This window comes from Pithys albifrons, chromosome 4, assembly GCF_047495875.1.
Source record: "Pithys albifrons albifrons isolate INPA30051 chromosome 4, PitAlb_v1, whole genome shotgun sequence".
NCBI lineage: Eukaryota > Metazoa > Chordata > Aves > Passeriformes > Thamnophilidae > Pithys > Pithys albifrons.
The window spans coordinates 205,482-267,997 of record NC_092461.1 but is presented as its reverse complement, the minus strand read 5'-3'; the positions used below and the strand labels follow the sequence as shown (position 1 = coordinate 267,997).

Below are 62,516 nucleotides of genomic sequence, written 5' to 3'. Positions count from 1 at the left end.
CACCATGGGGTAAATGACTTGCTGTTTCATTTTGGCTTTTGCCAGATGAGACATGGTATCAATACTGATGATTTTTGTGTGTGTTTGGGTCATTATTTGAATAAGTTAGGCTCCAGCTCACAATTAGGCTGGGGGCAAAGGAAGGGAGAGCATTTTCAGAAGTATGTGCAAAAAAGTAAATCAGAATAACTATTTCTAGGATTTTATTATTGCTTTCTGTAATTATGGTTTTTTTCCTGATAATCACATTTTATTGCTCTGCCTTCCAGGTGTATTTGACACACACACACACAAAAATCCACCCTTAAGCAAACAAACAAGTAACATTAATTTATAAAACTTCTAGTAACTAGAGGAACTACTCATTGAAGTTTCTGTTCTATGTAGATTGAAACACAAGATTCTTCTCATGTGTACCCAATTTCTGTGTTTAAACAATAAAACACACACACAAGCAACAAATTAAAAAAATCTTGAAACTGTATATACAGTACTTGCTATCTTTGCAATGCTTCAGTGGTTAAATAAATGTATTATTTCAACCCCACAACATCCTATTTTATGGGTAGGAAAAATTAGGCCTCTGCTTTTCTAGGAACTCCAGCACTTTCCCCTCAAACTACTGACATGTTACAGATTCATGATTTTTTTCTTTCAAAGCAGCCTTGACAGCCCTGTGGGACCTGCCCCCTCCACACACACCTGGCTCCTTCCCCAGAGACCTGCTGATCCCTCCTTCTCCTCATCTGCTCCCTCCTTCTCTTCCCCCAGAGCAGCACAACCACCTGCGACCATCACCGGCCCAGGACTAGGGAAAGCACTTCCAGGACAGTGGGAAACAGCTCATCACTAAATGGATGCATGGAGAACACTCTGAGGGATTTTCTGATGAAGGAAAGAAGTCTTTTCTTCTCTTTTCACTGAATTAATCTAGATGGGTTTTCAGAAGAGCACACCACCACATAACAGACTGGGCTCCCCAGTCATAAATAATATTGCTCAGCATCTCCTGTTATAAAACCCTGTTCCCTGGCAACTAACAAGTATTGTAACATCCTCAAGTGGGATACAATTTTTCATGTAGTGTTATCTGGTCTGTGACTTCTCTTCTTTTTAAACAGTTTGAGTGAAAAGGATGGAGTGTCCCTTGATGCCCACCTCAATTTCCTCACCCCAGAAGGCAGAAATGATTCCTTTGCTCACCTGCTGCTTATACCCTGGGGCACCCTGGGGCGTGTCACTCTCCTGTCACACAGAGCATCTTGCTGAGCCCCTTGGCCGCCCTGCCTCTCCTGATTTCCTGCAAGCACAGCCCCTCTGGCCCAGGGTGCCTTATGCACACACAGGTGGTGTGTCAGGGGTGTCTCCCTGCCCTGCTCTCCCCCTGTGCCTGCAGTGGGGCAGCTCCAGCTGCTGACACCTCTCCCCTGCACTGCCTGCCTCAGGCACCAAGGCCTCTGGGAGTCCTTCCCACAGCAACGGCAGAGCTGTGGGCTGAAACTTCAGTTTCATCCTAACAGTTTAGTTTGCACTGGCTTTTGTTCTGTACTTGGCTAGCTGAAAGGTAAGCTGTTACCCACTTTAACTGAAGGGAAAATGTCAAATTAATGGTTTCTCCATGAAGAAAAACACCCTTTCTTATTTGTGTTTGAGCTCTGATTACTCAAAGACTTTTCTCAGCTGTTGTGTGGTAGCTCTACAGAGTCTTCAGAGTGGTCTGAAACTGGAGCTGCTTTTCAAGAAAGAAAGGACTCCAGGCTACAGTCTGTTCCACTCACTGATGTTCTTTAGGCCTTTGTAAAGGACTGAGGCCTTTAAAAAACAGAAAGTAATCAGTGACCACTATCAGGATTACTGTATTTCAAAGAAATGCCTTTAGACATATTTAAAGCAGGGCAGCAAATGCCAAAATATGAACTTCTTATTATTCCAATTACATTCAGTCCTTCCTAACAGTGTGTAAAGTGGAATGAAGTGCTCAGAGCACTGGTCTAGAAGAAAAGCTGTGAGTGTAACAATCTTTTCCAAAGAACACAAGCTCCTCCACAGCAACCCTGCACCCACAAGGCTCCAGAAGGAGGGCAAAAATAAACACCCAATACAGACTCCTCTGCCCACCTGGAGCAGCACAAAGGAGCAGAGCACGGTCAGAGGGCAGCACAGCAGTGCCACTTCCAGCTGGGCACTCCCAGAGAAACTGTGAGAAATCCCATCCCTCCTAAACCTCTCTGATGCTCCCCAGCTGGCTGGAGATGTGGGAGGGACAGTAACTCTTACCTACAATATCCAGGGTAGATAGATAGATAGATAGATAGATAGATAGATAGATAGATAGATAGACAGACAGACAGACAGACAGATAGCCAGATAGATAGATAGACAGATAAATAGATAGATAGATGATAGATAGATAGACAGACAAACAGATAGCCAGATAGATAGACAGACAGATAGATAGATAGATAGATAGATAGATAGATGAGAGACAGATACCTATATATATATGAAATAGATATGAAAAGTCAATTGAATAGAAATCATTTTATAAAAAGCTTAACTACTATTTCAGTGAAAACACTGCAAGAGAGAAAATACTTCCTTTTGGGTGCAAACATAATTTGTGTAAAGCTGCTGCTGTTAAATAAATTTTGACAGCTGTCAGAACTGACAGCCAGTGGCACTTCCACTGTTGCTGCTGTAAATCTATAGGAGCTTTTAAAAATGGAAGTATCTCCTTCCAGCTGCTGTAGTTAGGAGGATAAAATTGCAGCTTGTGCATTCTTCAGCTCTTAGTTCTGCCATTTAAATTGCACATCCTGGAGGGATTACAATGTGACAAGATGGCTTAGGAAACTATTGAGGCAGTAAATTGTGTCCACTGGTAGTTACTCTGAAAGTCCTCGGACTTAACGGGAAGTAATTTCAAGTAATTTCAATTTCAAGTTGACCTCCATTCTTTCACTATAGGAAGTAAAAGCTTTATAAACATTCAAAATCTTGCCCAGAATGCCATTATTAGGATGAATCATAGAAAGGTTTGGGTAGGAAGGGATGTTAAAGATCTAGTTCTGGCCATGCCCCTCAAAGTACGAGAATCATTAGACAAACTACTCTTGAACCAGAGAGGAGTTCAACCAGCACCCATGCAACACTGTGGTACAGGAGTACCAAGCTGATCTGACTGAAAGAGAAGTCATTGAATCACTGCACCTCTTCCTGGCAGCAATAAGTGATGCTCTCAGGTGGACATCAGACAAGAAGGACACAACAACAACTGAGGCTTGCCCTTTTCATTTGTTCTCTTCAGACAGCTGTTGACCCAGCACCATGTAGGAATCTGTGAGAAGCACTTCCATCCTTCTCTGGTGTAACCAGAGCCACAGCAGTCACAGCATGCCATCACCAAACCTGGGTTTGCTAAGGTTTGTCCCACAACAGCAATGCAGAGGTGTGGTGTGTAAATCAGTGCAATGTAACACAGCAGCTGCTCTTGTCAAAGAACAACTGGTCAAAGTACAAGCAGAACCATCAACACCTGATATGAAAGTTTCATACTCATAAGGAGTATTCCTTTCATATGCCTTCACTCCCTTAGATCAAGACCTTTGTTAGGGTAGTTATAAGTGTTAAAAGCTAAGTAAAGTCATCAGTTTCAACAATTTTTTTCATTATGCATATTCAATTAGGAACTTGCCTGTGAAAGGCCCCAGACATGGTTGAACAGGTCAGTGATGGTTGGTGTGATGTTGTGTGTGAGGGAAGGGAGGGCAGGGCAGCAGGGGCAGGCAGTGCCCTGGGAATGGTTAAACAGGTCAGTGATGCTCAGTGTGATGTGTGTGAGGGAAGGGAGGGCAGGGCAGCAGGGGCAGGCAGTGCCCTGGGAATGGTCAAACAGGTCAGTGATGGTCGGTGTGATGTGTGTGAGGACAAGGAGGAGGGCAGGGCAGCAGGGGCAGGCAGTGCCCTGGGAATGGTTGAACAGGTCAGTGATGCTCAGTGTGATGTCTGTGAGGGAAGGGAGGGCAGGGCAGCAGGGGCAGGCAGTGCCCTGGGAATGGCTTACCTGGGCATGGTTAAACAGGCCATGATGCTCAGTGTGATGTGTGTGAGGACAAGGAGGAGGGCAGGGCAGCAGGGGCAGGCAGTGCCCTGGGAATGGCTTACCTGGAATCCGCTGGGCAGAGGCACTGCCAGGGCCGTGGCGAGGGCTGGGGGGTTTGGGTCCTCCCAGGTGGGCTCAGGGGACGTATTCCTGGGACACTGAGCAGCCGTCGCTGTGCAGCTCCAGCAAAAGCACAGCACACCAAGGTCATGCTCCACTCCAGTGCTTCAGTCTGCTCAGCCCTGAGTTTCAGCAGCACTTCACGCAAACCTCACACTTGCTGCTAGATGAAAAGAAGAGGGAAACTTGGAGTACATAAATGTGAATAACGTGCTGTTATTCACATTTAACCATGTCTTTTCTTACTTGTTGGACTAATAAGTTCAAGGGTCCCTCTACATTTGTCTAAGTCCCTCTATTTTTGCAGTGCTGTGTTCTGTGGGAGAGCTGTGAGAGCCCCCCGGGCCTGGGGCAGTGCTGCCCAGGGGGCTGTGAGGGCCATGGTAAGGGCAGAGTTCTGTGGGAGAGCAGCGTGAGCCCCCCGGGCCTGGGGCAGTGCTGTGAGGGCAGAGTTCTGTGGGAGAGCAGCGTGAGCCCCCCAGGCCTGGGGCAGTGCTGCCCAGGGGGCTGTGAGGGCCATGGTAAGGGCAGAGTTCTGTGGGAGAGCAGCGTGAGCCCCCCGGGCCTGGGGCAGTGCTGTGAGGGCCATGTGCAGTGCAGCAATCAGAGCCCTCAGCCCCAACTGCTGCTGTGGCAGCTCAGCTCACAGTGTCCATGGCACGGGGTGGGCACAGCTCTGTGTGCCCATTCCCTCACGGCCTTCCCGCTCCGTCCTCCATCTTGTCTCTCGTCCTCCATCTTGTCTCTCCCCTCAGACACTTTCCCGCCCTTGCCCCGAGCCTGTGCCCTCATTGGTCGGTGTGCCCGCCGTTGCCCCATTGGCTGCCTGTTGCCCTGGTGACGCGCTCAGCCAATCCCATTCCGGTTCTGGAACGTTCCCCTCAGTGCCCCATAAAACCCCAAGTGCCCCTCAGAAATGGCATTTTGTGCCTCGGCCCCAGCACGTGTGGGGCTGTTGGTCAGTGGCCATCAGCAACCTCAGGGACAGCTCTGTGTGCCTCGGCCCCAGCACGTGTGGGGCTGTGGGTCAGTGGCCATCAGCAACCTCAGGGACAGCTCTGTGTGCCTCGGCCCCAGCACGTGTGGGGCTGTTGGTCAGTGGCCATCAGCAACCTCAGGGACAGCTCTGTGGGGCTGTGGGTCAGTGGCCATCAGCAACCTCAGGGACAGCTCTGTGTGCCTCGGCCCCAGCACGTGTGGGGCTGTGGGTCAGGGGCCATCAGCATTTACCAATGGGACTGGTGCTGAACGTGCCTCCCATTAAATGCAGCAACTCCTCCAACACAGGCAGCAGGGCCTTTGAGGAGACATCTTACTTGCACACTTCACAGGAACACTTGGGAGGTTGTGCTGTCATGGGAAACAGCACACACCCTTAAAACAAGGAAAGGCAGGATGAGGACTAATTTACCTGTGTAACTGAGATGTGACTCAATGGGACACATGCAAAAGGTTATTTTAACACAAGATACATCATATTTCAAAACCTGTGAATACACAGGTTTGCCACTTCATATGCCAGTCTGACACTCGTGAAGACAACCAATGTATTGGGGTTGTTTTCCTGAGATTTCTTATCTATTCCTGTGCTGTACAAACATTCCTGTGCATCAGCTGTCTCTTGTACTGGGACAAATGTCACACCACCAAAATCAGTCAGCCACAGTCAGAAATAAATAAATAAATAAATGGGGGGGAAAAGGAAGAAAGGTATATAGTTGCAAGTGTAAAAGTAAGAGTAATAACAATTAGAGATGCCAACTTGCTCCTGTGTGCCTGAGTCACTGAGGTACCTGCAACCAGCAGAACAAGCACTGCTGTGTCCCAACTGGTCTGTCCCAGCAGGGACTGTCCCAGCAGGGACTCACCTGCAGCAGGGACAGTGTGCAGGCAGGGACTGTCACAGGCAGGGACTGTCACAGGCGGGGACTGTCCCAGCAGGGACTCACCTGCAGCAGGGACAGTGTGCAGGCAGGGACTGTCACAGGCAGGGACTGTCACAGGCGGGGACTGTCCCAGCAGGGACTCACCTGCAGCAGGGACAGGGACTGTCACAGCAGGGACTGTCACAGGCAGGGACTGTCCCAGCAGGGACTCACCTGCAGCAGGGACAGGGACTGTCCCAGCAGGGACTGTCCCAGCAGGGACTGTCATAGGCAGGGACTGTCCCAGCAGGGACTCACCTGCAGCAGGGACAGGGACTGTCCCAGCAGGGACTGTCCCAGGCAGGGACTGTCCCAGCAGGGACTCACCTGCAGCAGGGACAGGGTGCAGGGCTGGGGTCCCACCGGGCACTGCCAGGCAGGGGGGCACACCCTGCTGCCAGGGCTAAAAACAAACTGGAGACTTCAGGAGTTTTTTCTCTATTGTCTCTTGCTGCTACCTCTACTTCGGGTCATATCATTGTTCATACACAGATAACTTCAAAAACAAGCTAAAAGAAAAGTGAAGAAAAGCCCCAAATCAGACTTAGGCAATCTCTGCCTGCATTCAACCTTTTATGAAACTCTGGTATCCACATCATTCAGCATCTGATTGAGACTGTGTTTCAGATGGTGCCTCCTATTGTTTCAGATATCTTACTCCAAAAGGGGCTTAATTGCTTCTTCTGTTTATTTGAACAAAAAGTAGCATCCCATCTGCATGGCAGATGCAACAGGACTGAACCCAACTTTTCAACAGTATTTTGAATGAAGTGCTCCTTTGCTGGTAGCTGACAGCCTGTAGCAGCAGGCTCAGACTCTGGGAAGATAAATGAAATAATTCATTTGTCCCCTGCCAATTATGCGCTGCAAAGTGCACACAAAAGGGAGAAAAATTAGCCCCATCCACCCCTAAACTGAATGGAAATTCAAGATCTAATTAAGTGCCTCGGTTTGCTGGTGTGGGTGTTTCCTTTGTGTTCTTTGCTTGGTTCTAAACAACAATTCTAAACAGTCATTACAGCTCCTGAGGTTTGCTTGCCCAGTAAATCATTTTGGAATAACTATTCTTATGACAGTCGTCTGTCGTTGTCTGTCTGTCCCTCTATATTTCTGTTCATAGATTGCATCAATACACAGACTGGCCAGTAAATGCTGTCTGTTGGGAGCAAATCTGAGTAGAAGGAAAGGTCTCCCTCCTGCAACTTGATCACAACGAAGTATGCATTTTCTGTGTCAGTTTATATTTCAATGTCTCCTCAGTTTCATTGGAGAAATGTCCCTACTCATCTTGGCCAGCAGGGCCTGTGACAATTCCCATCTAACAGACACAGCCTTGGAGTGCCTCTGTTCAGTGTTTCTGCCTCAGCCAAAAGCTACAACAGGATTCTATGGGAGCAACTGATGCTGATCTAGCAGCCAAAACTCACAACTTTCCAAATAAAAATGATAATAAACCCCAGCAGGTTATGAGGCCACTTTCAATTTTGGTGGACAGGCATTTTCTCAGAAAAATGTCATCTTAATCCTTTCTGTTTGGGGCTTCATGGCTGTCACAGCTCAAATTACAACAAAGCTGTTTGCTGTGAAACTGGACTTAGAGTATATACTCAGAAATGGGTGGGGCCTTTCTTCCATGACAGTCACACTGATGGCCATAAATAATTGACCCTGAGATCAGCTCAGTTGGTTAAAACTTGGTTGCAATAATCCCAAGGTCATGGGTTCAATCCCCTCTGTGGGCCATTGACTTAAGAGTTGGACTCGATGATCCTTGTGGGTCCCTTCCAGCTCAGAATAGAATAGTCTGTGAAGAGCATTAGGTGCTGATCTGTTCTTCCCAAAGAAGAAAAAAACTCTACACCAACTGTCCCAGCAGACAGACGAGTCTCATGCAGAAACCCATGTCAGGACTCAGTTGAACAGATGACATTAGTAAATGCTTTGTAAAGCAATTTCTGCTTTAACGAGCCAACCAGAGCAGCCTCTCCTAAGAGGCATGAGAGTCAGGGGCTTTCAGAAGCTCAGACTGGTAAATGGAAACACCCTTTGAAACATCGTTATGTTTTGTCAACAGAAAAGAATTCAGAGGAAGAGTAAATATAAACAAAGTGTCTCCAATACTCAGGACAACTGCAGTAAGTCAGTCTCACCTCAGTCCCAGCACATGGGTAAAATCTCCCCCAGTCCTGTGTGAGGGCTCCTGGGCACAGTCTGCGGGGCTGGTACAGAACTCCTAACACAAGTCCCACTTCCAGGAGTCAGGAATGCTCTTAACCAAGTTGAACTCTCTAATTACAAAGAGGAGACCATTTTTTGAAGAGGAATTCTGCCCCAGCCAGGAACAGGTTACAGACACCTCTTCTTTCCATGAAATGCCACCTTACTTACATTTCCAGCACTTCTGGTTACAATTCCCTTGCCAATAGGAATCCCTCAAACCAAAAGTCTGTAGTGCTTTAGACAGAAGCTGTACAGAGAACAGACTCTGTTTTAATCCCTGACTTATGATATAAATTGGCTTCCTAAAAATGGTGTTTAACTCCTGTAAAGCTGCATGAATTAGCCTTAAGGATTGACAGGTTTCCTCAGTTTAACAAGAAATTCTGCTGCTGGAGATGTTACACACGTTCTGACAGAGCTCCTTCACGTTTAATAATGTCAGATTATTAAAAGTGCAACTTTAATTGTGGTGGGAAAGAAAGAAGAGAAGGTGCTGTTAAGAATAAACTTTCAAGGTCTTACAGAAAGGGCAGCAGAGAGGAAGGAATCAGATGAAGACACACACCACTCAATTTGTGGGTGGAAGAAGCTCACAAGTCCCCATCTCCCAACTCCCTTGTAATGACAGGAAGATCACCCTTAAGCTGGTTGCTCCAGGAGGCACAGCCTCACCCGGGGTACACCTGCAGTTCAGGACTGGAATCTCCACTGCCCTGGCCCTGTGCAGGGCAGAATCACACCCTGCTTGCCCAAACATGAACACCATAACCACTGTGCTATTTGCTGTTCTAACGGGACAGGAGGAAACAGAGAGGCACAAGTGTCCCTCCTAGTGAGAAGTCTCCTCCTGACTACACTTCCCTCCAGCTCCTGGGTAGACAATTTAAGGAACAGACACACAGGACATTTCTGTTGCCTGAAATACTAAGGACTCTCTGTTTTGTGGCCCATGTCTTTATCATCTTTACAAAATATGATATTTAACCACAAGAACGTGAATTTGTTTATTGCCACAAATGTCACATATGTCACAGTTTGGGGTTCAATTTCATTGCAAGAAACTCCCTCCACTCCATCCTGAGGGCCACTAAGAGCAGCAGAAGGTGAGCTGTGCAGGCCAGCACTGACCCTTCCTCACTGCAGCCACACACACTCTGTAAGGAGTGCTCATAATGATGGGAAAAGGCCTTGGGACTGGGATCTCATTTCTGGGTGCAAGAAATTCCTTCTCTTCCCACTCCAATTCAGCCTCCTTGTCCAGGAGCAGGGGCTCAAGCTCCTTCCTGGTTTTAACACGTGAATGTTTCTAAGTCCACAAAGGTGCCAACTGTTGGCAAAGGATGCAAATAGAGATTAGATCTTCACCTGTATGTAAATGAAGGAACAGCCTTGCCCCATGAAGCAACATCTGCTGGGAGAACTGTTTGTTTTTGCCATCCAGCAACATTGGATCTGCCTGTGCAGGCACAGAACTCCCTCATCATTGTGGTCACACTGCACTGTGGTTGGACCTGAGCTAGAAACACAACTGCTAATTGGATTAACGAGAGCACAGGGAGCCAGAGCACGTGGTGCAGTCCCTCATCACCAGCACTCAGGGAAAGGTGCTCCTGGCTGCATAAAGCATGTTGCAAACTGGTGATGAACAACCATGTCAGAACCCTGACAGATGCACCTGATCCTGGGGCAGCACCAATCACCTGCTGGAGCTTCCACTTCTGTCCTGACCCTTCCTGGGAAGATCCATTAAAAACCTAATTTCTAAAATCCCGGTCAGCGCACTGTTATTTATTTCCATTCTGGTTTTTAAGAACAACCCCTAACTCTCCAGCTGCCATGCAGGTTCCTGGCCTGCTGCAGTGTCCAGCAGGGCTCTGCAAGCCTCGCTCCCTGCTCTGCACAGCTGTATTTTGCTCTCTGGCTGCATGTTCTGAGCACCCAGTGGCTGCAGAGGAGCTGAATCACCAGCTAGATGGGATGTCCTGTGCACACAGAGAAGACAAAGCACATTTGCAGTTACATTTAGGAAGCATAAAGACTACAAAAATAAATAGTGATCCCTATGCTGGCTGTAGTCAGTGAACAAACACCAGGGACACTGAAGACATTCCATTTCCATGACTTTATCCCCTGTAAATCTCATTTGGCAGTGCCAGGACAGAGGAAGTTGTGCTTTGCCTTTGCACAACAGCTCCAATCCTTCCTTGTTAAGGTTCCATCATTTGGAATGCAATTAGAGAAGAAGAGAAACAGACCCAGCAGCTCCACTAGTCCTTCTCCCCCTCTGGGTGCTCACCAGTGACCTGCCTTTTATTACCCTTTCCCCCCTTGACTGGGCCCCAGTGACAACCCTCCCAAACCTTCGCTGGAACAAAACATAAAAGAAGAGGGTGGGTTTTTTCCTTTAACTATTTCTGAAACAGGTCCCCCAAACATGGCATCCTAATTAGAATAAAGGTGCAGCATGGTAAATGGCAGCCAGGTGTGGCCTGTTGTCATTAAAAATAAAAATTAGAACACTTTTCTGAAGATAAAAGGCAAATAGATATGGAAATCAGGAAAAGTGAAGACTTCACCCAGTAGCTTAAACACCTTTACAGACTCTAATGGGATTTATCTAAATAATCCCAGGATGTATTGTGCTTACACAATCACAACAGAAAGGAAACACCCAGGTATGATTTTAAAAGTACAAAATATTAAACTAATAAAATATCAGTATTTCGATTGTGAGCCACTGAGGGACCCAGTAAAATTTTAAAAAGGCTCATTTCTTAACCATCAAGTCCATTCTGAGGACAGCTCCAACCCACAGTCCCATATTTGCTTTACTAACACGACTCTCTAAAACGTATGTAGGTGCCAAAGATTAAATAAACTTCTCTGTGTGTAAATATTTTAACATTTCAGCTTATTACACTTTTTTTACAGTCCAGAATAATTATTCCAATCTCCAGAAGAAGTTTTAAATCCAGCTGAATAACCACATGTGCAATGCACCATTAAAGTGCACTCCAGCACAAACAGCATAATGCAGGATTTGAAATGGATCTGTAGAAGGGATTCATCAAGATAAACTCTCAGCATTCCACCTGAGGCCAATAAAAATTCTGTACAAACCTCTTGAAATTAAATTTTCTTCTTGAACATATCCTGTCTCACTATGTTTGTATCACCCTCCTTCAGGAATTCTGCCCCATCAGTGCTCTGAAGGGAGGGCAAAGGATACCCAGCAGGTGAGAGAGCACTGCAGTCCCACCACAGCCAGAACAGCCACAGTGCTTTGTACCTGCCAGGGCTGTGCTACATACACAGGACACACATGTGGGCAGATGCACAGAGAATTGGATTTAGATCTGAAGTTACAGCAGCAGAAGGGTAAATCTGGGGAGTTACACCACCAGAGAATCTGACCCAGAAGCTCTAATAAGCTGAAGTTTATAGAAGAGCCACAGCTGGGTTGAGATTCTTGTCTTTCACTCTCCAGAATTGAAAAAAATGTAAGAAACAGAAGTGCTCTAATTAGACATTTGGCTTTAAAAATCAGGAAGATAGCCAGCTAGTGTCTAAGCACTTCTTTGTTCTGTGGAGTTAGACTAACAAAGATCCCATAATTACAATCACACTGCATACAGATGAATGTGCAGCACACACTGGTCACCAGCTCGAGGGATTGAATGAGATTCCAGCTAAGTTGGTGCAATTTTAGTCTTTAGTGAATACCATTTTTTGTTGTTATAGTCCATACAGTAAGCAAAATTTAGAGATTTCCAATGCATCTAACCAAGCTGTAAGCTGAAAACATTTCTGGGCAGCTCCTGCGTTCTCCCATCCCTCTGAGATGTGGATGTTTTACCCACCCACAGACACAGAAGTGCCTGCTCCAGGGACCAGAGGTGTTTGTCTCAGTTCCCTGAGCCACAGCTGCCTTTGGCTGTCCTGGCACTGCCACCTGCACCCCAACACTGCACCCAACAGTGCACCCAACACTGCACCCAACACTGCACCCAACACTGCACCCCACACTGTGCACCCAACACTGTGCACCCAACACTGCACCCAACACTGCACCCAACACTGCACCCAACACTGCACCCCAACACTGCACCCCAACACTGCACCCCAACACTGCACCCCAACACTGCACCCCAACACTGTGCACCCAACACTGTGCACCCAACACTGCACCCAACACTGCACCCAACACTGCACCCAACACTGCACCCCAACACTGCACCCAACACTGCACCCAACACTGTGCACCCAACACTGTGCACCCAACACTGCACCCAACACTGTGCACCCAACACTGCACCCAACACTGTGCACCCAACACTGCACCCAACACTGCACCCAACACTGTGCACCCAACACTGTGCACCCAACACTGTGCACCCAACACTGCACCCAACACTGTGCACCCAACACTGCACCCCAAGACTGCACCCCAACACTGCACCCAACACTGCACCCAACACTGCACCCCACACTGCTCCCCAACACTGCACCCAACACTGCACCCAACACTGCTCCCCAACACTGCACCCCACACTGCACCCCACACTGCTCCCCAACACTGCACCCAACACTGCACCCAACACTGTGCACCCAACACTGCACCCCAACACTGCACCCAACACTGCACCCAACACTGCACCCAACACTGTGCACCCAACACTGTGCACCCAACACTGCACCCAACACTGCACCCAACACTGCACCCCAACACTGCACCCCAACACTGCACCCAACACTGCACCCCAACACTCTGCACCCCAACACTGTGCACCCAACACTGCACCCAACACTGCACCCAACACTGCACCCCAACACTGCACCCAACACTGCGCCCCAACACTGCACCCCAACACTGCACCCAACACTGCACCCCAACACTCTGCACCCCAACACTGCACCCAACACTGCACCCAACACTGCACCCCAACACTGCACCCAACACTGCACCCAACACTGCCCCCCAACACTCTGCACCCCAACACTGCACCCCAACACTGCACCCCAACACTGCCCCCAACACTCTGCACCCCAACACTGTGCACCCAACACTGCCCCCCAACACTGCACCCCAACACTGCCCCCCAACACTCTGCACCCCAACACTGTGCACCCAACACTGCACCCAACACTGCACACCCAACACTGCACCCCAACACTCTGCACCCAACACTGCACCCAACACTGCACACCCAACACTGCACCCCAACACTCTGCACCCAACACTGCACCCAACACTGCACCCCAACACTGCACCCAACACTGCACCCCACACTGCCCCCCAACACTGCATCCCCCTTTGGGAGCCCTCTGTGACCCCCGGCCGGAGCAGGGAGCACAGGCGGGGCTGCGTGTGCCGCCCCTCTGCCCTCACCAAAGGACACCCGAGCGCAGCTGCAGTTGCCGCGCTCTGCTCTCCCCCTCCCGGCCCAGCTCCCGCTGTGCTTGCAGGGCTTCATCCCCCCGCACGTTGCTCTGGGGCTGCAGCAGCTCCCGCAAGGTAACAGAGCGTCTCCAAGGAGTTACACTTGGGTCTCACAGCCTGGGCCCGGCTCTGTCAGAGGGAAGGCACCTTAAGGCAAACTGAACAGGAACAAGGCTGTTCCTCTCAGATTACACCATTTGGGATGTATCTCATATGCAGAATAGAAATTTTAGCCCACAGATGACTTCACATTCATGTCCCAGTTTTCCTCAAGAGCTTCTAGCTGCTCTGCAGAGAGCTTGTAACCTCCAGTGTATTTACAATTATTATTATGAAAGTAAGAAGAAATTCAAAAGAAGAGCCCAGAGCAAATGGGGCTGGTTTTCCCAGACACAAAGTTTCACTCAGGGGTAGGAATTGGAATGATTTGATAAGTGCATTAAACGTAACTATAATGCTTCTCCTGAGCTCTGGAGATACTGTAGTAGCTGCTACTAAAACTTTACCAACATGTCATGGTGGACATCCTTATATATCTCAGAGAAGTTACTCCAGAAGGAGAATTTATGCTCCCTTTCTGGTGGCAAAAGCATTTGTTTCACGACACAAATATTAGAGAAATACATTTCCCCAAATACAGATGTAACTTGCTGCAGTAATGTCTACAGGGCAGATGCATTAATGGCTTGTTCCACACCACACCATAAATTACATTGATTGAGATATTTACCAGTATGAACAAAACCATATTAGGTCTCCTTCAGCAGCTCACTCAGCCTTCAAAGTACAGTGGAACGGTGTCCTGGGCTCATGCTGAAAATGCAGCAATCTCTGAGGGGTAACAGCAGAACTCCTGGTGGACACTGAAGGGGAGGTGTTCTAGGGCATTTGGAGGAAGGGAAGACCACTGTGCCTTCAAAGGGCTCTTCAGAGAGCCACATGCAAACGTTGGCACCACAAGCAATTATTCCAGCCCTTGGCTCTCCTTCACCCTTGCATGTTTTCTCACCAGACTGGAAAACTGCCTCCAAGGGGACTGCCCTCTGCTCTGGTGCCCTGCAGTGATCACCTTGGAGCAATTAAAGGCTGTGGGCCCAGATGGCCCTTTCTCAGCACTGTCCCCACAGCCACGGGCTCCTGAGAGGGGACACCATCCAACTCATGCCTCACATCCCCCTGGCAGACAAGATTTCAGAAAAGAATTTTTCCAGAACAGCTTGTACAACAAATAGCTTTTAGCATATACAATTTGCAAAGTTGCCAATTTATCATGAATAGAGCTATTTGTAGTCTAGTCATATCATAAAATGTTGTTAAAAGAAACAACACGAAGAGACTGCTCACTTTTCAGTTATGGTGCTTTTGAATTAATTTGAATCGAGATTGCCTGATGAGTATTGTTTGTTCCAGTAGGAAACAGTTGATGGTGATAAATTGCAGCAGCACCACTGAGAGCTGCAGGAACAGTACACTGCAGCAGGAGGGGAGTCAGCTCTCACACTGGGTGTATCCTGCAGCCACAGAGCACTCAGGCTTTGTGGTTTGGGGGACACTTAGCTGAGGAAGCCAGTGAAACCAGAGTACTGTGCAGCATGTGCAGCTGTTGGGCACTGTCAGGGCTTGGAGGGGCAAACCAAGCACACCCAGAGTGAAAATGCAGTAACCCACCTCCTGTCTGAGCCCTCCTGTCCCCTCAGCACTCAGCAGTGAAGATCTGCAGAGACTGACACTGGTCTGTTTTAGCCATACTGTCAGTGCTGAGCCATCACCACACGTGGATTCTTCACTGAGCTCTACAGTTACCGTGCCAGCAGATGCTGGAGTCAAAGCTCAGTAGTAAGATTTCAGTGATCTGCAGAATAAAGGCAACATTTGGGCATCCTCTCAGTTATAACCTTAATTAAGGCTAAGCACATGCACACTCTCCTGTGAACCTCATGGCCTGATGCAGCAAGGGGAGCCAGCACTGGGCACTGTCCCCAGCACCCTCAGGGACTCACAGGGAAGGGGCCAGTGGGGCCCACACAGCTGAGCAGGGCCTGTCAGACCCTGTCTCTGCATTCACACAGCCCACAGCCAGGAATATTTGCCCAGAGACAACACCACATAAGAAGGCACAGGTAGAATCAAACTACAAAGAACATCCTCTACTTCTGCACTTGGGCAAGGCCACAGGAAATGTCCCTGTGCCAGGCCAGGCACATCCATGATACCCAGGAGATGGAAAGCCAGCCTGAGTGCAGCTTTGGCAGTGGAGGAATTACTGTGTGTCATGGTTTGAGATAAGCAACTGCCAACCCCTCCAAGCACAGAGAGAAAAGCCTCCCTCCTAACACCAGGGAAAGGGAGGAAAAGAGAGGGGAAAGAAGGGGCCTAGTCCAAACTTCAGAGCCCAAACCTAGGTCCACCTAGGTGAACCCATAACACTGTGGTTTTCCCAGTTTCTCCTGGTGTCTGCTAAAGTTGGTACCAGTGTCCTGACTCCACAGTCACAGGCTGAGGAGTCATGTAAAATCATGGCAAAGTCTGCTCTTCACATAACAGCAGGACATACTAATTGAATCAAAGGAAGCACCAGTGAGGAAAACAAAGTCCCGGGTAATAAACGTTGGCCCTTTGATCCTCTGGGTTTCTGTAATGGGTGAAAATGAGGGTGGGCTGCCTGGATTTGAGCTCAGCATATTAAAGGCTCTGTTAAACCTTTCTGTTACTGCCCAAGAATGCACTCACAAGGCCACTGGGTCTGTTAAACCTAAGTGGAAAGGACTGGCTGTGTGCTTGGGGCCTGTCCTGAGCTGCTCTGTGCTCGTGGCAACCATGGGAGACAGCACAGAAAAGAAAGCCTGGACAGGAGGGAGATCAGACACTCTGGGCTGTAGAGGGACAGGGAGAGGATGAGGGCAGGAGTGAGACAACAGGGACAGAGACAGAGAGCTCAGCAGAGGGAACCTCCTAAGAGACAACATGGCATCAAGTCTGACACTGACAGAGGTGCCAAAATCAGCAGAGATTAATTAGCAAGAGCAGTGGTGCACTAGTGAGAGCCAGTGAAGAGGAACAGCTGAAGATGCACTCTTTAGAGGGACAAACTGTATTTTTAAAAAATTGCATCCCTCAGAATGAAGAAAATATTTTTAATGTTGTATGTACATCTTCCCATGTATTTCAAAACACATGAAAAGTTATTCATTCATGCATTTCATGGGAGCAAAACCCAAGCCCAACGAATACCAACAGGTGTGTGAGGGAAGCAAGGAGGCAAACATCACAGGCCTTTGCCAAGCAGTGAGCAGGGACCAGAGTTAAAGCCAACACAGACACTGACTGGCCAAGGTTCTGATTTCTGAAGTGGGAACAAAGGAGTTTGGATCATTCATGAGTTTTTCCTTTCTAAATGGAAAAACAAAGATGATGAGGGAGAGACAGAACAATAGAGTAGCAGCTATTTATTGTCACTGCTTGGTTTTACTTACTGTATTATGGTCAGACTGGGCAGATAAGGCCAGTCTGAAAACATCTGCAACACTTCCTGACACTGAGCCCAGCTAGAACTGTCCCTCCCACAGTCCAGGGAGGAAAACAACCTGTTTGCACTTCAAGTTCTCCAACAGCCAAGCCCCTTCCTGTGCTGGAGCTCATCAGCCTCACAGCCCTCCTATCTCCCCCTTTGGGAAGAGCTGAACTTCACTCACCTGAGTGCAGAGCCACACACAGAGCTCCACGTGCCCCCACACCCCTGCCAGGCTGTGTCTCTCTGTTTCAGTCCACAGCCAGCACTGGGGCAGCAGTGGGGATGGACACCTGTGCACCACATCAGACAGGGCAATGTTACAACCCCATCTTGGACAGCTCATGAGCAAAAATGGCAATGCTGGAGACTCTCATTAAAGCACTACAAAATTACTTCTCTTTGCCATATTCATTCCTGACTTTTTTCCTTTTCTTAAACATTTATTTATTCTATGGTACTGTTCTGCCATCCATTGATTGCCTACTTTTCCATGTAAGACTCCAGCCTTTTCTAAGTCAGTGGTGCAGGTCCACAGCCAGCACTGCTGCCCCTCAGCTCTCTGGCACTGTGACTGTGTTCACAGGCTGAGTAACTGGTGATTCATCTCCCAGTGCTGCTTTTGGGATAATAAACAGGTGTCCTCCCTGCCCTGCCCAGAAACACAGTCCTTGGTGCAGCAAAGCCTAAACTCTCCCTTCTTCTGAGAAGTGAGTTTTAATAACAGGGGGAAGCAGGAAAGCAAAGGATCAGCTCAAATCTTTGCAGCTTTTACTGCTCATAAAACGTCTTTTCCAAGTTTTCCTGACCCATGCCATTGTCCTGAGATGGTTTCTCCCACCACACTTACAACCATGTGGCTGATGAATCCCTCCTTGTATTAGAGTGTGTACAGAACACCCACAGTGCTTCCCAGAGCAACTGGGACCTGCAGAGGCTGGAAAGAGCTGTCAGTAGCTTTGAAACAGACTTACTTGTGCCAGAAACATCATAATATGAATTACTGAGACAGCCTGTTCACCTGAGAATGACCTGCAGAAGTGACTGACTTTAATTAAGGTGCTGGAGGGAGGAGAAAATGCTTCTCTAATCCACACTGCCCTTCTCTCAGTGAGAAAGGTGTGAGTGACACTATTCCAACACCACCATGAGGACCAGGGGCTTTAGGTGGGCTATTGCAAACACTGCTCCTCTCAGTTAAAAAATATTGGCTTTGACAATACCTAAAACTACTTGGCCAAAAGCTGCCCAGGAGAACCCCCACTGCAGTCACTGGGTACCCTAAATGTTCCCCTTCAGCAGGACTGGAGCCTGGGTTAAGATACTCACCATCAGAAATTCTGCAGTATATTCAACAGGCCAGTTTGCCTGGATGTGCATAATAACTATTTAAAAGCACACACACAGTGCAATTTTGGCTGCTGCAGAGAATTCAATAGTTTGGTGGGGGTTTTTCCTGAACTTTACTGATTCTTGCATTTCTTATTAAATATCTCCAAAGTTCCAGAGCACATTTGAGCAGTAAGAGAGCTCTGCACACTGAGCTTCCCTTTGGTGCTGCCAGGCCAAGGACATGACCTGGCAAGAGGATGAAATCCTGGCTCTAGAGGAGTTCCACGGGAGCTTTGAAGTGCTTTTTCTGTAGTATTTCCTTTCACCTTGAATTCCCATAATACTCTTTTAGAAGTTTGTTACCAAAGGAACTGTTGCATTTCTTACATTGTAGGTCTGCACTGAGAGGTCTTTGCATGGTGTCCACACAACCAGCCAAAGAAGGATCAGCTCCAGTAAACACCAGTTTAAATACTCTGGGAAATGATAACTTTTTGCCAGAATTCTGTTTAACAGAGAATTGCTCACAGACCATTTGACTGGCCCCACACAGGTGAATAACAATTCATGCTCAACTTGGAATTAGAGGAAAAAATTACTGGAGACTAGAGAGGTCTCTGCTCCTTAGTAACCTAAAGGAGAAATTATATTCCAAATCACAAAAATAATCATGACAGGCTATCAGGAGTCAAAAAAGTTGGAAGACATTTATAATAAAATATATATATCTAATTGAAAATTACATACTATGTTGCATATCCTCACATTCTCCTTCATCCTGACATTTGCATGCAAATCAGAAATCCTTAAGTGCATTTTAATTTAAAACCAGAGAATTTTAAAGATATATTTATTATTGTGTAGGAATGGAAATGTTAATATGAACAAAATAATTACTCTATTTGAATAGTGATAAGACTTATTTGGAACAAAATCCTCTTACAAATATAAAGAAGGAACACTGAACACTACGGAGCTTGACAAACAAAGTAACAGAAAATGTCATCAAGAAAAGTGCATTTGTAGGTGAAAGAATTTCAGTACATTACTCTTCAATTTATCTCTCCTACTAATGTCAGTGTAACAGGCCAAGGCTTTAAAATGCCCAGCACATGCCATGGTTGTCAGGCAGAAAGAAAATGTAGATTGAAAAAAGAGAAAAGAATCCAGAAGTACCTGAACTTCTTGCACTCTGAGGATTTTCTTGTGATTGTAGTTTTTGTAAAGCTGCTGAACCAATGTTTTAATTTAGCAAAGATAAATATAATTTCCTGTGTATGGCCTTGAATTTTAAGTCTCAGCCCAGAGGGGACATTTACAACCTGTAAACACACTCTGATAATGGAAATTCTGACAAATCTCACCATTATGATGCTGGTTACATTTATCTTCCAATTTTCCCCCTCTCCCCCCCTCTCTGAGACATAAATACCCAGAGCTGACTGAAACCCTTGGCTTGGTGTCTGTCAGAACATCTCAGACCTTTGCAGCATAAAACCCCTGGGATCACTTCTCACTCACCTGGACTGGACTTTGGCTTGGGGTGCATGAAGTCAGTTTGGATTCAGGCCCAAATACAGTTTGTGGTTTCCCCTGGGCTTGGGATTCACAGTTAGCAGCGAGTCTATCATCTCAGTCTGTGGGGAATGAAAGAGGAGAGTAAACCTTTTCTAGAATCCACCTCCTGCCAGTACCCTGACCAGTGGGAGGCCTGAGAGCCCCTGGTGTCACTGGCAGAGCCCTTGGTGTCACTGTGAGCCCCTGGTGTCACTGGGAGAGCCCCTGGTGTCACTGGCAGAGCCCTTGGTGTCACTGTGAGCCCTTGGTGTCACTGGGAGAGCCCCTGGTATCACTGTGAGCCCTTGGTGTCACTGGGAGAGCCCTTGGTGTCACTGGGAGAGCCCCTGGTGTCACTGGGAGAGCCCCTGGTGTCACTGGGAGCCCCTGGTGTCACTGTGAGCCCTTGGTGTCACTGGCAGAGCCCTTGGTGTCACTGGCAGAGCCCCTGGTGTCACTGTGAGCCCTTGGTGTCACTGGGAGAGCCCTTGGTGTCACTGGCAGAGCCCCTGGTGTCACTGTGGGAGCCCCTGGTGTCACTGGGAGAGCCCCTGGTGTCACTGTGGGAGCCCCTGGTGTCACTGGGAGAGCCCCTGGTGTCACTGTGAGCCCTTGGTGTCACTGTGGGAGCCCCTGGTGTCACTGGGAGAGCCCCTGGTGTCACTGTGAGCCCTTGGTGTTACTGTGGGAGCCCTTGGTGTCACTGTGGGAGCCCCTGGTGTCACTGGGAGAGCCCCTGGTGTCACTGGCAGAGCCCCTGGTGTCACTGTGGGAGCCCCTGGTGTCACTGGGAGAGCCCCTGGTGTCACTGTGAGCCCTTGGTGTCACTGTGGGAGCCCTTGGTGTCACTGGCAGAGCCCCTGGTGTCACTGGGAGAGCCCCTGGTGTCACTGTGAGCCCTTGGTGTCACTGGCAGAGCCCTTGGTGTCACTGTGGGAGCCCCTGGTGTCACTGGGAGCCCTTGGTGTCACTGGCAGATCCCCTGGTGTTACTGTGAGCCCTTGGTGTTACTGTGAGCCCTTGGTGTCACTGGCAGAGCCCTTGGTGTCACTGGGAGAGCCCCTGGTGTCACTGGGAGAGCCTCTGGTGTCACTGGCAGAGCCCCTGGTGTCACTGTGGGAGCCCCTGGTGTCACTGGGAGAGCCCCTGGTGTCACTGTGAGCCCTTGGTGTCACTGTGGGAGCCCTTGGTGTCACTGGCAGAGCCCCTGGTGTCACTGGGAGAGCCCCTGGTGTCACTGTGTGCCCTTGGTGTCACTGTGGGAGCCCCTGGTGTCACTGGGAGAGCCCCTGGTGTCACTGTGAGCCCTTGGTGTCACTGGGAGAGCCCCTGGTGTCACTGTGAGCCCTTGGTGTCACTGGGAGAGCCCCTGGTGTCACTGTGTGCCCTTGGTGTCACTGTGGGAGCCCCTGGTGTCACTGGCAGAGCCCTTGGTGTCACTGGGAGAGCCCTTGGTGTCACTGTGGGAGCCCCTGGTGTCACTGTGAGCCCTTGGTGTCACTGGGAGAGCCCCTGGTGTCACTGGGAGAGCCCTTGGTGTCACTGTGGGAGCCCCTCGTGTCACTGTGAGCCCTTGGTGTCACTGGGAGAGCCCTGGGTGTCACTGTGGGAGCCCCTCGTGTCACTGTTGTGGTGACTGGAACCTGCACAACCAACCTGGAACAAGTCCTTGGTGCTGCCACCAGATTGTATGGCTCAGGACTAAGATCCTTGACAGCTCTGCTTGGTACTCCCCCTTCAGCCCCAACCCAGAGGACGTGGGATGTGAACAAAGAGAGAGGGATAGAGATTTCTGTGTGCTCTCACTGAGAGAGTTGTGTGACAGGGAGCCAGGAGAGTTGTACTGCACATATGTACTACTGTGGGCAAACCTATCTGGGCCTATTACAATAAAAAAACAGAAGAAGGACAGTCCATCTGTGCACAAATCTGACCCCTGTGATACTGCCAACATCACAGTGAGCTGCCAAACGCTGCCATCTGCACAAATGGAAAGTCTTCCATGGGCAGACTGGGCTCACGTGCAGATTCAGTGAGACTCTTAAAGGAGTCCTGCAACCACAGAGCCTGTCCCTCTGGGGTGGAGGAACCTGCTGTGTGCCAGGGCTGGGCTCTGCAGGGCACCCTGGGGCTCTGGAGGACTGAGACTCTCAAGGACTGAGGCTCTGCAGGACTGGGGCTGTGGAGGATCTGATCTTTCACAGGCAGGTGGGGAAAGGAGGATGCCAGTGACCTTCTCAGTCTCTTGGCATCCCTGAGCAGGACAAGGGCCCCTTGTTCTCTTTCCCAGCCATCAAGGACTTGCTCCTTGCCCTGCACAGCTGTAAGAGGATCCCTGCCCACCTCAGTGAGGGCAGCTGAAGCCCCTGGGCCAGAGCTGCACTGTAACTGCTTCACTTACTGTTTGTAAGCCCTCAGGGCACAGCACAGAGAGGTGCCCTGGGCAAGGACCTGCTGCAGATGCCAGGAAGGGGAAAAACAGCCTCATCCAAACCAAAGAATTGAAAGCAGCTGTGAAAGGTTTTACCTGTTGCTGAGTCCCCTTGACAACCTCTCTGGATTTACAAGCACATTTTAAAATCCTCATCTGTCCCACTACTTCTTAAAAGATCTGCACATAAAAAGAGAGACCAAGTCACTGACTTTGTAGTGAAAACTAAATCTGACCATGCACAAAGCACTGCTAAGAGACATAAGTCAAATTAGAAAAGACAAACATATCTATTCCCTTTAATCCATGGGAAACCATGAAATATTCAAACATGCTTTAAAAAACAAAGAAAGAAACTCTACACTTGTGAGAGACGACTGATTGAAATGTGCTGTCAGCAGATCAGTTCCCAAGATGATGGTGACAGCTCTCAATAGTCACTTAAAACTGGGTTTGGAGGGTGCAGAGAAATATGTATAAATATAGGTATAACAGAATGCCTTCTGTTCTAAATTAGTTCCCTTCTTCCAAGAAATGTTTTCCATGCTGACAACCAAGATGCATCAGGAAGCCACGGGCACATGGACACAGCCAGAGGGAATGCAGACTGCTCTGTCAGTGGCACTGCAGTGACACTGTGCTGGGACTGTCCCTGTGGGACAGGGAGCCATGGGCACATGGACACAGCCAGAGGGAATGCAGAGTGTGCCTGAGTGGCACTGCAGTGACACTGTGCTGGGACTGTCCCTGTGGGACAGGGAGCCACGGGCACATGGACACAGCCAGAGGGAATGCAGAGTGTGCCTGAGTGGCACTGCAGTGACACTGTGCTGGGACTGTCCCTGTGGGACAGGGAGCCACGGGCACATGGACACAGCCAGAGGGAATGCAGAGTGTGCCTGAGTGGCACTGCAGTGACACTGTGCTGGGACTGTCCCTGTGGGACAGGGAGCCATGGGCACATGGACACAGCCAGAGGGAATGCAGAGTGTGCCTGAGTGGCACTGCAGTGACACTGTGCTGGGACTGTCCCTGTGGGACAGGGAGCCATGGGCACATGGACACAGCCAGAGGGAATGCAGACTGCTCTGTCAGTGGCACTGCACAGAATGTTTCTGCTCTTCACCAACAGAAGCAAATCCAGAGCTGCCTTTGAACACAGATGTGAATTTTTTGCTCACCTTTGCTGTGCTGTAGAAGATCCAGGTCAAGTAATCAAGTGCTTTCCTATTCCCTATTCTTTTTCTGAGATCCACTTAGAAAATCACCTGTAATCACAAGATGCAGTATGAAATTCAAAATCTGACCTGTATCTGTGTGCACATCATGGTTTAAAATTAACAGAGACATGAGGAAGTTGAATGTACCTATTCTGCCACCAGCTGGGCACAGACTTCTTGGAACACATCTATAGATCATACTGAAGCTTGTCAGACACAGCAAAGCCTAAGCTTCAATCCTCAGAGTTCACTGACACTTACACTAACTTGCAAGTCACAGACGACTTTCAGCCTTGCTGTGAACTTCCCAGAAAAGCCATCTCTGTATTACACTATCCTTTATGCAGAGGAAACTTGGCCTGGGCACACACTGCCCTCATGGACAGAGAGGATTCCAGGAACTGCTGGCCAGGAGTCTGTGGAGATTTGTCCCTGACAACCCAGGACATGTCTCAGCATGTGCAGTGCCTGTAACTGCAATGCTGATAACAGAGGGCAAACTCTAATAAATAGGCAGGAAAATGCTCATTAAACATGACCATTTCCTCCAGGCTTCCTTCCTTGCCCCTAGAGCAGGTGTGGTCTGACAGCAAGGGCAGAAATCTCTCCAGGAAAGGGGCTGAAAAGTGCATTTTATACTGGACCCCTCTAAATGCACTTGCTTGCAGCAGATACTGCAGACTATATGCCAACCCTACTCCTAATGTTACCCAAGCCATAACCTGTGCTCTAAAAGCTGCACTCCATGAACAACTGCTCCACAGCAAGAGCCAACGTGCTCACCCTGGGGAAAGAAAGCCAAAGGTCCCAGTGTTGGACAGGGTCACTGCAGGTCAGGCTAAGGTGGACTCCTCTAAAATTCACCCATCTCACCATGCTCGAGGCACAGGTGAGACAGACAAAATATCTGACAGATCTTGGGAAGTTTGTGAATCATTAAAATCCACTCAGTGTCTAAAATGATTATTGAATAGAACTGGCCAAAATCAATTTTTACCATATGGATAATTCAAATATTTCAGTGTTTGTTTGCATCCAGAATTAAAATGAGAAATCCACACTTTCCAACGATTCACAAAAGGATTCAGTTTCATAGAAATGCCTCAGAAATGTCAAAATGAAGTTTGACATTGCCAAGCCAGTCAAAATATTTTGTCATTTGCAAACTTCTCTCATTTCACTGAACAGCACAAAAGCTTTAGGAGGGTGAGGGACTGTTGAGCACAGACCCTTTCTCTCCAGCAGTGCAGGAGCACTCTCTGAAGCACAGCCTGCCCAGTCCATGCTCTCCCTGGTGGCTGGGAGCCCATTCTGGCCACAGCTGTGATGCTGCTCTGTGCCCACCTGACTGAAAAGATGCACCTTCAGCTCAACCAGGTCAGCAAATCCCATGTGCATTTTCTGATTCAGTGAGGGAAAAATTTCATTTCATGAAAGCTGTATCTGTCATAATCCAACAATGAAATACTAAAGTTCCCAGAGAGTTTTTAATGCATTAGCTTAAGTTCCCTTCTAGTGTTGCTGTAAGAACAGCAGGGCTCAGATTGTAGGGTGCTTAAGCACCTTTTGTAAATACAGTCACAGAACAAGTTGCTGCAAGGCCAACCTGAACCCTATGATTGATCTCTTCTACTGAAACCCAAGTGAAATATTCCATTTCTTTTCTTTGTTCTGTGTAGCTGCTCTCACTTCAGTTTGCCACCAGATGCCTATTTTCTGTCAGACTGTCAGATCCCTTTAGCAACCATTTCACTCACTTGGAAAATGTCTCCACTTAATCATTTCACTTGACCAGGGTGATTTTTTAACTTTGGTTCACTCTGACTAAACTTGTGAAGTTCTAATCAATGCAAGTTTAGAGCCTGTTTTTCATCCAAATCTCTCCTGTTTTCACTGATCTATTGCTGAGAGAGCAATTCAACTTTTGGTTATCTTCATCTCTCATACATAAAGGCTCCTGCACAAATATCTGTCTGTGCCTTCCATGCCACCATCTTTAAAGCTTTCTGTAAGTTTGTAATAATTTTGGTCATACAAAATTTTACTTTTCAGGCAGTTGGGTTTTTTTATGTAGAATGTTACAATTTCTCTAGTTCAAACAACACCACCACCTCCAGTTTTACAGGACCAAACTTCTGTGGTGTTGTGCCAAAATATTTCTAGAAAGCAATTTTCAGAAGTGGCAGCCCCAGATGTCAGCATGAAAGCAGTCCTTGAAGCCTTAAGTAGTGCTCTGACATCTCCAGATGAAAGACCTCGGTAAGACCCAGGGGAATTCTCTGTATTTCTGCCAAAGAATCTAATCTGGAGGACTGGAGGACTTCTGCATCCTCTGAGGTTCCTCAGCCAGTTCAAGCATTTCCTTTTATTCTTCTCAGTAAACTCATGAAAATTAAGAACTCTGGGCACTCCCTGAATTTTTAAAGGGTATCATTCATTGTTTTGCAGGTCCTTCTCCTTTCTGATTTTTATTTAAGGACTGTATTTGTGGCACATGCTACAGACAGGAGTAATTACAGTTGAAAACAGGGTATGTTGAGTGGAGACTTTTGTAATCCATGTAGGAACATGCTGAAAAAATCCCAACATTATTTCAGAGAAGACAAAAAATAAAAAAGGGAGGGGGGTACGGGGAATTTTAATCCTTTTGGTTTAATACAGGAACATCTTACAGAATATTTCCCATCCAAACAAAAAGAAAAAATAAAAGGCAATGAAAAGCCCCTCTTGGATGCCCAGGGTCTCTCAGTCTGTCCCCCTCCCGTGCTGGGAACTCCTGCAGCTCTCCCAGGACTGTGGCTGGTCCCTCCAGGAGGCACAGCCGTGTCCCAGCCCCTGGCAGGGAGCAGGAGCACGGAGCTCTGGGGCACCAGTGCCCTGGCCCTTGGCCACCTCTGGAGTGTGTGTGTAGCCCTGCACAGCATCTCTGGACACCACTGAACAGCCCAGCTCTCAGTGGGAGGGACCATGTTCAGTTTGCAGCAGCCACACACTGTCCTGAGCACCTGACGGGGTGGAAAGGGCAAACTGCGATTCCTTTGCGATGACAGAGATGGCAAGAAGTGGGTTTGCCACAGTGCTGTGCACACCTTGGGGTGGAGAAAGCAGCAGTTATTAGTCTGACACTGTTATGATCATAATCTGTAGGAAAAGCTTTTCTTTTTCTCAGCCAAGCCAGTCACAGGTGTGTTGATGGCCTGTCTGAGCTGTGCTGGCAGCTGTTCATTGCTCTAGACATGCCCTGCTAAGGTGCTTCATGCAGGGATGCAGTTACTGAGGTTGTAAAAGAAGATGTTGCCTGAAATGTGTTTTTCCTGTGTCCCCCACTCAGGTGATCCTGGGCACACAGCAGTGTCTAAGCTGGAGTTAAACTCGTGCCTGTGTGAGTGGGATGGAGACACATCCAATGGAGAGCTGGTCCCAACAAACTCAGCAGCACAGCCCCCTCACCTGGAGACACATCCAATGGAGAGCTGGTCCCAAAGGAACTGCACTCCAGCCCAGCAGCACAGCCCCCTCACCTGGAGACACATCGATGGAGAGCTGATCCCAACAAACTCAGCAGCACAGCCCCCTCACCTGGAGACACATCGATGGAGAGCTGGTCCCAACAAACTCAACAGCACAGCCCCCTCACCTGGAGACACATCGATGGAGAGCTGGTCCCAACAAACTCAACAGCACAGCCCCCTCACCTGGAGACACATCGATGGAGAGCTGGTCCCAAAGGCACTGCACTCACTCAGCAGCACAGCCCCCTCACCTGAGATGTACTCCTGTCACTGCCCCAGTCTGAGCAGCAATGCCTCTGTGCCATGAACTGCTGCAAGCTCTGGAAACACCTTATAAAGATGGGATCTCAAACCTCAGAGGGTGGCATAAAAATTGCTTTGCTTCATACTTCTATTTCAGGCATATGTTTGATACAGTGTTGATTAATTAGTTTCCTGATCACATTCAGAACTGTAAACTTTTTGTTACATCACCACAGCTCAGAATAAAACAAATTATTTTTCTGATGCAACTGTCACAGCTTCATGTTTTGTCTTTTGGTTTTGTTTTGTTTTGTTTGATTAGTTTTTTCCCCTCAGCTCATTCTGCTGCAACAAACAAGGTGTAGCCAGAAGGAAGGGAACTGCAGACAGAATGCTACAAGCCCTGGGTTCTGTAGGAACTCCACTGAGGGTACTGGCAGAGCAAAAGAACTCCAGAACTGTGGGTTTGGGATGGACCAGAAACTGGAGCTGTTCTTCACAGAGAAATGAAAAAGCTGTGAGTGTCCATGAACTCCAAACCCTGTCCATGACCTTAAGACACAAGCCAAGGACCAGCCCATCTCCCTCCTGGAGCATCATCTGCCCTGGTCAGCAGCAGCCCAGGGGAGCAGCCCTGCCTGCCTCCCACCCCTGCAGGGCTCTGGCAGCAGCAGCAGCCCAGAGGAGCAGCCCTGCCTGCCTCCCACCCCTGCAGGGCTCTGGCAGCAGAGCAGCCCTGCCTGCCTCCCACTCCTGCAGAGCTCTGGCAGCAGAGCAGCCCTGCCTGCCTCCCACTCCTGCAGAGCTCTGGCAGCAGAGCAGCCCTGCCTGCCTCCCACCCCTGCAGGGCTCTGGCAGCAGAGCAGCCCTGCCTGCCTCCCACCCCTGCAGGGCTCTGGCAGCAGAGCAGCCCTGCCTGCCTCCCACCCCTGCAGGGCTCTGGCAGCAGAGCAGCCCAGGGGAGCAGCCCTGCCTGCCTCCCACCCCTACAGGGCTCTGGCAGCAGCAGCCCAGAGGAGCAGCCCTGCCTGCCTCCCACCCCTGCAGAGCTCTGGCAGCAGAGCAGCCCTGCCTGCCTCCCACCCCTGCAGGGCTCTGGCAGCAGCAGCCGCCCAGGGGAGCAGCCCTGCCTGCCTCCCACCCCTGCAGGGCTCTGGCAGCAGAGCAGCCCTGCCTGCCTCCCACCCCTGCAGGGCTCTGGCATCAGCAGCCCAGAGGAGCAGCCCTGCCTGCCTCCCACCCCTGCAGAGCTCTGGCAGCAGAGCAGCCCTGCCTGCCTCCCACCCCTGCAGGGCTCTGGCAGCAGCAGCCGCCCAGGGGAGCAGCCCTGCCTGCCTCCCACCCCTGCAGGGCTCTGGCAGCAGAGCAGCCCTGCCTGCCTCCCACCCCTGCAGGGCTCTGGCATCAGCAGCCCAGAGGAGCAGCCCTGCCTGCCTCCCACCCCTGCAGGGCTCTGGCAGCAGCAGCAGCCCAGGGGAGCAGCCCTGCCTGCCTCCCACCCCTGCAGGGCTCTGGCAGCAGAGCAGCCCTGCCTGCCTCCCACCCCTGCAGGGCTCTGGCAGCAGCAGCAGCCCAGGGGAGCAGCCCTGCCTGCCTCCCACCCCTGCAGGGCTCTGGCAGCAGAGCAGCCCTGCCTGCCTCCCACCCCTGCAGGGCTCTGGCAGCAGCAGCAGCCCAGGGGAGCAGCCCTGCCTGCCTCCCACCCCTGCAGGGCTCTGGGAGCAGCCCTGGGGCAAAATTCCCTGTCCTTGCTTTGCCATAGCAGCAGATCCCCATGGACACAGACACCTCCTGCTCCAGAGAATTAAACAGGAATTTCCTTCCTGGGGGGAACCCTGGACACAACAACAATGCCCAGGACAAACACAACAGATTGTGGCACCTCTAATGATGTTTTGCTTGCCCTTAGTAAGCACCAGGCAAAGCAGAGCTCTTCATATGCATGATTAATGTGATAATTTAACAAGTGATCTATAACAAAGACACAGCAAGTAAAGTGGAGGTTCTGTTTGTTGGTGAGCAGAAATCCATCTGCCCACCCACAACCCTGAGCTACAGGCAGAGGCCTGATATGGACACTGCTCTGACCCGGTCCTTTAAAATATTTATACATGTGCTGTTGTCCCTCATGAACCTCCACAAGAGTTAATTGGAGACACTTAGGCCTTTTGCTGGTCTCTCACTGTGGTAAATATTTAATCACAGAGGGAAGTGTGCCTTTGCAGGAGGAACCATCAGTCACTGACTCTTAAACACAGCACAAAGGGCACTATTACCAGTAGCAGCATTTTACTCTGCAGTCTAGGAGTCAGGAAAGGTCCATCTAATTACTCCTGCAGTCAAACAGCAGCCTCTCTCTGTGAGGCTGACATTTATCCCCTCTTCTCAGGGAAAAAAATAAATTGCTTACAGACTCACAGCCTCTGCTGGCCAGTGTATTGCTGCATTTGCAGCAGGATCATGGTGCTGGTTTAAGGGGCCAGCAAAATCTGATTTTGTTCCTTGACTGAGGTGTAAGCAGACACTGTGATTACAGTGCAGGTCCTGGGACCACCCAAAAATTCTCATGCCAGTCATGCTTACAGTGCCAGCTAAAGCTGCCTCTTCCAGGACAGAGTTTGTATCAGTCCCTCAGCAAGGATGGGAATGTGTGTGGAATAACTGGAACGAGGTGTGACTGACTCCGACTGGTGATGACAAAAGGACGTGCCCTTGCAGCAATCCCTGCCAGGCTGCTGGCAGAGGTGGGTACAGGACTGCAGCTGGGGTGTGAGGGAGGGGTCAGTGCAGCCTGGCACACACAGCAAACAGGCTCTGGGCAGGCACAGGGAGGCAGAACTCACCCAACACAGGCACAGTGAGGAGTGCACTGGGGAGGTGAAGAATCAGGATGAGGACGGTGGAGCAGAATGGGAGTGCTCTGGACCCTGGACAAGTTGAGTGGAGCACAGTGTGCTCACACTGCTGGGACTGCTGGAGCTCTGCACTGTGGCACAAAGGAACTGCTGAAGGATGGGCGGGCAGAATTATCTGTAACAGAAAAAATAAAATTCAAAATGGGTTTCTTTGAGTCTTAGTACTTCGAGGGTTTTTCTAACTGGGGTTATACAGAATTAAGTAAGAAAAAATACAAATACAAATACAAAATTAGTAAGACAATTAAAATACAGTAGTATTAAATCACTGCTTCTTTTGATACTGAACTATATTGCAATTCATTAGTCAGAAACTATCTCAGAGTATTCTCTAGTTTAAATTTTCAGACTGTGGCTTCTACTGGAATTGATGACATACGTTTTTCTTAATTATACTGGAATAAATCAAAAGTAATAATGCAGCAATCTGTGGAATTGCTTTGGGTATACAACTTAATTTGAAACAGAATTTGAATCACTAATTCAGTGTGGGGGTTTTGGCTGCTTTGTGTGTGTGTATGTGTTGCACTCCATTAATTATGTATGAGGAATATTCTAGAAATACAAACTCACCTATAACTGTTACTTTTCTTTTTGCCTGACAGATGTGTATTTGTTGCAAAATAGATCATTTAGGTAAAAATAATTTCTTGGAAAGTTACACCAGGGAGAAAGTAATTTCAGGATGTTACTGCAATAAAAGTGATGTAAATGCTTCCAATCTACCCAAAGGGCCCCCTTTTTTCTTTTGTTTTTTAAATTCCAGGTTTTGAAATAAATCTAAATCCTAACACCAAGACTGAGATACAGATGGCATGGAAGGACTCTGAAACAGCATTGATGGAGAGAGTAGCAGGTAACAGAAGGTCAATATGGTGGGTTTCTTCAATAAAACAGGTTCCTAAAAAATGTCCAGGAGCTGGAGTTGCCCACAGGTCATTCTTCCTCAATTAATAAAACTGCCAATGCCACACACAAGCTTTTCCTTCTACTTAAATCTGTGTTTTGCAACAGATTTGTAACAAATATCTAATGAAAAGAACAGGAAGTTGATGACTAAGGGATAGACCACACACAGGCACAGACAATTTCCATTTTCAGAGAGGGGTAAATGCAGTTTGTGAGGTTCAGACTAAAGGTTTGTTCAATCTGCTGTCTGTTCACAGCACTGGACCAAGAGACCAGGGGAGGTTGTTGTCAGATATCTGGCAAGGGGTGTGCCCTGCAATTTGGGCATGGCCATCACTGTGCAGTGCCAGGTGTGTCACCCACTGCTGGTGTCACAGTGCATCCCCTGGCAGAGCAATCTGGGCATGGCCATCACTGTGCAGTGCCAGGTGTGTCACCCACTGCTGGTGTCACAGTGCATCCCCTGGCAGAGCAATCTGGGCACGGCCATCACTGTGCAGTGCCAGGTGTGTCCCCCACTGCTGGTGTCACAGTGTATCCCCTGGCAGAGCAATCTGGGCACGGCCATCACTGTGCAGTGCCAGGTGTGTCACCCACTGCTGATGTCACAGTGCATCCCCTGGCACCGGCCTGGCAGCAGCTCAGTGTGCACACACAGCTCAGGGCAGGGGCAAATGCCACCTCTCAGGGGCTGCCACCCAGGAACTGACTCACTGTAACCACCAATTCTGCCATGGGAATATTTTTTTACAAAATTGTGTATGTCCTTGGCAGAAAAAACGTGTCAAGGCAAAACTTCCATCTCCCAACAGCTCAAGACATGCCTGTGGATTTCCCTTCCATGACTGCCTGGGAAGCCTCTCCACTGGGATTTTCCTGTGGTTTGTGCTAGACCCATAATGCTCCCAAAGGAGTCACCTCAAATCAAAAATCCCCTTGGGTCTATCATCCTTAACAATAAAGAGCACATCAAGAAGTGAGATAAAAAGCCATAATAAATCTATAATTATAAGGTAAAAAACCAATAAGTTGTTAAAATGGAAACTAGTTTTTCTTCTTTTTTTTAACATGACAACATAATAGCAAAGGACCAGCACTGTTACTCTGAAGGGCTGTCCCAGCTCAGAATAAGACAGTAAATCTTTGTGCACATTTTAATATTAATTAAACAATTAAGCTGTTGTCTCTTAAAAGGAAGAATATTTTCTTTTATAATCTCTGTGTGTATTTAAGCCAAACTGCAGCATCTCACATTTGAAAAGTGCTGGCCAAGACAAAACCCCCAATTGTTGGTCTCTGGTCCCAGGGAAATAGACAGGGACAGAAACATGGTCTGCACTGAAGCCAAAAGGATTTGTTTGGTCATTTTAATTTCCTAACTACTTTTGGTTTCAAATGCTATTGGCAGATGCTGCCAAGCTCTGCACACCCAAAACGGGACTGACTTTTGTTTGATTTGTTTAGGGATAAATTGTTCAGTACCCTCAGTTCTTATTTATTACTGTTTGCTTCTGCAATAGAAAGCTCAGAGGCAAGTAAATCAAAGTATCCAGATGGAGGAGAAAAACCATTCACTCAAGAAAAGGAGTTCAGCTTCAGTTTTCCCAAGAAGGTTTTCTAAAGATGAAGGAACAGAATGTTTATGACAAACGTCTCATCAGTGCCCCTTTCGATGTGCCACCCTCGTGGAGCAAAGACACAATGTCAGAGAGGAAGGGAAGCTCCTGCAGACCCCCCTGTCCCGGGGAGCCACCCGTGCCCCGGACTGGGGCACCCAGCAGGGCCTCCCAGCCCAGAAAGGAGGCACCAAAACAGAGGTGTCTCTGCCAGGGCTGGGAGAGCAGCACACTGAGCTGAGCATGTTTGCTTTGGGAAATCTGTTTTTGCCTGTTAAGCAGAGCACTGCTCACACATTAATAGAAAGATGAGCCTAATGTTCATTGCCTCATGTGGTTTTGTGTGTCCCAGGAATACTCTACCACAGTCTACAACTGCAAGGCTCCATCTGGCTGCTCAATTTGAGCCCAATGACAACTGATTGTTATGCAAAAACAATTGATTAGATTTTTATGTCCCTCAACAAGCTGACTCAATTACACTGAGTATAATTTTTCTTTTTTTCTTTGTAGCTTACAGTTTATTTTATTGTTTTCCAGTTCTGGCACTGAAGTCTGTGAATATCAAATGACCTTGCCAAGGGGAAGCTCCACCACTCTGGGAGCCTGATGTGCTGTGAAAGGCTTTGGAGTCTGGGCAGCAACTCTGCCAAAGCTCAGCTGATTATGCAGCACTCAGACAGAATTTCTGAGTGGTCCTGTTAACCTCCTCTCCAAAACAATTGGAAGATAAATATTATTAATTAATTCAAGTTGCTAACTGTTCATCTGTTCACATCCACTTTCAGAGCTCTGCTTTTGGGATGGGTCAGGCCAGCCCTGCTCATCCCCATCTTGCACAGACTGGCAACAGGGTCCAGGGCAAAGGGGCAGGCAGGAGCTGTGACCTCCCCAGGCCTGTCAGCTGAAGGGCAAACAAAGCTCAGGCCTCACACTGAGGAAAGGTGACACAGGACAAGCACTCCCCACAGGACAGCCGCTGTTCCTGCTCTCAGCTTCAATCATGCTGGCAAAGCCCCCACTTCACCAAAGGTTAGAGGGGTAACAGTACTGGTATCACCACCTTTCACACATAGTGATACCCCTCAAACCAGAGTATTTTGCTGCAGAACACAGTCGAAATTTAATTTCTCCACCATATGAAGAACTGCAATACTTAAGTAATACCATTCAGCACCATCATCTGCCATCTGATGGTGCACAGAAAGTGGGCAATTCCATCTCGCCTCGGGTGGCTAATGGGCCATTTCAGATTTCAGGCATTATCTGCTAATAACACTGCCTGCATCTGAGTGTGTTATCAGAATTATTAACCATAAAGAGCGGGGGGAAGGGGAAAACAAACAGGGAGGGAGAAGGGTTGTCTTTAATTCTCTAATTTTGAAGCTATATAAGATCAGTTCGTTGTTCCTCATGAGTTAACCCTTATAGACCGAGTGCTGGCACTGCTGCAGATCCAACCCAGTTCAAACTGTCTGGTTTTCATCATTGCTATTTGAGTGAGTCTGTCTCAGAGCAGTGAGACTTGCCTGGAAACACAACATGCAAGTGAACACGGCTCTGACAACAGACACTGAGCAATCTGCCACGACAAGCCAGGGTTCTGCTGATAACTTGCTAAAAACTGTGATCAGTGGCTAGGGTCCATTACTCTGCTTTAATTCTCTTGCTTTCCAACTCTTCTTGGGATGTGGATATTCATGAACAGAATGATGAGACAGAAGCCAGATGAAATATTGTTCTTACAGTCATAAATGCCAAACTTTAGGGCCACAATGATATACAGGATTGGAGAGTGGAGAAATGGCCTTTGGGAATAGGGTCCTTGTCAAAGTGGCACTGGAGGGCACTGTTTGCTTCTGTGGCCTGGGTGAAATACATAAAGGTAATCCTATTACAATATACAGTTACAAATACTAATAAAAATACTGATACTATTACTAGTACAATAGCTCTTTTTACCAGTTTCACATCCTCCATTTCTGTGCCCACAGCAGAAATGGTGGAGCACCAATACAGCATTAGGCTTTTCAGATTTGTGTGTGCTTCAGTGCATGGGAGGAACATCAAAGGTGTATCTCCCTGGAACACGGAACAGAAAGTCCAGTAGATATAGAAAATTTAAGAGATGAAACACCGTGCTGCAGAAATTGGTATTAAGCCTTATAGAAGTCTTCACTTTTCTCCCTTTGCTCTGATTCTCTGATACTGGTATTTCTCAAAGGTCAAGGCTCAGAGACATTAAACATGCTTTTAATTGTTGGTTTATTCTGAAAATAATTCCCTAACCTTCTGTAGGAAAAGCTTCAGAAATAGTGAGGCGAATTTACAGTTCAGGCCCAGACACAAGAGAGCATAAAAAGGCCTTTCTCATGATTCCAGTGCAATTCCATGTGAGGCTGCTCCTTGCAGCTCTCACAGGTCACTGGGTGACACAAGGACTACAACACATGAGAGTTGAGCGCCGTGTAAAACCCACATTCAACAGAGTTCCATAAAAATGCAGTTAGCAGAATTCCATAAAAACCAGAGAATAAAAAGGAAAGGCAGTTAAAACCATGTCTTTGTGGAATTACCTGGAGGCAAACAGTTGTCCCCTTGAGCAACCACCGTGGATCACCTGGAGCCACCGGCAAGGCCTGCCCAGCCCAGCAGCTGCCCAGCCAGCTGCAAAACATCTGGGGCTGGGGCTTGCTGCAAACAGCTGCATTGCTCTGGAAAAGGATGAGTTTAAGAATTCAGATGTCATCAATGCCCTTTTCTCTATGCACACACAGTTATCTCGTGACTGATATTTTACAACTGGGAAAGCAAGAACGAGCTGGTGCCCTGTGCAGTGCTGCAAGTGGCTGTGAAGAGGATGCATTTCAGGGGCTCAGGCACTGACAGCCAACACAGGCTGCTTTTGTTGAACACGGTTCCCAAGGTGGAGACACCTCTAATGAATTTTACAGGTATTTTAATTTTGGCTCTTAGGAAAATGGTATCTGGGTGCCAGTTGCAGCTCACCAGAAGAGTTCAGTGGTGAAGCACAGCTGCTCATTCCCAAATGCCCAGGTATTTGTATTCTCCTGATACAGTTCTCACCATTACAGTTTAAAGGAAGCAGCTGGTTTAGCTTTTCACACATTTCCCAAGCAGCAGGAAATACAAAGTGTGTACTTTATTTTTTTTTAAATCTATCTGCTTCCTTCCCTCCTCCCTTGAAATCTTTCTCCACCTTGTTCTTGCTTCTGTCACTTGGCTGTACAACAGAACAGTGAGAAAATGATCCATCTCTGTAAAGACTGTTTGTTATAAACTTCATACCTTTTTGAACTGCAGTCTCTTTTTCTTAAAGGCCTTATTTGTCTTTAATTAAGAAGAAAGGATGTGGATGATGCATAGCTGGCTCCCTCTGATCTTTACAGTTTGATCCCATCCATTCAAATACAAATGTTCTTTCTAGTTCACTCAGACACCAAATCAATGTGACAGATCCAAAGTCCACTGCAGTGCTCGTTTGTTTGTGGGATCCTCGTTTTCCTTTCTGTAAAGAATGTGTTGAGAAAGTGATACTGAAACAGTTGGGCCTCAAGACTTCAGGATTTAAAACAGAGCACAGCAAGGTGATACCTGTTGTGGGTAATTCAGGGTGCTTTGCAACGTAAGGGCAGTATTACACTAGGAAAGCATCAGACTCAGACAGAGAAATCCCAGGAGGAATTACCTGAAGCTGCCCCTCCCTCCAGCCGGGAGGGCAGTGCCATGGAGGGCAGTGCTCACCCCCAGGGGATGAGCAGCTCTAACACAGGCAGTGCTCACCCCCAGGGGATGAGCAGCCCTAACACAGGCAGTGCTCACACCCAGGGGATGAGCAGCTCTAACACAGGCAGTGCTCACCCCCAGGGGATGAGCAGCCCTAACACAGGCAGTGCTCACCCCCAGGGGATGAGCAGCCCTAACACAGGCAGTGCTCACCCCCAGAGGATGAGCAGCCCTAGCACAGGCAGTGCCATGGAGGGCAGTGCTCACCCCCAGGGGATGAGCAGCCCTAACACAGGCAGTGCCATGGAGGGCAGTGCTCACCCCCAGGGGATGAGCAGCCCTAACACAGGCAGTGCCATGGAGGGCAGTGCTCACACCCAGGGGATGAGCAGCCCTAACACAGGCAGTGCTCACCCCCAGAGGATGAGCAGCCCTAGCACAGGCAGTGCCATGGAGGGCAGTGCTCACACCCAGGGGATGAGCAGCCCTAGCACAGGCAGTGCCATGGAGGGCAGTGCTCACCCCCAGAGGATGAGCAGCCCTAACACAGGCAGTGCTCACCCCCAGGGGATGAGCAGCCCTAGCACAGGCAGTGCCATGGAGGGCAGTGCTCACACCCAGGGGATGAGCAGCCCTAGCACAGGCAGTGCCATGGAGGGCAGTGCTCACACCCAGAGGATGAGCAGCCCTAACACAGGCAGTGCTCACCCCCAGGGGATGAGCAGCCCTAACACAGGCAGTGCTCACCCCCAGAGGATGAGCAACCCTAACACATCCTCACTGTGTCTGTGTCTGACTCTCCATGCTATGGCTCACTCCATATTCTCAACCAGTCCCATTTACCGTTGCACTCTCTTTTCAGAATGAATTTACAGCTTCCTTCCTACCCCAGATGATTATAATCCTCTCAGAGACAATGTCTTTTCTGATTGTTTGAAAATTCTCCAGTGAGTTTGGTAACCCAAGACGAAATGGCATTTCCCTGTCTCCTGCTGGCCTTCCCAGCCCTCCTGCTCTGCAGCTTTCCATGCTCAGCTCTCAGCACTCCTCCCTAAGCTGGTGCTGGTAATCTGCTCCACTCAGCCTGTGATGTTCAGCACCCCAGGGCAGATCACACTGGAACACAAGGGAGCTGGTGTGCCATCAGCTGAAGATATTTTGCATGTTTACCCACTTTCTCTTGGAAAAAATATTTTCTTCTGATTGCTTAGTGTCTTCTTCATATTGCAAGTCCCCTTTATGTCACAGTCATTTATGAAATCCCTGCTGGAGAATTCCATCTTAAAAATTAGCCAGCTGGGGACTGGAATAGTTAGGAAATAATAACATTACAATGCAATAATGTGCTAATAGTGCCATTACAGCTCTGTAATTCCTACTGTTCTCATATCCATGGCCTGCTATATGCTGATTTTTCCTTGCACTAAAGGAATTGCTATAGCAACATACCTTCAAACACATGTGATTAATACTTCATATGCCCATGACTGACTGGATATTTGTTCTAGGCATAGCATATTGAAAAACAAGATGGAATACCTGCCACAAATCCATAGAACAGAAACTGATTTATACTGGGAGAAAAATAAATCATAAATTGAATAAGAACAAGTTGAAAATACAATTTCATAGATTCAGAATACAGGCAGGTTGATAAAATATACTGCAATGCTTTGATGTCTATGGTATCTCTAAAGAACTCAGAATATCTCAAGCCATTGTAGTGTTGTTATATATTAAAAAAAGTTATTTTTTCCTCATAGGAAAATAACTTCATCAATTTTTCAGCTGTACATAGATTCCTCAGCCCAGCAGCCAGATTCTTCCTCAGACCCTGGGGGAGATAAGGCTGCCTGAGTTTGGGAAACAAAGAAGTGGTCACAGTTTGCAAATTTAACCCCAGGCCTCCAGTGAAGGAGATGTAAGTCTGAGCTTCCTCTTGACTACAGCTCGCCTGGTATCATCTAGGATTGTGCACACCTGACTAGAGCTGCTGTTCCTGGTCAGAACAGACAATTAGCAGCATGTTTGGTAAGAGATAAGGATACAGAATAGGCCATTAACCACATGGGACTATAGCTCTGGAGGCTGATAAACTCACATTCAGCAGTCCCCCAGTCTGCACGATGCTCTCATGGCAGAAGCTCCTGGTGCCCCAAAGCAAAAGCACCGGCTGTCCCCAGAGCAGGGACTGTGCCAGCCCCTGAGGAGCAGAGCCCTGCAGGGCTGGGGCACTGTCACAGCCAACTGCCCTGCCAGGAGCTGCAGGAGCAGTGCTGGCACATCCAGCAGGAGCCCCACACACCACTAACACGGACCTTAAGCCTTTCCAACAGGGCAGTGTGTGAGAGCGCTCACCTTGCAAAGGTGAATTCCCCTGTGTGCAGGGCCAGGGAAGGGCACGGGGCAGGGCAGGTCTGTGCACCACCCAGCTCTCTGCACCTCTGACACCAGAAAGAACAGCTTATAGGGAGCATCACTGATACTGCAGAGGCTCCTTGGCATTTCTACAGCTGGGATTATTTTTCTGCCTCCAATTTCTTGATGCTGCATGTGGGGCTCACGTTCAGTCCCCTGAACTCTGTTAACCTGATGGGGAGTGTGGACACAACTCATCTCCATCTGTGATAAATACACCTTTGAGGCACTGGGTAAGAGAAACACCTCAGACAGTCTGTCTGAGCTGACACTAACAGAGTCACTTGGGTTGGCTCCTTTCCTGAGAGACTGGGATTTTTAAAGGCATTGTCTCCCCATGGCAATCTCAGTGTCAAGGTAAGGCACTCTCAGTGCCTTCCCACTTTATAGGGATGAGCATCCCAAACATTCCTAGACATCCCTGACCAGTTAGACAGGCAGGTAGCTGCATGGATGAGTCTGATTTCTGGCTGCTTATAAACAGCTGCTTGTTCTTTCATCTGAATAGCCACTTCTTATGCCCAAGGTCTCAGATCATTTAACAAACCTCAGTTTACTCTGTTTTGGTGTGTTTTGGGCTTACAGCCTCTTGTAGGCTTTCTGGTTTGGCACATCATTAGGCAAGGCTGATGTTAAAAATGGCCCTAGCTTCTTAGAGTCAAAATTTTTAAACTCTGATTATAAAACCTTTAAGGTTCAGCCAGCCTCTCAGTATCACACTGTCCCTTGACGTGCCTCAGTTTCTCTCCTGGCAATGCTAACTCAGGGTTTCAAGGAACTGCCTACACAGCCTCTATCTTTCATTGGGAGCATCTCCTCAAGCAGCTCCTCCAGGCATTTTTCCAAGACTATGAAGCCAACTCACACCAATTCTTTTGAGAAAGAAGTGGGGGGGAAAAAAAGCAAAATCCCCACCTTATTTTCTTAAATAAAGAAAACTAGATAGTCTGACAACTGTCACTTGAAATGAATGAAGTGCATTTGTGAGAACAGATGGAAGCCCAGGCCACAATGAATGACAGGCAGCAGCCAACCGTGATGGCAGGCAAAGGAATTAACTGTATTGCTGGGTGAACTTTTATAGAATGGTCCAAGCCTTCCTCAGCCACCACTGCACACTTCATTAGTACACACCAAACTTACCCCAAGAGCTTCTCCAGCACTGACCTTTACTGAGTGTTGACTGCCAGTTCCTCCTGAACTGGGGGAGCAAAGGGAAGAACGGGTAACAGGCAGGGGGCAAACAGTAAAATCTCACTGTCCCCTCTGCAAGCCACTGCCTCTTCCCACCCCACATCTTGCCCCGTCCATCCCTGTTGTGCAATCCAAGAGGGGGAGCAACGACAGCTCCACCCTGTCCTTTCGAGGTCGCAGCCTTTAAAGCCACACTGACAAGGGTCTCTTTCCCTTTTTCCCCAAGAACAAAAAGGGCCTGAGGGAGGTGGAGCCGCAGGGATTGGCTCGTCAGAGATACCTTGCATGAAGAATACCAACACATCTCTTCTCTGCAGGTATTTTACCACAATGCTATTTTACAACATTCCCAGCCAGCTGCCTGTTCCCCCCGTGTGTCTGAGTGCTGCCTAAGCCCTGCCCACACACAGTGATCAATGACAGCAGGGCTTTGGCACAGCTCCCCAGACACACACGTGCCTTTGCCACTGTCCCTGGACCTGTAGGGAAGATTAAGACATGCTGTACTGAGGCAGGGGGTTTTTAGATGGGTTCTTCTGCACTGTTCATATGTGGAGATTTCCTTTTATCTTAATTCTGTCTTTGTGCTAATTGAATAAGCAAACTCAAGGCTCATAAAGCTTTAAATTGGTCAAGATGAACAGAGTGTTTGGTTTGGATTGCTTATGAGAAAGACATTTGATAAGAAAGACCTTACTCCTGAAAAATAAATTAGATTTATAAGGCCAGATTTGAACCTGCAAAGCAATGTCTTTGAGAAACCTTCATGTTTCATAGCTGCAAGGACAGAGCCTCTTCACTGCCTCACTCCAACACGTGCTGATGGGTACTCTGCACAGATTCTGGTTCTCTTCTGATGAGATTCTTGTAAAAGACAGACCAAGACATGTCTGTCTTGCACAAATCATGATTTCTTCCACTCATGCCAGGTTATATGCAAATAGCACAGCAGAATAACACCCACACACTGTTTCAATAGCATATTGTGGAGTGTGGCAATTCTGAAAATCCAGGGGATTTCTGAAGGGCAAAGTAAAACAAGAATATAAAATAAGATTAGAAAATAAAAATAGAAAATCCAGCAGGTTTGGGTCACTCCTCTCCCACAAAGTCATGGAAGTATCATTTTTATTGAAAAGAAAGTCTTTGATCCATGTCTTTGATGCACTGTACACTTCCCTTCACAGACTCTGCTGCTGCACTGTGTTTTCAAAGAATAATATTCACTTTGAGTTCTCCTTGCTTCAGAAAGTCCACCCCCACTGACACTTGTACTGTGCTCATGGAGAAAATATCAGTGTTCTGTACTGTATTTTTTCCTGGTATTCTTATATCATGAAGTGGCATTTCGTAGCAATGGGTTTCATTTGGGTCCCACTTGTGCCTCATGGCAGGTATGAATTTCCTAAAGGTGCAGGAAACTACCAGTCTTGCCAGAATAAGACGTTTACCAAAATTTTACAAATTACAGCAACAAAATTAAAATCCTATTTTAATTTCTCCTGGGAGAAATTTCAGGGTGCAGAAGCTCAGAAGCTCCAGGGGCAGCATTTCAGGGTGCAGAAGCTCCAGGGGGCAGCATTTCAGGGTGCAGAAGCTCAGAAGCTCCAGGGGCAGCATTTCAGGGTGCAGAAGCTCAGAAGCTCCAGGGGCAGCATTTCAGGGTGCAGAAGCTCAGAAGCTCCAGGGGCAGCATTTCAGGGTGCAGAAGCTCAGAAGCTCCAGGGGGCAGCATTTCAGGGTGCAGAAGCTCCAGGGGGCAGCATTTCAGGGTGCAGAAGCTCCAGGGGGCAGCATTTCAGGGTGCAGAAGCTCCAGGGGCAGCATTTCAGGGTGCAGAAGCTCCAGGGGGCAGCATTTCAGGGTGCAGAAGCTCAGAAGCTCCAGGGGGCAGCATTTCAGGGTGCAGAAGCTCTGCACCATCACACCTCACCCAAGGTACGTAACAAAGCACTGCAGTGACTCCACTGAGCACTGCGCTGCTCCCTTGCACACAAACATCTTCTCCTAAAAATCTGGACACACAGCAAGTCTCCAGGCTGACTTGAGCCTGTGTTTGAAAACAGGATCCCTCTTCAAAAGAAGGTGCTATGAGAAAGTGGCCTGATACATATTTGTTTTTAAAATGGAGCAGCGTAACAACAAACATTACCAACAGATCTTGTAGGAATTAGAGATCTCTAGTGAAGCTGTGTGGATAAAGGCTTGGTAGAGTTTAATTGAGGATTTCAATTCTCTAATTTCTGGTTCAGCTGTTTTCATAAGCTGCTCTCTGATAAGCAGCCAAAATGCCAGTTACCTAAAGCACCATTAGGTAAAAAAGCCCTAACCTTCCCATTCTCCCCACAACAAAGCCCCTTCTGTAGAGTCTCTCTAGTTTTAAGCTATGGAGTCTATCAAGAACACATTTTGTCTTTGGCTAGCTCCTGGAAAAATGCTATATATAGGAGGGTAATATTATGTGGGTTTATGACTACATTATTTTATCCATGTTTCACTTCATCTCTTTGGGATTCATCCATCTATCTATGTTTTGTTGCCATTGGACCCTGCACCCTCCATTGTTTACCAGAGTAATTAGATCAAATCATAATTCAGATTTACTGGAGCTCTTACAACTCATTCAGTGGGTTCCCAAAGAGTCTTGGAAAGTGAACAAGTTCATATTTTGCCTTTTCCTTTCCCACCAAGGCATGGGCAAACTGCCTGTCAGACTCCTGGTGCTGCACTAACCCAGGGTTTGGCACAAAGGGGTTTGGCAGCTGACCACAATCTCCCTTCCCTACATGCCAGTTAGACTGGGCGGGCTCGGGCACTGCTCAGTTTGCCCAGATGAGTAGAAAGCACTGAATTGCAGTTTAGGATTTACATAAAGCAGGTCTCTGGCAAAGCTGCACATCTTTTCAGCAAGACTTCTCTTGGGAAGCAGAATTTTAGAAAAATATCTTGAAACTTGAGTTATGTAAAATAAAGAAAGATTACTGTCCAATAGCTGGTTCATCAAAAGCATCAGTCATACCCAAAGTGATCTGTAATGAGCTGTGTGCTGATTAAAATAAAACAGTAAATTTGAACTTCTTGGTTCATATTTTATCCTCTACATCTTAATACACTGCCAGTTGAATATCCTGGTGACTCTGAGCGGGTCAGCTGCACAGGGCCTGTGTCTCACTCCTCCAAACCAAAGCCATGGCACTCCATCTCCAGCACACTGGAAACAGCCCACTCACACTGTCATTGGCACTGTGCCTCCCTGGCATTTCCCTGGCCACTCACACTGCCATTGGGATTGTGGCTCCCTGGCATTGCCCTGCTGGGCATTTCCCTGCCCACTCACACTGCCCTTGGGATTGCAGCTCCCTGGCATTGCCCTGCTGGGCATTTCCCTGCCCACTCACACTGCCATTGGGATTGTGGCTCCCTGGCTTTTTCCTGCTGGGCATTTCCCTGCCCACTCACACTGCCATTGGGATTGTGGCTCCCTGGCACTTCCCTGCTGGGCATTTCCCTGCCCACTCACACTGTCATTGGGATTGTGGCTCCCTGGCATTTCCCTGCCCACTCACACTGCCCCTGGCACTGCAGCTCCCTGTTTTCCTGCTGGGCATTTCCCTGCCCACTCACACTGCCATTGGGATTGCAGCTCCCTGGCATTGCCCTGCTGGGCATTTCCCTGCCCACTCACACTGCCATTGGGATTGTGGCTCCCTGGCATTGCCCTGCCCACTCACACTGCCATTGGGATTGTGGCTCCCTGGCATTTCCCTGCCCACTCACACTGCCATTGGGATTGTGGCTCCCTGGCATTTCCCTGCTGGGCATTTCCCTGTCCACTCACACTGCCATTGGGATTGTGGCTCCCTGGCATTGCCCTGCTGGGCATTTCCCTGCCCACTCACACTGCCATTGGGATTGTGGCTCCCTGGCATTGCCCTGCTGGGCATTTCCCTGCCCACTCACACTGCCACTGGGATTGTGGCTCCCTGGCATTGCCCTGCCCACTCACACTGCCCCTGGCACTGCAGCTCCCTGTTTTCCTGCAGGCAGAGCAGGGTTTGCCCAGAGCTGTGTGCTGGCTCCCTGCTGCCATGTGGCAGTTCTCCTGCCTTGGCTGGCAGACTGTGCTCAGCACAGGACAACCAGTGCACAGGTCACAGCAGAGCAGGAGCTGCAGAGATAGCAAGCTGTAAATGCAAAGCTGACCAGCAATAAACAAAAAACTAGCCAAGGTAGCTCAGTCAGATTAGAAAAAACAACGAAAACAAAATGCAGAAGTCAGAATGAAGCAGCAACTGTACCTCTGCAATGGGTTGATGGCATATATTCATGTTCTGAGGTACTTTTTCCCCATTTCCAGGAAAGACAGTGACAGGCCACAGAGTCTCAACCAAGTGCTGAACAACCAGAAAATTACAATGGAGTTGTACTCCTTGTATTTCCTTACTGTTTCCTTGGACTGGCAAAAAGTGCTCCATTTCAGACACATTGCTGAAATGAACCACAAAACACAGCAGAGACAACAGGGTGAGAAAGTAGAAGGGAAGGGAGAGGAGAGAACTGTGGGCTGGGAATGCACTGCAGGCCCAGGTAAGTGTGCTGTTAGCATTCCTGGCCTGGGTGTGCACGTGGCCAGGGAGCTTTCCGATGTACTGGTGCTTTGGTAAGCAAAACTTTTGATAGAATTGGCCTAGAACTGAACATCAGTTGAGCAATGAACCTCTTCTGGTTTTCCTCAGATCAACACAGCCGTGAGCTGATGTGGAAGCAGCACTTACCCAAGGCCCCGAGTGGCAGAGCTGACCCAGCAGTGCCTGGAGGGCAGGGCAGAGCCTGCCCTGGCCAGCAGGGCTGGCCCCACAGCAGCTCCGCTCCTTCTCAGCACACGACAACAGGCTCTTCAAAGAATCAGAACAGCTGGACTCTGCAATGGAAAGTAAAACCAAATCAGACACATGCAGATTTCTAGGACACATGTGCTTTTCCCATAAGCAAAAACTAGAACATTCATGCAAATCTGGATTTTGCTCTCCCCTTACTCTAATAATGCTTATACTAATAATGCCTCCATTTAAATTTTTTAGCCTTTTCTCAAGAAACATCACTATGATATCTAGCACTATGCTAAATGAGATGATACAAAAAGCAGTGTTCACACAATGTATTTCTCACCCACAATTCACAAGAAGAAATTAGTCTCCTGTGGGACCCATCCCTCCCACACCCACCCAAAGGAACACCCTGAGGAATGACTGCCATGCCCTGCTGCCCTCAGGGGACACTCACCCTCCAAAGGAACACCCTGAGGAATGACTGCCATGCCCTGCTGCCCTCAGGGGATGCTCACCCTCCAAAGGAACACCCTGAGGAATGACTGCCATGCCCTGCTGCCCTCAGGGGATGCTCACCCTCCAAAGGAACACCCTGAGGAATGACTGCCATGCCCTGCTGCCCTCAGGGGACACTCACCCTCCAAAGGAACACCCTGAGGAATGACTGCCATGCCCTGCTGCCCTCAGGGGACACTCACCCTCCAAAGGAACACCCTGAGGAATGACTGCCATGCCCTGCTGCCCTCAGGGGACACTCACCCTCCAAAGGAACACCCTGAGGAATGACTGCCATGCCCTGCTGCCCTCAGGGGACACTCACCCTCCAAAGGAACACCCTGAGGAATGACTGCCATGCCCTGCTGCCCTCAGGGGATGCTCACCATGCACGTCAGGCTCCCACTGCCACCCCCAGTGCCATCCCCAGCAGCCACGAGGGCACAGCAATCAAGCTGCTTTCAGTATGGCAGGGGAAAGGAATTAAAGAGACTCAATTTGTCCACAGCAGTGCTTGGCACAACCAGGATTTCACGTAGGGAATTACCCAGAATCAACATGATTTGGCACCATCAGGAAGGTAACAAAGACCCTAAACAGAGGCTGAGCTCAGTCTTGTGTCATTGCTGCCTTAAGCTGAGTCAAATTAGACACTTGTTGGGATGAAACTTTGTGTCAAAATATGTAACACTGGTTTTGAATAAACAAATTCCTTCTTCAGATAAATTTTCATTACACTGAAATATTAATATACCACTCCACTGTGCCCACACAACTGCCTATTTCTAATTATTTGTACACATAAACAATATCTGTAGGCACCAGAGTGTGATATGGAACTGTAGGAACCCCTTTAGATGATTATTAACATAAACGTTAATGTAGATTTACAGGGATTTTTTAGATAATGGAAATGTTTCTTTTGTGCTTCTGAGGACACCAGGTATTGTTTGCATGATTATGTATCAGCTTGCAGTTTTCTAAAACAGAATCCAATCAAAAGAAAGTCCCAAATGTAAGTTCATTGTAAATACAAGAAGACGTAAACAATACTAGGGAAAAGAGCCCAGGCTCAGGACACAATTTTCCTGCAATCTAAGCCTCTTCTTCTAAACTATTTTTTAGCAAAATGAAGTTCATTTTTCTTTTGTTTGCACAGATACTTCTCTTTTTCTTTCTTGTGAAATGTAAGTTCTTAGACTATGCTCTTCTGACTCAGCAGGTGTCTGTGTCGTATTCCAGGAGCAATGCTCCCTCTCAGTGACTTCTTTGTACCTTCTTTAATATGGCACAGGGCTGGTGCTCCCTGCCCGTGGGCCTCAGTGCCAGGGCTGGGCTGCTGGGCTTGCAGAGCTGCTGGGCTGGGCTCACACAGCTGCTGGGCTGGGCTCACTGCTGTCCCCTGGGCTCACTGCTGTCCCCTGGGCTCACTGCTGTCCCCTGGGCTCACACAGCTGCTGTCCCCTGGGCTCACTGCTGTCCCCTGGGCTCACTGCTGTCCCTTGGGCTCTCTGCTGTCCCCTGAGCTCACTGCTGTCCCCTGGGCTCACTGCTGTCCCCTGGGCTCACAGAGCTGCTGTCCCCTGGGTTCACTGCTGTCCCCCTGGGTTCACTGCTGTCCCCTGGGCTCACACAGCTGCTGTCCCCTGGGCTCACTGCTGTCCCCTGGGCTCACTGCTGTCCCCTGGGCTCACACAGCTGCTGTCCCCTGGGCTCACTGCTGTCCCCTGGGCTCACACAGCTGCTGTCCCCTGGGCTCACTGCTGTCCCCTGGGCTCACACAGCTGCTGTCCCCTGGGCTCACTGCTGTCCCCTGGGCTCACACAGCTGCTGTCCCCTGGGCTCACTGCTGTCCCCTGGGCTCACTGCTGTCCCTTGGGCTCACTGCTGTCCCCTGGGCTCACTGCTGTCCCCTGGGCTCACTGCTGTCCCCTGGGCTCACACAGCTGCTGTCCCCTGGGCTCACTGCTGTCCCCCTGGGCTCACTGCTGTCCCCCTGGGCTCACACAGCTGCTGTCCCCCTGGGCTCACTGCTGTCCCCCTGGGCTCACACAGCTGCTGTCCCCTGGGCTCACTGCTGTCCCCTGGGCTCACTGCTGTCCCCTGGGCTCACACAGCTGCTGTCCCCCTGGGCTCACTGCTGTCCCCCTGGGCTCACACAGCTGCTGTCCCTGGGCTCACTGCTGTCCCCCTGGGCTCACACAGCTGCTGTCCCCCTGGGCTCACTGCTGTCCCCCTGGGCTCACTGCTGTCCCCTGGGCTCACTGCTGTCCCCTGGGCTCACTGCTGTCCCCTGGGCTCACACAGCTGCTGTCCCCCTGGGCTCACTGCTGTCCCCTGGGCTCACACAGCTGCTGTCCCCTGGGCTCACTGCTGTCCCCTGGGCTCACTGCTGTCCCCTGGGCTCACACAGCTGCTGTCCCTGGGCTCACTGCTGTCCCCTGGGCTCACTGCTGTCCCCTGGGCTCACTGCTGTCCCCTGGGCTCACACAGCTGCTGTCCCTGGGCTCACTGCTGTCCCCTGGGCTCACACAGCTGCTGTCCCCTGGGCTCACTGCTGTCCCCTGGGCTCACACAGCTGCTGTCCCCTGGGCTCACTGCTGTCCCCCTGGGCTCACTGCTGTCCCTAAGCTCACACCCCAGCAGCAAGGAGCAGGGAGGGGACAGCAAGGTGACATGGAAGCACAGGAACAAGGCTCCAGGGAGACCCGTAACTAAAGCCTGAGAGCACCCTCTGATACAGAGCTGGCCCCTCCCAATATATTCTGCACAGAATGATACCATCTATTTCTTTCCCCATTTCCTACCTCCCTTTGTTTATTTTCTTGCTTACAGGACTTGCCAGGACCCCTTACTGTGCTTCATTCCTATTACACTTTCCAGTTTAGTTGCTTTAGTAGCAAGAAGATTTCTTTACTTTTTTTCCTATTTTTTTCCCAGTAAAATAGTCTAGGGTATTTTTATTCCTTCACACTTGATAGTAATTTTCTGCAGTCTCCTCAGGCCTCTGTGGCCATTTACAATGATTAGCAGTTTGCCAAAGGTAATGAGTTTCTATCTTTTCCTTCTCCCCCTCTCTCTTTCCCTCTCCACTCCTTTTACTTGGCACAGCCTTTCAGTTATTCAAAATAAACAGACAACTGCATAATTAACAACCTTCATGCCAAAAAGAAAATATAATTGAGCCTTCTAAATAGTAAGGAAAGAGAGGGAGAGCTTGATAAGTATCGTTACATTTTCTTTCAAGTCAGGGGGTTGGGATTACTTTTCTCCCCCATTTAATTTCTGTTTAGGAACAAAAGATTTTTGTGTTTGCAAGAAAGAGTAGATGAGTGATTTTAGATTTGCATTTTCTTTTCACTAGAGCCTGGCACTTCATTGGAAATAAAAAAAAAACAGAAATTTCCATCTTACAAATGAAAACATCTGTTTAAGTAAAAAGCCACTTGAGAAAAAAAAATATTATTTTTCCAAAGCAGGACTGAAATATCCAGAGGACAGTAGAAACTCCTCTTTGGTGACCAAGGGAATGGCTGGAGCTGTGCCAGGGCAGGGGCAGCACCCAGGGAATGGCTGGAGCAGGGACAGCACCCAGGAAAGGGTTGGAGCTGTGCCAGGGCAGGGAGAGGGCACAGGGAAGGGCTGGAGCAGGGACAGCACCCAGGAAAGGGCTGGAGCTGTGCCAGGGTAGGGACAGGGCACAGGGAAGGGCTGGAGCTGTGCCAGGGCAGGGGCAGCACCCAGGGAATGGCTGGAGCTGTGCCAGGGCAGGGACAGCTCCCAGGGCATGGCTGGAGCTGTGCCAGGGCAGGGACAGGGCACAGGGAATGGCTGGAGCAGGGACAGCACCCAGGGCATGGCTGGAGCTGTGCCAGGGCAGGGACAGCACTCAGGGCATGGCTGGAGCTGTGCCAGGGCAGGGTCAGGTGGGATCCCAGTAAAAGGTCCTTCCCCCAGAGGGTGGGGGGCACTGACCAGGTTCCCCAGGGCAGTGGGCACAGCCCCAAGGCTGCCAGAGCTCCAGGAGGGCTGGGATGATGCTCTGGGGCCCCGGGTGACTCTGGGCATGTCCTGTGAGGCAGGAGCAGGGCGGGGGATACAAGGCACTGCAGCCTCTGGTGGCACAGAGTGCCAGGGCACAGGCAGCACCTGCACACCCTGCACGGGTCCTGGGCCATGCCCTGTCCCCTGGGCCACACCGTGCCTGGGGTCTGCCATCTGCTACCCACATCAGATGGTGACAGCCAGTGTGGTTCTCAATAACCCAGTATTTACTCAATTTTTCTTTCAGTAAGCTCTGCTGGTTTTACATTGTATTTGATACTGCAGACTTTTTCTTAAGAAAATGGTATTTTTAAAGGTCCCATGAACGTTTTGGAAAAACATAGTTGCTTTATCTTTCACTTGAAGACCTGCCAAGGACTGCAGGTCCTCTGTTCTGCTGCTCCTCCAGAAGCCCAAGTGAAGCAGAAGATACACTGAAATCTCATACAAGAGCTGTGCTTGGGGGTGGCTTATGGGTTAGCCCAAGGCCAAGGCCTGTGCCAAGAGGCAGCCTGGATTGATCCAGCCAATTTAGGAACAAACTCTCAGTTTTCTGGACACAAGTCATGCTCATGTTCCAGCCTGAGGGCCAGGAGCAATCCCCAAGCTATTCTATTTACAAGTAAAAATGTAGCCCGGGAGACACTGTCCTAAGAATCCCTAGTTGGCCCCAGCATACTTTGTTAATTGTTGTTATTATTTCTGGCCTCTCTTCTCCTAATAGCAGACTGACAGTATTCCTTACAATAACAAAGTCGTTGAATTTGACCCAACGGGAACATTAATCGGGAGATGCTGCAAAGCTGCTTTTGTTTGTCAGCGCACAGGGCCGGGGCAGCCCCAGGCCCTTCCCCACTGTTTGTGGCTCCCTCAGTTCACTCCCAGCCTCCCCAGTTCCCCTTGTGGCGCTGCAGTGTTTTGGCAGAGCTCACACCTCAGTCAGGGTCTGGCCTGGCTCGTGTCACGCTCCCACTTGACACACCTGTGTGTGCTTGAGCCCCACAGAAACACAGACTCAGCACCCTGTAAAGGAATCCTGTTGGGATGGCCCACGTGCAAGCCTGTTGTCATCAGCCTTACCTTCCCGGGGGGAAGGAGGTCTGACTGACACTGCATGAGCTTCCCACTCTCTTGCTGATTTCTCTCGATACCTTATTTTAAACTCTTTGTAGCTGAATATAGGCCAAACCTGGGACACCTCAGCTGCTCACACAGAAACAACTCACTGAGTTCCAACTGTGAGCCTCAGTCAGTCAAACTGCACAGGAAATGGAAAAGAAAGTGGTGTGTGTTTTCAGCAGGACCTCCAGGTGGAAGGGAGCCACATTCCCCATGGCACAGTGCTGGCCAGTAGGGTTAAAAGAGGTCCAGTTTGCTCAGTGCTACAGTACCTTTGCACGAGAAAAATAATACTGTCATTTAAATAACTCCATTTGGGAGTTTAGCACCTCAAAAAATAAAAGGACATTTTCTTTTGAAGTCTTTCCTGCCAAGCATGAGTAAAACAACAGATCTGCACTCAGACTCTGGCCCAAGGGTGTTCATTAAAACAACTAACCAATGAAATGCTGAGGAAAGCATTACACAGCTTAGAGCCTGGTGTAGGATCAGCTGAATGACAAATACAGCAGTGCTGGCTGAGCAATGGCCAAACATCTCTGCCTACCAGGAGATAATGAGCTCACTCAAGGAGAGTGAGTGTGTGAGAAGAGCTTTCTGAAGAAACACATCACAATTTAATTGCCAATTTGTTATTACTAATCCTAAGGCTTTGGATTTCCATCCCCAGCTTTCCTTTTCCTTCCCTTAGTCTCAGCATAGCCTGTGCTGCAGCAAATACATGGGAGGGAGCTCAAAGGAAACAGCAAACAGTGCCTGGAGAGAGGTGGCAGAGTGCACTACAACCATCACCACTTGCCCTCAGACAACACAGTGTGTGTAGGAATGGTAAGACATTTCAGTAACAACTATTCTTTGGGGGCTTATTTTCTTTTAGGCTTTTTTAATGCTAAACCTTGGCCAATGCATTTTAAACCTTATGGATGCCAAGTGACAAAATGTCTTCAGTTTTTAGCACACACTCTTAGTAATCATACCAACATTTCTGTATTAGTATACACAGGATTGGCAGTGTACTCAATTTTGCATGGAACAAATAGCTCACATTAGCAGTCTGCCTTGAAATTCCTGCCATGGAGGCAGCCAGATTAATCAAATGCATCTTTCTGGGCAATCAGCACTAACAGCAATGAAGGAACCTGCTGCTGACCTGCAGCAATGAGAAGTCACTCCAAGTTTGGCAGTAGGAATCACCCAGAGCTGCTCCATGGTGCTGTGATTGGGAAATGCAGCCAATGCCACCAGTGTTCATCTCAGTCTGATAAATGTCCCTTGCTTCCTTCCCTGCCACTCCACATAATGCTGAGGTTTGGTTGGTTTCTTTCTGGTTTGGTGTTTTTAATAAGATTTTCAGCATAGTGTTTCAACCAACTGATGGGCTGCTGTGTGACTTAATTCTTCCACAACATTATGTAGATATTTTAGCCAGTTACCCAGAAGCAAGAAGCATCCATTTGGTTTCAAAATCTAAACGTGTCTATTAGATCAGACCAACTCAAAACATGTCTGGGGCAGGGGAAGCAAACGCCATCTACAAGAGAACTGTCTCTGATTTTGCAAGAATTACTTTTAAATAAAAAACAAAACAAAGAAGCTTTTCACTGGAAAATTCCCAGCTAACTCTAGCACTGACAGATTGTGACTTCTGAGAAAAAGCCAAAACCAAACACAAAGACGTAGAGCCTGGAAAACTTGTCTTGCAAGGAAAAATTGAAAAAGCTGAGGGCAAACATTTGACAAAGATGGAAAGGCAAATAGATGTTTAAACATATTTGAAGTGCATAAACATGGAGCTTGGAGATAATTTCTGCAGTCAGACACATGGTGTCACAGAACAGATTAAGGAGACTTGAAGTCCTGGAGCAGCCTAACAGGAGAGTAAGGCAGAGACACAGGGCACATTTTTATGAGTGACATCTATTCTAATAATAGCAGTTAAAAAATGGAAAAGGTCAAAAGTACACTGCCTTAATGTTTGGGACTTAGGAGAGAAAAGCAGAAAATAAATTAAACAAATGGAAAGAGTAAAGAACACAGTTGATTTTATACAGGAAATACAGTAAAATACAAAATATCCTACATCCACCCTGGTAAGGAAATGTGCTGAACAACCTAACAGAGCACGTTCTGATGTTTCATTTCTGTAACTGTCCAGAGACAGTGCAAGGAGCCTGGACAGCCTGCAGGGGACACCACAGACACAGAGAAGGTCCTGCTGTCAGGCACTCAGTCACCACTGGGGACAATCATTTAAACCACAACCACAACGTTCTTCAGATAAAGCTCTAGGAAAAGACACAAGCAAGAGCTAAAACCAGCAACAGTAGCCAGGAAAAGGAATGTGGGATTGACACCAAGAACAGTCCCTTCAGCAGTTTGAACTCTGACAAAGGTCTCAGTCAGACACAAAATGTGCAGCACGTTTGTTGTGAAGAGACATGGAGGGAAACCTTTGTTTTCCCTTCTTTTCTCCTCATTAATTAATAACAGTGATGCATCTCACCTGAGCCAAGCAAAGGAAAAACCAAGAGAAATAACATCTTGTACTCAGAGGCTCTGAAATGATGGCCAGTTATGGAAGGCTTCCATTTCCAAGGGAAAAGAGAATTTTACATCTAACAATACTAAGGATACAACAGAGATTCACAACCCTCAGAATTAAGATTCCTTTTTATTCATCACAGGATCAAAAGTTTCGAGAAGCTGGCTATGCAAAACTTGCCTGAAAACTTAAATAGAAAAATTCTATAAGTCACAAATAATGAAGAACCATAAATTGCAGGATTAATACCAATATGCACTTTTACCTCAGATGGCAAGCAGCCAGTTTTGGAATGCATGAAGATAAAGTCACTCACTAAAGAAAAGTCTTTAAAACATACATAAACCATAAAGGCCCCCAAAGAACCAAGGTCTCCAAATCAGGAACCAGAAGTGGGAATACTTTCAGTAGTGCAGAGAGAATGTGTTCAAGGGCAGGTTGGACAGGGCTCGTCTAGTGGGGGGTGTCCCTGCCCAGGGCAGGGACGTTGGAACAAGATGAGCTTCAAGGCCTCTCCAACCCAAACCATCCTCTGGTTCTCTTTGTTCAAAGTGCCTGGAGCCTACAGCCCAGCAAGGGAGCAAGGAGCCCCAAAGAGGTACAGGTAAGGGAGGAGATGGAGCCAAAGACACCGAGGTTCAGTTGTGTCCCCTGCAGGGCTGCTGAGGGGCATTGGTGGCTTCACTGCTGATCTGACATAGTGGCCAAACTTCCCCACAACTGTTATGGAGATAAAAGAGAAAAATATTTCTATGCACTTATCATGTTAGCTTTGCTTCAGATTAGGTCTCTGAGTGTTACTGTTACAGGGCCAGACCACAATGGTCACACAATCTATACATAATCTGGCTGGGCAGAGTTCAGAAAAAAACAGATCTGGAATTAATTTTTTTCAGTCTTGAGTGAGCTTGAGAAGTTTAAAAAGCAAACTAAAGCCACCCAAACCCTTTTCACGTGCATATGTGCTCCAGGGAGCTGTGGCAAGCAGAGGGTTCCTGGGGGATGACACTGCTAAGGTGCCCTGCTGTGTTTGGGGGTCCCCACCCAGGCCCCGGGGCCAGCAGCACAAACACGGAGTGCCTGTTCTCAGCGGCAGCGGCTCAGCCCTCCTGCCGTGCGGTGCCTCTGGCTCCGGGGAAGGGAGGGAAGGAAAGGAAAGCGGCCCTGCCGTGTGGTGCCTCTGGCTCCGGGGAAGGGAGGGAAGGAAAGGAAAGCGGCCCTGCCGTGTCCATCAGTCAGTGAGACAGCGAACTGAGGCAGGAGCAGAAGTTGTTTGGGACTGTCTAGCAAGTGACAACTGCTTGACTGGCAGAGAGCCACGATGAGCATGCTGTGCCTTTAGAATTGGTGTCCATCTTCAGCCTGCAATATATTCAAATCAGGCTGCAGAAAAAGCTGTTCCAGCTACTTATAAGCTACTTACAGTAATTAAAAACAGGGAGCTGCCTTTGTCTCCCAGAACCTGCACACAATAAAAAGCAAGCAGAGCAAAACAAAATAAAACAAAAAAATCCAAACAAAACCAAAAAGCAATTCTCAAGGTCAGTTCTGAGGTATTACCATCCTTTTCTGCAGATGAAATTTACGTTTACATATATAGGGCAGCACAAAGTCACCTCTGCAACTCTTGATGACATACACTGCAGGAGGTGAGGGTCCCTCCAAACACAGGAGTACTTAGTCTATGTAATTTGGATTTTAACATGCGGGCAGGGACAGATTAGCTGAGCTGCAAGCGGCAAGGTCAGGCAGGAGTGGGCAGGCAAAGCTGTGCTCGAGCCTCCTGGTCTCCTTGCCTGCTCAGATGTGTCTATGCTGGCCAAAAATGTCAGACACCCAGACACGCAGTCTGCAGCACTGCTGGTGCACCTGAGCAGTGTGAGACCCCAAAACACGAGGGACTGATGGCAAGAACTACATCCTACCTGCCACACTCGATCTGCACAGGGCAGGGCTGAGTGTGACCCAGGCACGGGGGGTGCTCTGCAAAGCTGTGCACCTGTGGCAGAGCTAAAATTAATGCAGTGAAGGGGCTTCTGTGCCAGCCTGCTCTGGTGGCAAACATGCACCTGATCTGTATGCCGGGAGGGCAGAGAGCAGCACTCACCCCAGAGCTCCAGTCTCAGCCAGGGCCCCTGCTCTGCTTCACCGCCAGAACACAGAAAGGGAGGGAAAGAGCCCAAAGGCAGAGGCAGGTAATGGGGCATTAACGATCCTAAAATCTGGAAACATGCAAAGAACTACAGTTCAATATGCAAAAAAAAACCCCTAATGTACACAGTATACACGATATCAATACTATCTATCCATAAATTAGTAAAATATATTGAGCAACACTAGCACCTTCAGAGCAAAGATATATCCCAGTACAATCAGCATCAGAGTAGCTGTGAGGGAAAAGTGAAGCACATGATAAGAATATAAGGTAAGATAAAAGGTATAGGCGTTGAAGTATAACACATAAAACACAAAGTACACAGAGTACATGGTTTCTCACCCTTGCCTTTCCCAAGGGGGTGGGAGCAGACAGGGCTGCTCCCCTCAGCTCCCCTCACAGACACCACTCCATTTCTCCCCCATTTCTGCTCATACCCTATCGCTTTTACACCTTATTTATACCTTTTTTTAACTTAGGTAGTTTGGGCGGCCTTAGTCAATAATTAGTTTTGGGGTGATAGACAGATGACCATGACATGGGCCTGAGGGACTCCTGATGTTCCCAAAGGTTTCACCAGGGAGGGCCCTTCGTTAATCTATCAGTGCGGTTTGGCACCTTGGGGAAGCCTCTGGGATGTCCCCGCTTTGTCAGCTCACCAGTCTAGCGCTAATCTTACACAGTCTGGCACCTTTGGGAAGCCTGTGGGATGTCTCTGCTCCGACAATGGTTCCGACAATGGTTCCGACAATGGCTCCGGGCGCCCCTCAGGGCTGAGGCGCTTCCCTCACTCACCCTGAGCTCCTCAGGGCCACCAGCCCAGAACATTCCACAGGCACCGCGAGCCTGGGACAGGCTGGTGACACTCAGGGGTGTCCCCCTGCCCCTGTGTGTCCGTGCCCCTCTGTGAGGGTGGGACAGGCTGGGGACACTGAGGTGGGACAGGCTGGTGACACTCAGGGACAGGCTGGTGACACTCAGGTCCCCCCTGCCCCTGTGTGTCCGTGCCCCTCTGTGAGGGTGGGACAGGCTGGTGACACTGAGGTGGGACAGGCTGGTGACACTCAGGGGTGTCCCCCTGCCCCTGTGTGTCCGTGCCCCTCTGTGAGGGTGGGACAGGCTGGGGACACTCAGCGACAGGCTGGTGACACTCAGGTCCCCCCTGCCCCGTGTGTCCGTGCCCCTCTGTGAGGGTGGGACAGGCTGGGGACACTCAGGGACAGGCTGGTGACATTCAGGTCCCCCCTGGCCCGTGTGTCCGTGCCCCTCTGTGAGGGTGGGACAGGCTGGGGACACTCAGGTCCCCCCTGCCCCGTGTGTCCGTGCCCCTCTGTGAGGGTGGGACAGGCTGGTAACACTCAGGGACAGGCTGGTGACACTCAGGTCCCCCCTGCCCCGTGTGTCCGTGCCCCTCTGTGAGGGTGGGACAGGCTGGTGACACTGAGGTGGGACAGGCTGGGGACACTCAGGGACAGGCTGGTGACACTCAGGTCCCCCCTGCCCCGTGTGTCCGTGCCCCTCTGTGAGGGTGGGACAGGCTGGTGACACTCAGGTCCCCCCTGCCCCGTGTGTCCGTGCCCCTCTGTGAGGGTGGGACAGGCTGGGGACACTCAGGGACAGCCTGGTGACACTCAGGTCCCCCCTGCCCCGTGTGTCCGTGCCCCTCTGTGAGGGTGGGACAGGCTGGTGACACTCAGGGACAGGCTGGTGACACTCAGGTCCCCCCTGCCCCGTGTGTCCGTGCCCCTCTGGGGCTCAGCCCACTCTCTGGTCACTCCGGCTGCCCCTCCTGCCCCACTGGAACGGGCAGACTCCTCAGTCCACGCAAACCAATCACTTCAAACCCAATCCACCCCCGATTTCTTCCTGGAAACACTAATAAATACCTTTAGTAAACTCAATTAAATAAGGCAAATGATTTACCATTTCCAATTCCTTCTATTAATAACCAGCAGAGCCTTAACCCAATATTCAGGAAAGATGGCCATCTATTATCTGCAACTTCAGTCAAAATTCCTCCTAGTTAAAATTCCTCCTAGTCAAAGAGTCTGCACTGGAAAATGAGCTTAATCAAAATGGAAACTTGTTGTAATTAAGTAATTTTTGTAATTAAGATGAAAAAGTTCTCTCTCACTTTTACACTCTCTCTCTTGGTGTTTCTCACTCTTTGGTTTGTCTGGGGAAGAGACCATCCATTTATTGATTTTTTAACCTGTCTTCCAGTGTTACTAGAAAAATAGCTCCTCTGCTTCCAATATTTTATTTCAGGGAGTATTTTATTCTATAAAATTCCAGTTTATTTTATTCCATAAAATAATTCTATCTTATTCTAGTGGAGTCAAATACAGTGGTCTTCCCTACTGAAAACTTCATGGGAAAAGCTTAGAAATATTTTATTAAATGTTTTTTCCCAAGCATATCATACACTCCTTTAATTTTCATATTTTACTGAAGTGTTTGCAAACACATAACTGTTTCCAAGTGGCCCTATTTGTTTGTAACATATTCAAGTATGATCAAAGCAATATACAAATTTCAAAGTTGCTTCTACTGCAAATAATTTTAAAGGATGATAGAAATTTCATAACAGATTACAACTTCAAATTTCACTAGAAAAAATATCCTCTCAAATGCACAGCATTTTACTACTACTCTACTAGATTGTTCATTGTCTATCCACAAATGGCTTAATTTATTTTGAATGGTGTTTTAAACAGCGATAACTTATCAACAGTCAGCAAAATTACCTTTATTCAATGATAAAGGCTACTCATTTTATTAACTATGTTTTCAGAGCTTGCCTAAGGCATTTATGAGAAGGAGCAATTTTTATAATGTAGTATAATGTCTGTGTTTGATGGTAAGTGTCGTGCCCTAGGAATGCACCGTCAGTGCACTGCAGACACTGAACTCACTGGGCAGTGCCGTCAGCACGGCTTTGAACACATCACTGACTCCTCACACCTTGCACAGAAAACCTGCGGGGCTTGTACCCACCGAGGCGATCGAACCAAGCACTGAGAGTATCTCAAGGTACGAATGGGAAGCAGAGACCAGAAAAGGCCAGACAGGCTGAAGAGCAAGTTCCATAACCTGAAGTCTGCTCATGATTCCTGAGCAGAAACGCTGGTCTGCTGTGTCTGTGCAGGTGATGCGGCTGTTTCACAGGGGCACAAACCACGGGGTTCTACCAATCCCCCTCCCGTGCACAAAGAGCAGCCCTGCCCACAGCCCTGCAGGGATAACCAGAGACATCTGAGCCTCCGGAGAAAATAAAAACGAACCCTGCAAAATGATCAAGCCAGTTTCTCAGGAGAGCAATAATCCAAAATACAGAAATACAGAGCAGCTGGAAAAGAGCAGGACTTTACAAAGCCCCAGACTCAGAGGGGCCTCCCAGAGACACTCGGCATGCTCAGGGTGGGCAGAAGGGGGAAGAGCAGGACATCAGCACATGATGAGGGGACATTTAACACTTCCACTCACAAAAAGCAGCACATTCACTACACAGCCCTGGCTGATCACCACGTTTCCCAAACTAAATTGAAAAACAAAGCCCAACCTACTGTGTCAAACTTTTACAAAACAAGGATTCATAGTCCAATTGGTGGAGTTTCTCCTTTTTTTTTTTTGCTGCCCTGGATTAATTTTGCAAGTGCTTTTCCCATATAAACAGAAATCTTCCTGAAAATCAGACTAGAAGTCTTCAAATTCTAAATCCCTTCAAGGATAAATGGGCTACTGCATTTCAGTTTAAATTAATTACTGTACATACATTATGTGAGCCAAATTGCTTGAGAGAAGCAAGAGGAGGAAGTCTGCACTAGATTATGCCAGATTAATTTCAGTGCAACTCCTTCAATTCCAAAAAGAATAATTTACAGCACCATCACTAGGAGCAAAATAAGCCACAGTGTCTGGCAGCCAATGGAAACTCAGGAACTCTGGCAGATGCAGGGACAGATTTCAGCCTTCTTTGTATAATCTTGTAGTTTTTTCCAAGTGATTAAAGCAAATACAGAGAGAATCCATCAATTTTCACCTCACTCTGATTTCTCTTGGGGATTATTGCTTACTTTGAATGAAGTTCTTCCAAAGTCTCTTAAAGAAATATGAGGATTATCAGAGGTAATTTATTCTCAAGATTTTTTCACACTTCAATTGGACACTGAGCCAGTTTGCAGTCTGGTCACTCAGAAGAAAGTTAACACTATCTGGAAAAGAGGTCACCTGGTTTTGCTGCTTATTTTCTCAATGAAAATCATTATTTATGTTCAAAAAGCTGATGGATTGGTCTGGAAAGGAAGGTGTATTATCCAGTATGAGATGCACATATAAACATGGGGAGTTTAATGCCACCGAAATTGTAACTGTAAGATCAGAATAAAAAAGGCAGAAAAAATAACATGCTAATCAAGCCTTCCATCAGCAGTTTGCTGACTGGGTTAGACTGTAAAGCAATGCATTAGGCAAGCAATAAAAAGCAATACTTAAAGGAAAGGAGCAGGTCAGGAAGAAATTAGGAGTCCCTAAGCAACAAGACTGAGAAAACTCCATCAGGCAAAAGCATTTTGGGGGAAAAAGTATCACAGCTCACCTTGAGATGTCACTTAGATTGTAAATAAGAATGTGATTTGGCTAAAGAGATCAAAATGGCTTTCCCTTCCAACTTCTGGGAAGAAATTACATGTAAAAGCATTAAGGAAAACAGCAAACCCCATACACAACAAAAAACCCAAACCCAACAAAAAATGGCACTAAAGGTGGACAAAACTGAAAATCATGAAGAACAGCTCATAAAGAAACTAGAAACCTTTAAAACCAGGTAAAGAAATGTTATGCTGAGAGTCACAAAGACTATTTACGTTTTCCTGTCACAGCAAACACTTTGTTATTGTTGTTCCCAGCACACTCAAAGTGTTCAGCTTTGGGACCCTGAAATAGTAGAAAATGTGACTGGCAGAAAACAGGGAGAGGGTAAAAACAGGGTCTGGGAAACTTAAAACCAACACAGACCTCCAAACCCCACTTAGAACTGTTGCATTCTCTGCATTCCCGTGGCGCAGTGACAGGAAGGTGCAGGAGGAGGGAAGGCAGTTCAGGAGCCTGGCACTGAGCACAGCCAGGCGGACACGGCAGGTCCCAGCAGACACATTCCCATTGTTCCTGAGGAGGCAGAAAGCCCTGCTGCCTGCAGAAATACCAGCTGCATCCGAGGGACTGTCAGCTGCTGTTACCAACATTGCCTCTCAAGGCTTGACCTATTGCCCACGAGTGCACTGGCTGACCTTGATCTCACTGGCTGGTGATGGTAAAGCAATAGCTATAAACAATGCGTTAAAAATACCCCTCCACGGCAGCACTCACATTTGTCAGGCACTTCCCTATTATTCTGGGCCACTTCTGGGGCTGTTCTCTTAGTATGTTGTGCCTTTACTCCAACTGCTTTAACATGGATTTATCCCTTCCTTAAACACAAATACATTAATATAGACTTGTCTCTCATCAAACGTGGTCTGAAAAACAACAGTTGGCGAGTGCAGTGGGGAAAAAATAGTTTAGGGATATCAGATAAAATATTGGCAACTTTGCTCCTTATTTAAATGTTGTTTCTTGGGAGGGAGGAACTTGGATGCTAATGGTGCTTTTCATGTAATCTGATGATTCCAAGTGTTTTCCAGAGCAGACAGCTACATTCATGGGAACACAGAACATCATTACAGGCAATGAGGCACGAGCAGGGATATGAATTATGTTGCAATCTCAGTAACCTCTTTATCTGATCTCTTTATCAGCAGATCATCGAAAGAGGCCGTAAGGGACAACCTCTGCTCCAGGGCAGGATCACCAGCCCTTGAACTCAGCTCTCTCACCCACTCAAACCCCCCAGTCATGGACACTCCACACTCCTCCTTGGCACTCTACCTCCTCACTTAACCATCCTCCCTGATGGAGAGTTTTCCAAAATCTAACAAATCAAACTCCTCAGCTTACTGAAGTCTGTTTAATTGGGATTGATCCTTTCCTAATTTCTGCCTTTCTCCACATTCTCTGCAAGACTTTCTTGTCAGACACAAAATTTGTAGAGCTCCCCAGTAATTCCTTTGTTCTCCATCCATACAGAAAAGTTTATCCCAACACAGTCTGATAAAATTTTGGATAATCCCTACTGTGCAGTCCCTGACAGGTAGTTAAAAAAATCTCTGTTGACAGTCAGATGTTGGGTAACTTTGCCAGACTAAATCTACATCCATCTGGTCCTTCTGCTGGGATAGAAATTCCCTTGTTTTATTACAGATTGACAGTAGACAACTACCCAATAAAATATCCCTGTTCACTTACAGCTGAGTTTCCACCTTAGAACCAGGAGCTGACTCCTTTCATGCACTTGGGGTACCCTTTTTTAAAACAAAACAATTTCATGTTTTGAAACATTATAGCACAAGGAACCTTTCTTTCCTAGAAATTCCAAAAAAAGTATTAATACTGCACTGTTACAGAAACTCCTTTGGTGCCTGGAACCCAGGACAATTTTGGAGTGTCTCAGCAGCTGGGATGTGTTTCCCATCAACCTGCTGAGGCCTTTTTAAGGCTAAACCCATGCAGGGCCGGGCCAGGGACAGTCATTCCAGTGAGCCACTCTGTGCCCTCTGGCACAGGACAGGGAGCACAGCCCAGAGCCACAGCAATCCCCACGCTGGCACAGGCTGTAAGCAGGAGGCTCTGGGAAAGCTTCCAGCACTCCTTGCCATTTTCATATCAGCAAACCAGTTGCCAGGAGAGCCTGCTCTGCTTTTCCAGGACCTATCAACACACAGCACGTGTTGCAGCTCCCCTGCCATGGGAAAGTGTGAGAGGAACCAGGCAGCCTCACACCCCACAGGCTGCTCTGGGCAAGCACCACAGGAAACTGTCTCAGCTGG

At 48.4% G+C, this 62,516-nt stretch overlaps 1 long non-coding RNA gene across 1 annotated transcript; it reads right to left on the bottom strand.

The window, feature by feature from the left end:
* Window positions 1-4,326: 4,326 nt before the first annotated feature.
* On the bottom strand, window positions 4,327-30,595 carry LOC139670807 (uncharacterized). The gene is made up of 5 exons (XR_011697570.1): window positions 30,454-30,595; window positions 23,817-23,903; window positions 22,732-22,815; window positions 20,169-20,284; window positions 4,327-4,385 (listed from the first exon to the last, which is right to left on the bottom strand). It is a non-coding gene; the product is annotated as an uncharacterized lncRNA (long non-coding RNA).
* Window positions 30,596-62,516: the final 31,921 nt, after the last annotated feature.